At 32.7% G+C, this 61,651-nt stretch overlaps 5 protein-coding genes and 1 long non-coding RNA gene across 7 annotated transcripts; 5 read left to right on the top strand and 1 right to left on the bottom strand.

Moving 5' to 3' along the window:
* Positions 1–2,904: 2,904 nt before the first annotated feature.
* Positions 2,905–17,854, top strand: LOC134254045 (uncharacterized). Its single transcript, XM_062736615.1, has 8 exons — positions 2,905–2,936; positions 13,049–13,108; positions 13,327–13,596; positions 13,708–13,788; positions 13,944–14,057; positions 14,802–14,999; positions 17,308–17,412; positions 17,662–17,854. The coding sequence occupies exons 3-8, from the start codon at positions 13,366–13,368 to the stop codon at positions 17,752–17,754; spliced, it is 822 nt and encodes a 273-aa protein (XP_062592599.1). The 5' UTR covers positions 2,905–2,936; positions 13,049–13,108; positions 13,327–13,365; the 3' UTR covers positions 17,755–17,854.
* A 6,907-nt stretch (positions 17,855–24,761) lies between these two features.
* Positions 24,762–27,088, top strand: LOC134254044 (uncharacterized). The gene is made up of 3 exons (XR_009989237.1): positions 24,762–24,842; positions 26,635–26,728; positions 26,838–27,088. It is a non-coding gene; the product is annotated as an uncharacterized LOC134254044 (long non-coding RNA).
* Positions 27,089–27,222: 134 nt separating this feature from the next.
* LOC134254042 (uncharacterized) lies at positions 27,223–29,101 on the top strand. The gene is made up of 5 exons (XM_062736612.1): positions 27,223–27,309; positions 27,490–27,603; positions 28,090–28,290; positions 28,640–28,744; positions 29,081–29,101. Exons 1-5 carry the CDS (start codon positions 27,256–27,258, stop codon positions 29,099–29,101), a joined length of 495 nt encoding a protein of 164 aa, XP_062592596.1. The 5' UTR covers positions 27,223–27,255.
* Positions 29,102–41,361: 12,260 nt separating this feature from the next.
* LOC134254043 (tetraspanin-18B-like) lies at positions 41,362–45,641 on the bottom strand. 2 transcript variants are annotated; one of them, XM_062736614.1, is made up of 8 exons: positions 45,582–45,641; positions 45,335–45,429; positions 42,977–43,207; positions 42,702–42,776; positions 42,443–42,556; positions 42,145–42,311; positions 41,909–41,992; positions 41,362–41,718 (listed from the first exon to the last, which is right to left on the bottom strand). In XM_062736614.1, exons 2-7 carry the CDS (start codon positions 45,398–45,400, stop codon positions 41,926–41,928), a joined length of 720 nt encoding a protein of 239 aa, XP_062592598.1. In that variant the 5' UTR covers positions 45,401–45,429; positions 45,582–45,641; the 3' UTR covers positions 41,362–41,718; positions 41,909–41,925. The 2 variants fall into 2 exon arrangements, with proteins under 2 accessions (XP_062592598.1, XP_062592597.1); XM_062736613.1 differs by having other exon boundaries at positions 42,132–42,311; positions 45,582–45,634.
* Positions 45,642–51,877: 6,236 nt separating this feature from the next.
* Positions 51,878–53,980, top strand: LOC134254041 (uncharacterized). Its single transcript, XM_062736610.1, has one exon. It carries the CDS (start codon positions 51,878–51,880, stop codon positions 53,978–53,980), a length of 2,103 nt encoding a protein of 700 aa, XP_062592594.1.
* Positions 53,981–53,993: 13 nt separating this feature from the next.
* Positions 53,994–54,669, top strand: LOC134254040 (death-associated inhibitor of apoptosis 2-like). The gene has a single exon (XM_062736609.1). It carries the CDS (start codon positions 54,092–54,094, stop codon positions 54,623–54,625), a length of 534 nt encoding a protein of 177 aa, XP_062592593.1. The 5' UTR covers positions 53,994–54,091; the 3' UTR covers positions 54,626–54,669.
* Positions 54,670–61,651: the final 6,982 nt, after the last annotated feature.

The following is a 61,651-nucleotide window of genomic DNA, read 5'->3' as shown; positions in this document are numbered from 1 at the left end:
TTTGATATCAATTACGAAAAGATGTAGCTCGGGTTCTTACGCTCTGATTTTCCCGTCTACCTTTTATTCCTTTATTAACTGAGTGATTGGAATCTTCAGCATGACGGTTATTGACAATGCACCAATACAGCGGCGTAATGTAAATTTGACGACTAGGTATGATAAAACGACCGACATTAGTTGTAACAGTATCCCCTCGATAAATGTCCTTAAATGTTGTAGTGTGAAATACTTATAACATTGAAAAGCAAATGAGTTTTTGTAAATAGATGAATGTATGTGATATGTTAATAAGAAAGGTGACGATTGATAACATTAGAATAGGGATATAAGATGAATTTGATAAAACTGACGATCTACAAGAAAGAGAGGTTAATCCGTAAATTGCTTAGGACAACTTTTTAATCCCTTATAAGACATCAAATGAAAGCATTTAATAGTAATACAGAGAATTCAACTCATACAAAGGAACTGTTTGATGTCTCAGTTAATCCTTATTTCATTAATTTACTAAAATGACTATTCTACGTATTAAAGTTCGTTTGCCCTTAACACCAACTTTATAATATTCTATCCCTTGTTCTCTTTTACGCATAAAATGTGGCAAGAAAATAATGATCACCCATGTTTCCTAAAAGTAAAAAAGAACATTAAAAAAACAATGGTTGCTTCAAATAGATTGCTTCATTATCTTAAAATTATATAACATATCTTTATTCATGTGTCAAAGAAATTGGAGTTAAGTTTTCTTTTTTAAGAAAATGAAGCAAATAGAGAAAAGAAATGGTATTCAAATTCAATACTTCTTTAAACAATACAAATTTTGAAGCATAGCAAGTTTAATTTACGCATACATCTAAAATATCAGAGACGAAATCAGGTGCCATGGAGAAGTGAGCATCCTCTCCCGACCGTTCAAACCCACCATTTCCTTCATGATCGCAAAAAACGGAAAAATCCGTATACAATTCAGTGAGTAAATAATGACCTAACCTTTAGTATAAAAAATATCACTCAGCTTTTAACTTGATGATAGATTGTATATGCTGAAAAGGTCATTGCATAGACCATACAAATTACGAAATGATTTTAAACGAGACTGTTCATTTTCTTGTTTCATCAATCTGTTAGTCAATAACTTACATGTACCTCGTTTTCAAAATTGTTCATGCGAAGAGCATGTTCTTGCGCATCGAACTAAGATATATAAACCCCGTACATGTATTTAGGTGCAAAAGTAAGGGAAGTTGGCGTTTAAAAAGTTAAAGTTATCATGTTTCTCATTAGGCTTTATCATTAGATTACCATTTACGTCTTTTCTGGTAAAATATCCAAATGTGAAACAGATGTGTCAGACTTTGTGATACTGTTGAAGTACTTTTTTCCGCGTGGTATTAATTTACGTTATGTACGCGATCACAAATTTTCCGCGGAAATTTGTCCAAGCGTACTTAATATAAATATAAGGCATTTAATGACAATTTAGAAAATCCGCGTAATTTTCTACCCGCGGGTTAAACAGAAATTGAGATTCCGCGGAATTATAACCCCGTGGAAAAAATTACGTCTACAGTATGTTTAATTTAAAGCTCACCGGGGTATATCGTATCGACATAAGAACGGAAATGGCGATTGCTAAATGACACTACATTGTCGATATATCTAACTTTTGAAATGAAGTCTAAATTAAGTGTGCTTTCTTTTCACATAAATGATTTTTGAACAACTTCTTCGTCCTCTGAATGAAAAAAGATTAACTTATAATTTCCTTCAGTACTGTTAATAATTAAGATCTAGGAAGGCTACTTCAGATAAGGAGATTTCAAAGGAATTTTAATACCTCGTTTAAAATTAAAACCTAATTCTATGTTCGTTTTCATAACATTCGATGGATTAAGAATACTTTGATTTCGTCTAATAATTTATTTTCAAATTTACTTCTTTTTAGATGCAAATGAACTCATAATGACTGCCGAGTAGATACGTCATAATAAGGTTGATAAATTCTCCTCTTGTGGCAATGGACAAGACCCAACATTGTGTATTTCTGAAAGGTATTACGATTATTTCATAAGAATGTAAAGGCAATATTGAAAAAAAACGAGATCCGTATCTCATTTTTTCATGGAATGCTACAATATCTAAGATTTTATGGCTAATGGGTCATTAGCTTTGGATCCGCCTTCATACTAAATGAGGCCTGAAAAATAGAGTTGATGATGCTTTTTAATTCATTTCGCAAAATGAATATAAGTCTGGTTTCAGAGAATTAAAACTTCATTGAACAGGTTGACAGTTCGCTGAAGGTAGGTTTGTCTAAACTCCCACTTTATCCACATTTCAAAGAATTACAGGTCTTCTATTTTGAACTCACTACTCAATGGCCGTAAGTGCCGAGTAAAAATAATTGCAACTCTACACATGCAAGTGGTGCTTTTCCATTTAAGTGAAAAATTCTCGAGATAGAGTTGCATAACATACAAACAAGTCGCGAATAAGAGATGAGTACCCTTTAATACTATAGAAAGTATGGTATTCTCATGTTTTGCTATGAGAAACACAAATGGCACTATATAAAAAGATTATGTGAAGGTCTCATTAGATTTCATTGTGGTATTAGAGGAGTACCTCAAAGCGTGATAGTCTCACGGATGGAAGTACAGACAGACGGACATCCTGATCACTATATATCTTCCCACTTTTCAAGCAGGGGTATAAAAATACCGTGCCCTTTATTTTTTGAAGGAATTGTTCAAAACTGGTAGAAATATAAATGAATTAGTTAATCTGATATTTTAAAATGATTTATGTTTATTGCTATTATTTTTAAAGCAAGAGTAGTGTGTATGTATTTATTTTACATCTAGAGTATTTATGTCAGTGCGTGTTTTGATATTAAAAAAATTGGACAAAAAATTTGGAAACCAGTTGAGAAGGTAGATCAGAAATTCATAAAAATGCGAACACATTAAAATTGTTGGTTATGATAATGAAGTGAATGAAAATGGGTCGCCCATGAAAGATAATTGAAATTACAGCCGAGGATTCGTTTAGATTCATAACTTCAAATTGCTTGAAAGGATTAAGAAGAACCGAGGTAAACGAAGAGTTATATCAATCTTCAGGGAAATACTTACTGAGTAACCCCCTAATATTTCAAAGGTATGTTAGCTGTGCACCGTAGTTAGTTAAACCCGATACAAAAATTTATTTTGCGATCATTATTTTGCTAACCAAGTATAAATTAATTAAACAAGATGTGCAAAAATTATCCATTTATTTGTTAGTTACCAATGTATGGCATTTCATGTCAATTTTAACTCAAGTTTTTCATACTAATTGTTAGTCCATTACTTATAGACTGAATGACGAAGAATTTTCCCATTATTTCCCGATCAAGGCAATGAACACACGGCAGGTTTATCAGGGGATGTTCAATCCTTCTTGGCACCTGATCCCACCTCTGATCTTTTAGAGGTCTATGTTTGTTCTGCTCCTATTTTGTATTGTTTTATGGACTTTGATATTGAATATTCGTTATCACCATATTCTTGAGAAAAACTATATAAACCTATACACCTAAGTTTTAAAAAGATTTTCACTGGCTTTTCTTGATTTTTGTTTAAGTGAAGGACGCTAAAATTGAATTTTTTCTGGGATTATTTTAAATGATGATTTGCACTGGTAAAATATACCCAAAAAAAATTCAAAAGCTATAAAAGCTATAAAAATTGTCTATCTATCGAATTTCCCCAATCATTATTTTTTAGCAATTGTTTCATGGTTATTTCCATTCTTATGTCGAAACAAAATATATCGGTGAGATTGAAATAAAAAGATACCACAGAGTGTGATAAATATTTTTCATATTAAGATACAAGCTTTATGATAAACGCGATGACTTAATCTTTTCAAACGCCAACTTTAGTGTAATTATGTTTAACACATAATTCAATTTTTCCTTTCATATTTTTCATCCAAATGAATAATTGGACCAAATAAGTTTTTCTTTTTATTTTAAATAGTCATATTAAATATTTTGACAACAAAATTAGTTTCAACTACTTGGCATAGTATATCATTTGACCTTTCTGCACTCAAAAAATTTTATTTTTCTGGTGTTAAAAAATTTAATTCAACAAGCAACAAAATCATTTGAAAGTAATGACATGTTTCCCGTATTTAAGGAGAATGGTTAAAATTATCTCATATACATTTATTCAGAATGCATGCGTAGCGCATTGATGAAAAAGTTTTCCGTCCAAATTTTTCTTTGATACATCGATCAAAGGAAAAAATATTACATTCATTTCTTATCATTTAATAATGATTTTAAATAAATAAAACGAAACTTTCTTTCACCTTTCTATTGAATTTACGCCTCAAAAACTGCGCACAAATACATCACAACAACGTTCACGTTGCTGAAATTCAAAATGGCTCAAACGAGGAAACGTTCTCAAATATTGTCGTGGCATTACCAACATTCTCTGAAATAATTTACAGTTCTTTAACACGAAAAACTTACCTGTTGTGTTATCCCAATCGGTATATTTTCCCCGGTAAGTTATCTAAGTTCGTAAATGTAAAGGGAAGCTGCTCAAATATCCTAACAGTTCGAACATTAACGTTAGGTCACAGAAATTTGGATTTCTATTTGCACATCTTTTCATCTGAATATATTATAAATACGTATCACAACCTGTCAATGCTGTAAAACATGAAAGAGTCTGCTGCCGATTGTGTAAGATTAAAAGAATCTGTCCTCATTCATGCAGTGTCGTTTTTCTCGATCATTCGTTTCCCAAGATTTAACAGATTAACGGTTTTCCTCTCTTTGGTAGCATAAAAAACGTTTCTTCAGAATTCTATTGTTCATACCAGACATCTCAAAGCCAAACATTTAACAAAATTATGTCGATTTCTATCCTTCTTTCCCAAAACTGTATTGTTGTTATGCAGACGATTTGATTTGTTTAGCAAAGGGCGATAATTCAACAAGAAACGAAAGTAGAAAATAAGTCAGGAACATAACGGACAGATTTCGAAATTCAGGAAAATATTTATTAAAGTAAAAGTATTTAATTATTCCTTCAAGAAGTGAGTAACCTGGAAGCGGGAAATATACATGTAGAGACTGCCAAGTAGTTCCGGCTGCTTAGTGCAAGCGAACTCTAGATTTTATTGATGCAGGTATCAAAAGAATTTTTTAACCAATCATAATCAAGTATTTCAGAGAAATTAAATGATTCAGAAAATGAAATAAAAAGTGGGTGTTTGTGATGTTAATTTTTAGATATTAAAAAATAGTGCTATCTTAAAGCTTTAATTGGGATTTCTTTTTTACAATGACTTTCATGATTTTTTTGATATATTTGCCAATATGATGATAGAATTCACGCCAGTTAATTTAATATATAATTTAGGAACAGCATAGGACATTTCACTGCACAAAATTGCTCTATGTGCAGCCTTCATGTAAAAATAGCAAGAACTGGGTACAGTATGTATTTAACGATGCGGCCCTGTAAAATCGGCAAAAATTAAACGCACGATAACATTTTTTGAACTGTGTCAATTTATTGTTAAGGTTCCCCTTTGTGAAAAATTGGTATCAATTTTCTTCGACTCACGTGACCTTTTGTGTATATAAGGTTCAAAACCGGTCAAATATTCCGGAAATCACCTATTTTGGACGTTTTGCTCCACTTCAAGTTAATATTTCGATGTGGCCGCATCCGAGTACATATGCGAAACAAGTATACTTTGGTAACTAATATGCAAGAGAAAAAATAACTGTACAAAAGTGCGGCCACGTCCGTTTTTTAAGAAAAACTGTAGTTGAAAATACTTCGTTTTTGGATAGATGTGACTTTTCCTCCTCATTAAAATATATACTTTTAAAGAAATTAAATGTTGAAGTCTGAATCTGAATGTGTTATCATCTAATCTATACTTTACAGAAATTTAGTGTTTAAATCTGTATCTGAATGTTATGAAAACCACCTAAACTTTTAATCGTAATATTTATCAAGGGACATTGTATGGAAATCAATGACGCAATACATTAAAAACATGACGTCACAATGATCCGGCATATGTTGAATAACCAAATTCTTCAGTCTTCCCTAATAAAATAATAATATGATAAAATTTCAATCAATATATACAGTGAAAAACAGTCAAAGGACATAAGTTTACATTCATACATGTACCTCTTATTAAAACGAGCGCCTCCTTCATACTGGACGTATGTGATATTGACTTTATGTTCAAGAAGAGATTTTTTTAACGTTTTATTGAAAATTATTATGCAGCTTTCTTAAAATATGATTTAGATTATATATTTATCATGGTGAATGTTGACATCAGTGTTTTCAAGACAGGTTTAAATTAAACATGCAATTGAAAGGCGGATCCAGGGCCGTTGCGTCTCGCCCCCCCTCCCAATCCGCCTTTTGATTTTTAAAAATTTACTTGTATTTTGTAAAACAAGCATGTAGTTAATATTTTTTTGTTACCAGCATTAAACACAAACTTATAGTAGATCTACACGTATAATATGAGAAATATTATTTTACCGCCATGGCAATGTATTCTAAAACTCCTGCAAGGTGACGATTGGTTTCTAAATCAAAGGGGGGCACATATTATAGTAGATGTTCGTTCCCCGGACCCTACCAGGATTGTGCTCCCAACCCCCATGAGGCTTCAACGCTGCATCAGACACTCTGCACTCAATACAACCCCCTCCCTCGTTACTAAATTCCTTTACCGGCAACTGTAATCTATAAGGATCGAATTTAGATAATGAAATAATATTATTTTGAAAAATTTTGTATTGCTACAGTTGTGATTGTTTTCTGCAATTTCTATGCAATTTTAAAAAGAAACATGATGTAATCAACTATTTATTTGTGTCTGAATATAGATTAACGGTTCCGAATAGCAATTAACATTTTTCTTTAAACAGACAAGTGAAGGCAGTTTTAACATATGTGAATCCGCTGTATATTTAAGAAATAAAAACAAGCATAGTCATGCATAATTTTTTGACAAGAGACATGCTTTTCAACTTCCGCTGCATACAATCGATATATTTAGCTCGATTAGGACTTTTTCAGAAACTGATGAAGTCATTAATTTTATAAGATATTAAATTACTTTTTAAAAATTATCTTTGTTAAAACGAATGTATCAGACAAAATATTGTTAGGATTTAAAAGAATTTCAATCAAATTATCCATGAAATAATACATTAAAAATGTCATAGGATATCAATATTGATACAAATGACATTCATAAGGGCTGGGAAAGTGGGGAGTGGTGTCCAGTCCATATCCATAAGATGTCAACTTCCGTCTGTGATGATTATTCGTTCCGAAAAAATATGAAAAGTATTTTATCGTTATGCCATTCCAAGTTTTTTCTCTGTTTAGCGTCCACTCATCTTTCAAAAACCTACCTACCTATTCGCAAAAAAACACACAAGCCAAAACATAAAACACAAGCTTAAAAGTTATAAAAATGATGTCCTTCAAATGATTTGATCTAACTAAATTGCTTTAATAGAAGAAAAATCTATTCTTAAGCAAAAAACACGGGTCAAATGCTTAAAAGACACCCAATATAACTTACTGTACAGAATTATTTGGAGAAATTTACAAATATTAAATTCAAAAATTTCGACTTCATATATCAATTTAAGAACTCCTGTTGCTGTGCGTTTTTACTCGTATGGGGTGTCAAAAACCAAGGCGCACGCGGACGCTAAACATAGAAAAAACTTGGAATGGCCGTACTACAAGAACAAATGACGTAAAACATTGCGAAAACCCCAAAAAGTGGATGTTTCCGAAAAATTATATATTTCTGAAAATTATTAAACTATTTCAAACTATCAACGATGTATGATGAATTGAAAGATAGTTCAAAATGGTTTACTGGAATATTTGCAGGATTAAGTAAATAGTTCTCGGTTAAGAAAATTTACAGTTTTCATTTTACGTAACGTTAAAATCAGTAACGTCGTGATGACGTCGTTGCGTCAAAAGTTGTAATTATTGAAGAAAATGCACCATTTTCCCAAACCTCTGGCGGAAAAACGGTATGAGATAATTCCAAAAAATAAAATGATTTTGAAAGGACACATTGTGGGCATGTTTGTAAAAAATTTCAATCACATTTAGAGACAGTGCCGCCTCGTTATACATACCGTACCCAGTTCTTTATCATTTTCGTTTATGACTACGATCAGAATCACTAATTCATGTATAACTTTGATTAGCCTGTCGATATGCAATATTATAGTTTTCAGTTAAGTGGAAAGTTTTACATTGCGTCACGATATTTTTCGTCAGATGCATCCAACGTTAACAATTCGCGTGATTGGTCAACTCATAATTATCAAAATTGACACGGAAATAGTCTGTTGCACGAGCAACCAATCGGGGATAAGAAGAAAGTTCCAGTCGTAAATTAAAGCTTGCGGTTAGGAGGCGTGTTCAATTTACCTTGAGCGCAGTTGACAACTAGATCGTTACGTAACTTGAAACTTTACACTTAGCTGCAAACTATAATGTAACTTCTTTTGGTACTGTATCTACTCAAACTTTTGTGTAAATTGGTGTTCAAACATATGTTTGTTTTCGCCAAAAATAGTTATGCCAAAATTATTGGTATACCTTTGCAAGCAAAACTCCAAATTTCACACCCGCTAAAGAAACCACCATACGGTAACAACATGTAGTATTACTTTATGAAATCCCTAACAAAAAAATACTATAGTTAACTATAGTTTACTATAGTTTACTATAGTAAATCAAAGTTCCAAAGTTTTTACCATAGTAAATCAAAGTTCCAAAGTTTTCCCCATAGTAAATCAAAGTTCCAAAGTTTTTACTATAGTAAATCAAAGTTCCAAAGTTTTCACCGAAGTAAATCAAAGTTCCAAAGTTTTCACCATAGTAAATCAAAGTTCCAAAGTTTTCGCCATAGTAAATCAAAGTTCCAAAGTTTTCGCCATAGTAAATCAAAGTTCCAAAGTTATTACTATAGTAAATCAAAGTTCCAAAGTTTTCACCATAGTAAATCAAAGTTCAAAAGTTTATACCATAGTTATTCAAAGTTCCAAAGTTTTTTTCATAGTAAATCAAAGTTCGAAAGTTTTTACTATAGTAAGTTAAAGTATTGAAGTTTTTGTATGTTTTTTTATTAATTTTTTAAATTATTTATCTGTTTTAAGGGTAATGATTTTGGTTTGTTTTTTTATCTTATAATAATTTTTTTCTCCATAAATGATGATAAATATTGCTTTTTTATCAGTGCTAGTACATCTTTTTTTTTTTATTAAAATTCATTTCTTGTACTTTGTTCTTATTGGCGGAGGGGTCGGGTTTTTCTAACGTTCATTTAAGCCTCAATAAATCTTATTCTTGACATTTCATAAAATGTACAGAATAGAAGCAAAACCATAAATCCACGGGTTTTATAGTATTTAATCAAAGTTCCAAAGTTTTCATCATAGTGAATTAAAGTTCCAAAGTTTTCACCATAGTAAATCAAAGTTCCAAAGTTTTCACCATAGTAAATCAAAGTTCCAAAGTTTTTACCATAGTAAATCAAAATTCCAAAGTTTTCGCCATAGTAAATCAAAATTCCAAAGTTTTCGCCATAGTAAATCAAAGTTCCAAAGTTTTTACTATAGTAAATCAAAGTTCCAAAGTTTTTACCTTAGTAAATCAAAGTTCCAAAGTTTTCGCCATAGTAAATCAAAGTTCCAAAGTTTTCACTGAAGTAATCAAAGTTCCAAAGTTTAACTTTGGTACTATAGCTAACTATAGTTAACTCTAGTTTACTATAGTATTTTTTGTTAGGGATTGCCAAGTTCCCATGCCATATCGGTCAAATTATACTCTAATAGGTATCCTAAAATTATATGCGCTTTTCATAAAAGATAAGATTTCTTTTAGAAAAATCACAAGCATACAAAATTAAATGAATGAACAGAGGGATATTACAATGTACACCTTATGTTCTTCTTTTGTTTTATTTCTGAACATGAATGAGAAGGATATGGAGATAACGAACAGTATTCAATCTCAAAGTCCATTAAACAATATACAAAATAAGAGCAGAGCAAACACGGACCTCCGAAACATCAGAGGTGGGATCAGGTGCCATGGAGGAGTGAGCATCCCCTGCCGACCGGTCACACCCGCCGTGTGCTCGTTGTCATGATCAGGAAATAACGGAAAAAATCCGTTGTCAACTCAGTGTATAAATAATGAACTAACAATTGGTATGAAAAACGTCAGTCAGCATTCGACTCAACGATAAATTGTATTTGCTGACAAGGTCATTGTATCGACCATAGAACTTACGAAATGGTGACTTTAAACGAGACTGTTGATATTCTGGTTTCATCAACTTGCTTGTCAATAATTTATCTCGTTTCAGAAATTGTTCATAAGTAGAGCATGCTCTTGCGTATCGAATCAACTGAGATATATATACTCCGTATGCAGGTGATGAAGGTATATTGCTGCATAAGTAAGGGAAGTTGACGATAGAAAAGTTAAAGTCATCACGTTTATCATATAGCTTGGTTGTTAGATTACCATTAGTTTCTTTTTCAAGTAAAATATCCAAGTATGAAGCAGAGGTGTCGGACTCTGTGGTATCTTTTATCTCAAGCTCACCAGGATATATTGTATCGGAGTAGGAATGGAAATTATCATTTTTAATTGACAATACGTCGTCGATATATCTAAATGTCGAGTTGAAGGCTACAGCAAGTGTTTTCTTCTTTTCACGCATAAGATTTTGCATAAATTCTGCTTCATATGAATATAAAAATAAGTCTGCTTATAACGGGGTGCAACTAGTACCCATGGAAATTTCAATAAATTTTTCGAATACCTGGTCTCCAAATAAACACATAGATATTGTCAATCAGAAACTCAAGCATCTTCCTGATGTCAACTTCAGAGTACTTATGTGTGCAATCAGAATTTGTTTATAAAATAATTTTGCAAATGACCAATGACGATGTAAGTTAATTTACGAGTTCCATTTTTATTGAAGAAGCAGCTGGCAATGATATCAAAAAGCCTGGATTTTAATTTGTCGTAGGGAATGATTGTGTATAAAGTTGAAAAGTCATAAGTTTTTAAGCTGTCGATTTTTGTAAAGTCTTGTGATTTCAAATCGTCCAAAAGTTCTTTAGAATTTTTAAGTATCCACATCTGATTTACACAACTTCTTGAATATATAGTCGCACAGTACTCTTGAAGTTTTTCCTTCACTACTGTCAAAATCTTAGTGAGAAGTAACGAAAGAGGCTTGGTTGAATGTAATATACCAACTTTGTTCCAATGATTTGATAACAAAACAACTTTTCATTATTTCATGTTTCACACCGATTGTTATACCATTTTATGTACAATTTGTCAACTTATTACACCCCTTCAAGGTCAAAAAGGGAATGTTTACTCCCCCCCCCCCAACACTTAATTGACACCATTCCCTGGGTTTCTCGGCTCCCTGTTTAAAAATATATTTAATCATTGCAAGAGACTTGAGTGCCCTCAGGAAATTCGACTACTATGCCATGAATTGAGATGAAAATCAAATTTCAAATTCAACAGATATTATAAATATTCATTCAAAATAAATAACTTTCATTGCCAGTAGACGATAAGAGAAATATGCAACAACACATTCATTACACCATTATCCTGTCGCTCTTTTAAACATCAATTTCACGGAGAAGTGAGCAATATCAGTCTAAAGGATTTATTTTTTAAAATTCTGAATGCTCCATTAAAAATTGTGATGTAAAGTATAATAGCATTCTTTATTACACAGAATCTGCGGTGATACCAAGTGGAAAAAAGGTATGACAGTTTTTCACATTAAAACAGAGTATTTTTTCCCCAAAATCCTTTAAATTAATATTTTTTCAAGATTTGTTTACTTTTCTTTTACCCGCTTCAAAATACTGAAGTCTAAACCTTCCCTATGATTAGAGAAATGAGCATCCATCAAATATTCCAATATTATATTTCAGAGAGTATTTCTCAATTTGATAGCTGCAATAATGAATGCCTTCCTTTTTGGGAGAAGGCTACATATTTTTAGGATTGCTGTTATGGTGCAAGTTCGATAGTGAATCACTCTCGCGTTAAGTTATCAGTAAATTGCTATTTTGTTTATCATTTCTTACCTGAACTTCAAAAATGTAGATACGCAAGACATAAATCAACTCAAAAATACAAATTAAAAACCATATATATGTTATTTTTGTCTATGAAAATATCACGGCTTTAATTTATCCGACAGGTTTACTAACCTTGATCAATTTTATTTTTGGATCAAGAGAGTGGATCTTAATGGCAATTCATTTATTTTAAACTTAAGTATCGCAATTCACGAAAAAAATATGAAATAAAATAAATTTATTTATCGATGTTTATTGACGTCATACAACACAATCGTTTATTAACATCGACTTTTACTTTAGTGGGTTATTCTAAGTCTCAGTACAACACACGAAAAATGAAATTGCTTCTGAGGAGAGCGACCATTAGCATTAGCGACCATTAGCAGGCAGATTTTCGCGTTTCGGGTCCATAATATTGGAAAGGGCTTCATTATTGCAGCTAGCAGCTTGACTTGAGTTCTGATGATTATGAATCTCTGAACTGAATTTTTTTTTATAGATTAAAATATCAAATAATTATAAATAAACTTAAAACGATGTAGTTTACATATGTAAAATAAAATTGTTCACTCAGACTTTTTTTGCCGATCATCGCTCCTTTGAATCAGGATTTTAAGATAATAATACTCAATTAGCTGACTATGTGTTCAAACGCATAAGCAGACACTTTGGCGAGAAATTAATTTTTGTTTTATTAGCTAGATGATAAGATTGCTAAAGTCGAATAACGGTTATTTTTCACATATGGTTATAACTATTTATCACAACATTTTGCAATCGCTAGAAAGACAAATATTTAACGTCATTAAGATTATTTAATTTCAGTTGACTGCCAAAACGCTCTTGAAAACATTCTTTTTGCTGTTTGTTGGTTTGATTGTCACGGTAATATTATATATATATTAAAAATAACATTCAAAGATTCCTTGGCAGATGTTAAGCTTAGTTCTAAATATCATGGGATGCAAAGCTATTGAAATATAATAGATCTGTACAACTTTTTGGAATATTTCTAGATTTGATAAAGAGATGACATTCAGTTAACTATGATATAGACGTCAATTATTTCTTCACAAAAATTGCCTGGTCTTTGTTCTTTCTAGCTTAGTACTTCGCCATTGATCTACAGATGTTTAGTGATAATGGACAGTAGCGACAACAATTGTGCAGTTTACGACAGAGTGTCGAAATTAAAGGTGTCATCACTAGGAACATGTGACCATGACGATGTCAAGGAATGGGCCTTCCGACTGCTACTGACAACATCTTTATTTCTTGCTTTCGTCACGGTTTTTCTTATCATCATGCGAGGATTCATGCTCTTTTCCACTCTAAGCTCATCATCATATCCAACAACAATTTTATTTATCTGTGTAAGTCTTAATCATCTTTGTTTTTATTCTTGTTTATTGCAAAAAATTAATATTTTTTATGAAAGCCATTTCTATCGATATAAACAAAGACCATGTCTTTTGTACATATAGGTGTTTGTTGCCATGGCGTCATTGACCATTTCGACTTCTTTTTATTACAACAACCTTTATGAAACAAGAAACAAAGCAGTGGTAAGGTTAAACATCGTCTTATTGGCGCACAAAAAGTGTAAGGATTTGGTCAATTCTTGAGGTGTTATGAATTATTAAGTTGTAATTAAAAGTGATCTATGTAAAGTAGTTTGGACGATTGAGACACATGTTTTTGATCACTAAATTACTTCCAGAACTTCAACACTTTGAAGATAGCCATGAAATCATCTCTTGACACGAATTTCGTCAGTGATGACATCAGCAGTGCAAATGTGACGTCAAACGAATGGAACATGTTCTTTATCGACGTAAGATATTATTGAATATTGAGATACCAAAGATTTTGATAGTTGTTAATCAATGTTTAAATGTATGTTTGTTGAATATTTATTCAACATCTTCTATACAATGCAAAATATATTTTTGACTTTATAATATCACAACATTGTAAATATTGAATTTATTATCACCTGGGGATTATATAAAAGGGTTGCGTTGAATTCAAACGGTGTTGATAACTGGATATGCTGATCACTAGATATCTCCTTACTTTTTAAATATATCTTACAGAGATCATATATTCAATCAATATTTTAATTAGGATATAGGCAAAGATGGTTTTGCCTTTATCTTTGTTTCATCTTATGGAACAGTGGCGTATTTTGTAAGAAAGTGATACCATATGGATATGTTATTAAAAGCACTAAAATATTTCCTTTTTAATTCCTGTAGTATCTTTATTATCTTAAACCAAGATAGAAGGTGAAAACCTTAGAAAACGTCAACCATAAATGTAATTTCTGGTGATCATTTCTTGTGAAATGGCTGCTATGACCACCAGGGCGTGATTCTGCGGTGACCAATTATCTAGATTTTTTAATCAGGTGAATTCTATTTTTCTGCCAAAAATTACAAATTGCACATTTGGTAACATGCCGCACTACTATATGTTTACATTTAAAAATTGATATATATCGAATATAGCGTATTGTGAATAAGATCTCGACCATGTACATGTAGACGTTTTAATGAATGGAATTTCTTTTGTTTAGTTTGATTGTTGTGCTGTGGATGCAGTTACTGGACCTATAAATGATTTTGATACCACTCCTTGGTGCACCACAAGTGGTTCATGTCAACAGACAGATTCTCATATCCCTAAAGCATGTTGTATTGGTGTAACTAAGGACGACTACCAATCAGCACCGATGCCTTGTCATAGCAGCGTCACCGATAACTTTAATAGAAAGGTAAACAATAAAACAAAGAGAGAGAGAGAGAGAGAGAGAGAGAGAGACTCAATGATAAATTGTATTTGCTGACAAGGTCATTATATCCTCCATACAGCATACGAAATGATGACTTTAAACGAGAGAGCTTAAATTCTTGTTTCATTAATATGTTTGTCAATAATTTACCTCGTTTTAGACATTGCTCATACGTAGATAGAGCATGCTCTTGCGTATCGAATCAACTGAGATATATAAACTCCGTAAGCAGGTGATAAAGGTATATAGCTACATAAGTAAGGGAAGTTGACGATGAAAAAAAAAAAGTCACGTTTATCATAGAGCTTTGTTGTTAGATTACCATTAACGTCTCTTTCAAGTAAAATATCCAAATATGAAACAGATGTGACAAACTCTGTGGTATCTATTATCTCAAGCTCACCAGGATATATCGTATCGACAAAAAAAAGGAAAATGCACTTGTTAAATGCCAAAAAGTCGTCGAAATATCTAAATTTCGAGTTGAAGTCCACAGCAAGTGTTTTCTTCTGTTCGCACAAAAGTTTTCATAAAAATCTGCATCATATAAATACAAAAATAGGTCCACTAATAACGGAGCGCAATTGGTACCAATGGGAATTCAAAAAAGATTTTTGAAAGACCTGGTCTCCAAAAACAACATATGGATATTGTCAACCAGAAACTCAAGCATCTTTTAGATGTCAACTTCAGAATACTTGTACGTACACAAAATAATTTTGCAAATGACCAATGACAAAGTAAGTAAATTTAAGAGTTCTATTTTTATTGAAAAAGCTGCTGTAAATAATATTTAAAAAACCTTTAATTTATTGTGGGGATATGATTATGTATAAAATGGAAAAGTCATAAGTTGTTAAGCTGTTGATTTGGTGAAATCTTGAAGATTTTTAATTTTTCTTGGAATTTCTAAGTATCCACATCTGATAAACACAATTTCTTGAAAAAATTATTGCACAGTACTCCTGAGGTTTTTCCTCCACGACTGTCTATATCTTAGTGAGGAGTACAGGAAGAGGCTTGGTTGAACATTTACTGGAACTCTCAATGTATCTTTGTTTGTAAGAATTCTTATGAAATCTCGGAATCCAATAAATGGTACTTCAAATTCATTTTGGATCTTCGGCATATTATTAAAATTTTAAACTGACCGATGATTTTGAAGAATTTCTTCCGTAGAAAGGGAACTACGAGTATAGGTTGGATTACAACTTGCAGAATGAAATCCAAGTTCTTCTAACTAAGATACAATTTATATAATGAGCATGATTTAAACGAAGACAATATTGTCTTAATGTTGTTACATTCTTTGTCTGCTGGGACCAATAAGTACTGATCATGTAATCTATCTACTTCTTTTATTGAATACACAAGGATAGATGGTTTTCATATTGCCCTTCAATCTTTTAATGCGTGATTTTATCATGAATCTGAAATATTTAAGGGGGCCGACTATAGTTTCCATTGCGCAATATTTCGCGCATCATAGTAAAATTAAGCGTATTCACTTTAATAATGCAACTTTTTTCGTTTAATTATTAAAATTAAACAAAATTAAGAAATTATAGGTATAAAAATGTAATTAAAATTTGATATGACTGATTTTTTAGCCGATTTTGCAATTGATAGGTAGGTTGAAGTCGTTGCAGTGTGTTTTTGACGTTATGATAATCTGTAGCTCTTAAAGAAAGGGGTAATAAAAATATTATTAAAGAAAAAAGTAACAAACATACGCTCTTGAAATTTAAAATATAGAAATTTGAGAATATCCCCGTTATTTTTATTATGTTTTCATGTGAATCCATTGTGTACATCATATTTTGTAATACTCTATATATAAAGATAGTAAAATTTGCTATTTTTTGCATTTTGAGATGCCCCCTCTGGTAACAAGACGGTAGAATTTTGTGTTTCTTACATATATTGTATAATATAGAATTACTCATCAAATATTATAGTTTGAACAAAATGTCTATTGTAGTATTTGTATAATTTGCTTTAAAGTGCGAAAAATTGGTATTTTCCTATAGAATCCAATAGTAAATGTACCTGTATTTTGATACGGTCCTCAAAAAATACCTGGACGGTAGATTTCCCCCAAACTTTGCATGTACACTGAAGTTAATGTAAGTTATATATGGTGTAAAAATGAAGAGTTTCGCTATTGTAGTTTTCACACAATAAAACTATAGTCGGCCCCCTTAATCCAGTTTGACGTCTTTTTCATATAAGATGAGAGTGAGAGATTCAATGCCATTTCTCTGATATTATTAACGTATAATTATATTAGGGTTGTCTGGAAGCTATACAGGAGAAAATGACGGAGAATAGAAATAAACGAGACGTAGATATAGACCATGTTCTAAGTGAAGGAATCCGTGTTGTACTGATGATGGTAAATATAATGTTATTTTCTCCTTTATTCATTGTCGAAATTATCGGTAAAAGGAAAAGTTTTATCAATTTTTGTTAAGAAATGATATGTTCTATCCAAATCAATTTCATTCCATGGTTTAATGTTTTTATTATTCATATGTGTAAAAACTAAAAAAAGGATTTTCTGCATCCTCATTTATGTATATGAATGTTTTGAATGTATAAATTTTTTTAAATAAACCTACAGATACCTTTTTCCTTTTTACAGGCTGTGTGTGCAATTGTTTCTGTTTTTGAAATTTTTGCCAATTATTGTAGTCATCGAGTATTAGAAAAACCTAAAATTAACCCTCTTTCCTGAGAAAGTGAAAGTTTTCATACCACATCCCAGCTGAAATCCTTATAAATTTTTCATATGCTTCTCTTCCTGTTATCTTATCTTTGAGCAATATGTATATTTTATATATATTATCCCAAAAATCATTCGGTGTACATGTTTAAATTCAATAAAATATTTTTTAAAAATCAAATTCTTTTGTTCTGGAAATTCATTTTAATTGCTATATTATTTTGTATAATACAAGATGTTTCAACAAAAATATCCCGACGTTTGATGTTTAATTTGCACAATAATAAGATATTTATAAAATTATGAATATATCTTAAAATCCAATTTCTTGCAATATTATTGTGATATAAGCAATATTAAAAAGGATATGGATATAACGAATAATATTAGGTCTCAAAGTCCACAAAACAATAGTAAATAAGAGCAGAGCAAACACGGACCCCCAAAACATCAGAGGTGAGATCAGGTGCCATGGAGGAGTGAGCATCCCTTGCCGACCGGTGAAACCCGCCGTGTACTCCTTGTCATGATCAGGAAATAACGGAAAAATCCGTATACAATTCAGTGTATAAATAATGGACAAACAATTGGTATGAAAAACGTCAGTCAGCATTTGATTTAATGAAAAATTGTATTTGCTGACAAGGTCATTGTATCGACCATAGAACATACGAAATGATGACTTAAAACTAGACTGCTGATATTCTTGTTTCATCAACTTGCTTTTCAATAATTTACCTCGTTTTAGAAATTGTTCGTACGTAGCGCAGGCTCTTGTGTATCGAATCAACTGAGTGATATTCACTCCGTATGCAGGTGATGAAGGTATATTGCTGCATAAGTAAGGAAAGTTAACGATAGAAAAGCCAAAGTCATCACGTTTAGCATATGGCTTGGTTGTAAGATTACCATAAGTGTCTATTTCAAGTAAAATATCCAAGTATGAGACAGATGTGTTAGACTCTGTACAGGTAATAAGAGTGTATATATTACTACATCGAGTCGACATATGATTAAAGTAACTATTGTTAATTGTTTCCACGTCGCCAAGATATCTAAATGTTGAGTTGAAGGTAATATTGCAGCTGATTACGCCCGGCATTATGTTACCAGATTTTGTCAAGAGATTTTTTTAAAGCATGACATTCAACCTCTCGATTCCCTTTCGTACAATCTAACATGTAATAACTGTAGGTACAGTAACTCATTTTTTACATACTTTCTATAATAGATATCCTCTTTCACTTCAATGAATTAAAAAAAAACAATCAATCTTGGTATGAATTACACTTGCAGGTAGGGGACTACAGTACCGACCAGACCCAACCTGACAAAAAGCAGTCCCAGAGCAGTCCCGGGGACTGCTTTCTAGTAATACTTTAGCAGTCCCACAGCGGTTCAAGTGCAGTCCCAGAGCGGTCCCAGCCGTCCCAGAAAACAGTCCCAGCAGCCCTAGTGGACGGGGTTTATTAATTTAACGGTCGGAGCTAACTCAGAAATGAGAATTCCAATAAACAATAGAACTGAAAAAGGCATTAGAAATAGATTCTGGGTAGTATGCCAGGAATCCTTACATGTACATGTACGCGAGGGTCATTTATGAACAGAACGCGCATAGAAAATTGAAATTACAGGTATATTCAATAGAGGAAAAAGGCTTTCACACCTACTTGTACATATTTATACGAATTACACTGAACATGAAGATTTAATCACAATTATCGGGTATATTAATAATTCTTTTGTGATTGATATTGGTTCCCATATTTATTTTTTATGCAGAAAATTAAACGTGATTTATTTACATTCCAACATATAGTAAGCTTTAAATAGATATTATTAGATATTATCATTATATGGCCATATTCCATACTATCGGGATACTCTAAAGGATTTTTCTTCAGTATTGGGGCTTAAAAAAAAATCTTTGTTGATTTTGCCAAGTATTATTTTTCAGACATGATTATTTTTACTGACATGTCAATTATCGTTTATTTCTCTAGTTCTATGAAACTCGGTTTCAAGTGTTTTGTTTATAAATGTTAGAGTGTACATCTGTTAATTTACCATAACCGAAGTCTCAGATTATGTTCAAAATTAATTAATCCCGAAAGAAATTTATACACATTTCATGAATAACATTTTTTTTCGCATTACATAAATTTAAATTAGGGTCATTCTTTACCAGCATATTCAATTATGTGTAAAGCTGATACGAATACCCAAATAACATACATTGATTTTCTGCCCAAAGGCGATTGAAACCATGGGTGTTGATACCATTTTATAAACATATATCGGCCTGGTAAACGCTAGTAAAACAAAAAAGAAATAAATCACAAAATACCGGTATTTTCATTTTTTTTTTTTTTGATAAATGTACTCTTTTAGTGACTTGTTTAAAAATTAAAAGCTACCAGTAATTCATTAATTAATTCCACAATGATTATTCACATTGATTATGCAACAGAAGAATGGTAGCATAATTTTAATTCATGGTCATTTAATAAATTGTTAGGTTTTATTTGAGGATTGCATGGAATACTCTTTTCTTTTTTAGTGTGGTCCTTGTAATACATGTAGCTTTTTCAATCAAAAAATCTTATTTCTAACTGTAATGATTGTTTTTAAATAGTACCAATGCAAATTTTTAGTACATAATTCAACATTAAATAATTTTGATAAAAAGAGGCCCACGTGTAGCTATCTCTTTCTCATATACCTGTAGTTTATTTTCAGGAATAAAAATTTTCTCATGACTTCCTTATTTAACAACTTTATTATTTTAATTTACTCTAAACTATACATTAATTTGTGTAAGTAAACAGTCCCTAAAAATATTAATAAACTATAATAATCTCATCTTATTAAAGGAATGTAAGAAATTCTTGCTTATTAAACAGTTTAAACTCATCTCTGCTGCAAGTAAACAAAACGACATGGAGCCTGCAAATTCAGAATACACAAGGCGCGCAGCTATCAAGTCACTCAGAACCTTTTTCACACATGAGTGAATAAAACAGTCCCAAAGCAGTCCCAGAGCAGTCCCACAGGAGTCCCAGAGCAGTCCCACAGCGGTCCCAGTGCGTTCCCAAAGCTGCTATCTGGGACTGCTTTGGTGTCAGATTGGGTCTGGTGGTTACTGTAGTAATACTAATGCAAACTCTTAGAATTCTTGTTTATTTTGATTATGAATGACATATCACTGCTCTTTCATTACCCTAACCCATGCAAAATATGCAACATGAATATCAGAAAGTGAATATTAAAAATCCTTTTTACTTTTTACAGGCTGTGTGTACCATTGTTTCTGTTTTTGAAATTTTAACCAATCATTGTAGTCATCGAGTATTAGAAAAACCTAAAATTAACCCTCTTTCCTGAGAAAGTGAAAGTTTTCATACCACATCCAAGCTGTAATCCTTATAAATTTTTCATATGCTTCTCTTCTTGTTATCTTGTCTTTGAGCAATATATATATTTTATATATATTATCCCAAAAATCATATGGTGTACATGTTTAAATTCAATAAAATATTTTTTAAAATCAAATTCTTTTGTTCTGAAAATTCATTTTAATTGCTATTTTATTTTGTATAATACAAGGTGTTTCAACAAAAATGTCCCGACTTTTGATGTTTGCACAGTAATAAGATATTTATAAAATTATAAATATATCTTAAAATCCAATTTCCTGCAATATCATTGTGATATAACCAAAATTAAAAAAGGATATGGAGATAACGAACAGTATTCAGTCTCAAAGTCCACAAAACAATAGTAAATAAGAGCAGAGCAAACACGGACCCCCGAAACATCAGAGTGGTGGGATCAGGTGCCATGGAGGAGTGAGCATCCCCTGCCGACCGGTGACACCCGCCGTGTGCTCCTTGTCATTGTCAGGAAATAATGGAAAAAATCCGTCGTCAATTCAGTTTATAAATAATGAACTAACAATTAGTATGAAAAACGTCAGTCAGCATTTGACTTAATGAAAAATTGTATTTGCTGACAAGGTCATTGTATCGACCATAGAACATACGAAATGATGACTTTAAACGAGACTGCTGATATTCTTGTTTCATCAACTTGCTTGTCAATAATATACCTCGTCTTAGAAATTGTTCTTACGTAGAGCATGCTCTTGCGTATCGAATCAACTGATGAAGGTATATCGCTGCATAAGCACAGGAAGTTGACGATAGAAAAGTAAAAGTCATCACGTTTATCGTATAGCTTGGTTGTTAGATTACCATTAGTGTCCATTTCAAGTAAAATATCCAAGTATGAAAGAGTATTGTCGGATTTTGTGGTATCTTTTATCTCAAGCTCACCAGGATATATCGTATCGACGTAGGATTGAAAGTTACCATTATTAATTTAAAATATGTCGTCGATATATCTAAATGTCGAGTTGAAGGCCACAGCAAGTGTTTTCTTCTTTTCACGCATAAGATTTTGCATGAATTCTGCTTTATATGAATATAAAAATAAGTCTGCTAATAACGGAGCGCAATTTGTACCCATGGGAATTCCAATAGATTGTTGGCATACCTGGTCTCCAAAAACCACATAGATATTGTCAATCAGAAACTCAAGCATGTTCTTGATGTCAACTTCAGAGTACTTATGTGTGCAATTAGAATCTGGTTTAACAAAATAATTTTGCAAATTACATGTACCAATGACGAGGTTAGTAAATCTACGAGTGTCATTGTTATTGAAAAAGCAGCTGTCAATGAAATCAAAAAGCTTGGATTTTAATTTGTCGTGGGGAATTGTTGTGTATAAAGTTGAAAAGTCGTAAGTTGTTTTTAGCTGTTGATTTTTGTAAAGTCTTGTGATTTCAAATTGTCCAAAAGTTCATTAGAATCTGATTAATCTAGATAATCTGGTAATGATCCAGAAGCTTTATTTGCTGAAGATTGCAAAGCCATGCTAATTGCTGATAGTACTGAATAGAAGAGTCTTTCTCAATTTCCCTTCAATAACAGACTCAACATTTCTCCAAACATTTACAGTTGCGTATACTGGTATTGATATGACCAAAGACCAGTGCGTTATCAAATTAAACTCCAATATGCATATGGTAATCAAAGCATTTGTGTAAAACTTACTTTTTCCGGGTAAGATAGGAGTGATTAATTTTACGTCCTATTCGAACATTTTTCACTCATATAGAGACATCACCATATACCGTTGAAGGACTTCAAATTCTGACTTTGACTCGGCATGACAATTGCTGTTAAAAAAACTACATAGATGATAAAGAAAGACGTTTGTCAGGTTATTTGAAGGAATTATGAGTAAGTTAGTAGCGGGGTTGACTGCAGTCGATGCCAAGGTTTTAAAAACATCATAACAGGGGCTACTTCTTTGCCTAGACTAGTATCACATTTCTAGATTGTTTTCCACTGAAGTAATTTAAGCACGATTTATTCCCCATGGCGGCATGTTGTAGGGAAACATTCCCAGATCCCTTCAATATTCAACCAAGTTATTTCTTATACTGGTTATTGAGGTACAGTTACACTATTTTTCTGATGAAAATACGTTTGTTAAAGCCTCATTTAATTCATAATCTTGAGATTTTCAACATTATTTACCATATATTTCTGGCATGCATGTTTAAGATTGGTTGCTTAAAAATTCACTGCCTTGTCCTACAAGATGGCAACTAAGGAGAATAACTTCGAGGCAAAATATGTCAAAAAATCCATCTATTATTTGGTAAGGTGATTGTCCTAACAGAGTAAAGTCTTACACCCTCTGTAATTAAATCCTGCTCATCTATGGTAGGTTGCCTACTTTAAAGAAATCTCTGGCGGGTGCTTTTTTTTTATCACGAGTGTATTTTTAACTAAATAGAATAAGCATGAAGGCTGATTAATCCCTGCTCTTACTTAGTCATTTTAACAATAATGTCAAGGTCATATATAACAGCAAGTTACAATATGATAAAACAAAAAGAGAAAAAAAATTATCGTAATTATTTGGGCATTTAATGTTCCCCATAGCCACAAGTTGCGACCAAATTATGTAACGACTTGTTTTGTGCATTTTCGATACCAAGGTTTTGGTACTAAACAAAAACTTATTTTATTTTTATGGACTTCAAAAATAAACAAATACATGGTAGTCATCTAGGTTAACATAATAACCAGAGGAAAACAACGATAAAAGTTTGTAGTTTTTACATGTAACCAACACCATGAACACGAGAGCCTGGTCACTCGGATTATATACTCTAGAATACTTTAATTATTTAGAATATAATTATTATTTAGTATACAAGTAGCCCTTCAAAGATTGGATGGACCATGAGTATTTAACCCTGGTCAGCGGTCTGTTCATTCAGTGCAGACGGTATAAAATTAAGTATGGCTAGCCTCTCTACTGAAAGGCGATGAAAAGTTTACTTATCAAGTAGACTGCAGTCTTCTCTTCATGGCTGAATACCATCAATAACAATAGTCGATTGGTGTTGAACACTATTGAAGCCACGTGATCTAAAGAAGGACTAATTGAAAAATCCGCATGGTCGCGCTTTGATATTCCTGAAACACTCACTACTAAATTGCCTGGTCATGGAGGAGAAATGTGATACAGTACATGTCTATCAAACTTGTTTAACTGATATTTAATTGCTTGAGGAAACCCTTGCAATGAATTTAAGATTTTTAAGAACAATAAATGCATAGAAGTAGGTTTTATAAAGATTTAAACACTCCAAAACAGTTCTATTTTGATATAAAACCCGTTCAGGTGAATCTAGGTCAATCTATTTTATTACATAACACATGTTGTTAATCAATGGTGAAAAAAGGATTTATTCAGGGTGTCTCGTAGTATGTGTCTATTCCTGTCTGCACTGCATGTAACTATATAACTATGGCAATCCAATCTAATCTAAGTAATTTGAAAATTTTGGATATTGACGTTTTAAACAATGAATAAGAAAAAGATTACGTCATTTAATTATGCATTTTGAGCCATTGGATATGAAAAGGAAGTAATACCTATATTGCACATCAAGGTCATTGGAAAACCTGAAAGACAACTATTGGTTTCTGCGTCTTAAAGTATTTCGAATTCAAGAGGTAAATATGTTATGATAAAACATCTAAGGATATTTTATATTTTTAGATATAATGTAAGATTTCTAAATTTTGATTTTTCTTTACTTAAGATCTTGATTCTGTTACATGTATAATACTGCTAGCAATTTAAATATATCAGATGCTTGGGATTTAAGGAAGTTTATACTGGATGAGATTGTATTCATTATACTAAGGTGGGACAATAGATTAAATATATTATGTGTGATAATGTATTGAATACTTTAGAATCGGACCATAATATTTATCAATTGAGTTTAATACTGCTGTAAAGATCCCCCAAAGTTCCCTTAATGTTTTTACTTTGTGCTATTCTAAAGCTTTAGTTCTTTTTACAATTGTTTTATCCGAAAAAAGAAACTAACTAATTCAAAACAAGCAGAACCTAACTATTTCTGGCCCTTTGTTCCCCGAAGTGTTGTGATGTAACAGCTATTGACCTTGCAGAAGGTATTTAAAATTAAAACGCGCATATCCGTCAATATATGGAATGATGAGAATATGAGACACCTACATCGAAACATTATACTGCGTTTAATACAAAAGGAAAATTCATTTGTGTCTCCAACACATTAAAATACATGTATCATTTCTTCTCCGGTCATTATTTATCCTCATCAGTATCTTAAATATTCTAATAGTTAACATGGAATTTCTAATAAAAAAATACAACAACTTCATTCAGATTTGAATTTCTAATTCGCCATTTCATAATTAGTAGTAGAACAGATTAGGATTTTTTGCAATGATGTTTCACTGCCCAATAATGACTGTGTTACGAGGTAACTAAAAAATAATGCGATAAATCATTATATTATACATGTATAACACTAATATACCTAGGTTAAAATTGGAAGAAACGCCTGTTTCATTTTAAAGAGGTTCGATCCTGAGCTTTTGAGCTGATTTTGGTCTGAATCTTTATTTCTAAAATTCTGCATTATTTTTTTTTAGGTTCTAGCTTTGAAAAAGGATTCTATAATTCAAATTGAACTATTTTCAATGAACAAAACACCGCGACTAAATTCCATTCAAGTAGCATTAAGCCAGGAACTATATTTTTTGGCGGATTTTTTTTTAGAACAAAATGATCAATTTTCCCTTTTGAACTATAAACGGTACTGTTAATTTTAGATTCCTTTTCCATGATGGTTGCACATAAAACTGTTTATGCAGTAAAATGTATTATACTGATTCTGAAATATCTATTAATGTATTTCTTATGAATTTTTTCCATGAATTATGTCAAACATAGCAAATATATTCTGAAGGTTAAGGGAAAAAATTAGCCAAATTGACATTTAAAAAAAATATCTAAAAATTTGCATCGTATGACCCCTCTTTTGATGTTCTTTTCTGAATATATAAGATAACTTTTACTTATCTGCTTACATTCAGCAAAAGTTAAAATCTTTAAAATAATTTTCTAGCTTATTAAATGTTCAATGCCAGGAAAATAACATTTTATGAGTGCAGAAAGGTCGATTTTTTAATCAATTATTTAATTTTTGATAAAGCCACATGTGTAGAAACTAAAAATATACTTGATAAAAAAGTTTAAAACTTTAAAAATGTCAGGAGCCAAACTCGTTAAAGAAATGAGAAAGAAAACACATTTTAAAAGAGCAGATGTGAACAAATTTAATACTGCTTCTAATTTCCCTAATTTTTTCTTCGTTTGTAAAACAAAGTTTTTTATGAAAAAAAAAAAACAAAACACTTTCTAATTATATCCGGAGTTTAGGAAATGAACTTTTATGTTTCTTATCCTAAGTTTAAACCCGTTCAAAGAGGAAGATTCTCTGATGGCACATCAAGCACTGCTGAAGAAATTTCCTGTGGTCTTGATAGCTGGCCTAACTATATCGGTCAGTAATCTTAAATAAATTACAACTTATTTGGAGCATTCATTACACTGTTTTATATTCAGTTTTATTCACGTAAAATTCCTCTCCTTCTTATTATATTTTTTTTCAGATTGTGACTACTCCACTAATCTGCAAAAGTTTTGAATTGAGGAATGATCATGAAAGCCAGTGTAGCATCTATAGTACACTACTGAAATTGAAGGTGAATCTACCAGGAGGTTGCCCTTACGACAGAGTCATGGATTTGTCCAATAAAATAATTCTTAAAGGAATCATATTTCTAAGTATCATTATTTTCCTCGTTGGTACCACTTGGCTTCTCATAATATATTCATCAAGATATCATCGAGTGGAGATTGGGATTGTGAGCGTATGTACTTTAAAATAAATACTTGATGTTTCTTTCAGACAAATTAAAAGGAAAATTCTTTAAAACATTTCTACCTGAAAATTAAGAATTGTTTTAATTGTATAATTATTTTTGGTAGTTTTTGCTCATTGGTGCAACAGTACCTCTGACTGTGCTTATGTATGATGACTATAACGATTTACACGATCTTCAAGACAAGATTGAAGGGATGGTATGCTATCCTTTAGGACAAGTTTTTAATACCTTATAAAATGTATATTTTATTGATTTGAATAATACAGATATGATCATTCTTTAAAATGTTTTAAAATGGTTTGTTGTATTTCATTTTATAAATTCAGATCTGTTAAAGTTCTTTAGATTTATATGTTTATTATTCTATTTATATTAGAATTGGAACACTTTACAAGCCGCTATGATATCTTCTCTTACGACTTATTTCTTAAGTGATAACCTCACAAGTCCCAATACAACATCAAACCAGTGGAATATCCTTTTCATAGAGGCAAGTCGATTTAAAGAAATATATAGTGTTTGGTAGTTTAGTAGTAGTGCTAGTTGTTTTTTTGTTTATCTTTTTTCTTTGTTCCTATGGCTTTTTAATTTTTCCCTTTGTCCTGAGAAAGAGACAGGGAGTTCCGAAAATTACCAAGATTATATGACATTTTATTTAATAAGTAATTTTGTAAACAGTCCAAAACATAACTTGTGCAATCTTCATGGGGAAAAAAGGAACCTGCACTTAAAGTGAGTTAATGCTGTGCGAAACAAAAGGGACATAAATTGCATCTGGATTGATGTCAAATGTAGTTTTGATTTATAGATATACTCAGTGCGCTGGGATGCTCCGCTTTGTAGATATAGTGTTTCTTAATGAACTCAAGTATATGCCTACCCCCTTGTCGTTAGAAAAGCCTGTCCTCGACAGACTAGATATTGAGCTGAAAGTATTTTTTTCTCATGTAGAAAGTTTGTTTAAATATGTTTTTAGTATAAGTGTTGCGGAGTTCGTAGCATTCACGGGACGACTAACGATTTTGACATCACTCCATGGTGTACAACGAGTGGATCATGTCAAATTACAAATTCTCAGATTCCTAAAACATGCTGCCTTGGAGTCACTATGGAAGACTACCAGTCAGCTTCTAATGAATGTCATGCTCAAGTCATACCCCAAACATATAATAATAAGGTAAAATGTCTGATGTACACGAGATATCGAAATATCACTCTAGCATTAAACTCATGTAAAGGCGAAGCAACATTTTAAACGTTTGAAATATTTTATAGGGCGTTTAAGAAATATTTATCTATAACTAGACATGATTATGTTACAGGTTATTAAATTTTTCTTCTAATTAATATTTTAGTATAGTTTTCTATAGATAAAAATCTAACTCTTAAGGGCTTATCTATTGTTGGAATATCTCAAAAGACCGAAGCAAAACAACATGGTGGTATCTTGAAAAATAATAAAAGATAAATTATGATTTATTTTAAATTTATCAACATGTTTTTTATTTTTTTTCCTTCTCATTCAGGGGTGCTATAAGGCACTGATGGATATATCAATAGAAGAAAGAGACAAGCACAAAATAAAAATCGAGCAGGTTCTTTGTGAGGGAATGAAAGTACTAATTGCGATGGTAGGTCTACATTCTAAACTAAACTAAATAGTTGATTCTAGAATTATTGATTTGATAATGATAATGAAAATACATTTAAGATACAAGTACAATATGGACTGTTTAGAAGGGAGACAATACAAACAGGTATGAGTAGGGTTTTTATCCGAGGGCGCTTGGCCTAGAGGTGACAACCCTACTCAGACTTGATCATTCGTGATTTCTACCTGCTTGATTTTATCACTATAAATATATTATATTTATATATTTAGCGCATACAATATTTGGCGGAAATTGGATTTTGAACAAGTTAGCGTGGATTTGATTTAGTATATATCTCAATGTTCTTCCTTTTAGGTATATATGCCAGACTTTTAGCGTTGTATTTGAATAAGCGGATATTGCTTTCCGCCAAAAACGTTAAAAAGAATACACAGCAAAATCTAATGCATTTACAGTATCTTAAAGAAATCAGATTTAATAGACTATGAGAAAGCAAGCAAACCCCTTGCGATCTTTTACCCTCTGGTTTGATTTTATTCTTTCAAAATATGTAAACAGACACCTTTAACCACAAAGTTCATTATTTTCCGACTTACGGTTTTTTTTACTTTACTAAATCGGAGTATATCCCCCAACAGGGGGTATGTTAGTAAAATAAAAAATTACCAATTGAGTATATCAACAGGGGAACAGTTTACATAATGAACTAAAAACAAGATCTAAGATACGGACCGGACAGTACTGACAGTTGTTAAAAATCATTTAATATTTATTTTGTGGGAAGTTAAGGTTTTAAATAATTTTAGAACAAATTTACACAACTTTGCTAAACATGTTAGTTCATGTACATAAGTGTTTCTCAAATTATAAAAAAGGTATTGTGTTTGGGTTCAAATTAATATTTCGAGGTATAAATTTCTGTCTTTCATTCTGTAAAAAGGGACACTTAAATAAATAATGAAACTCATCAGCAAGTTCATGGTTATTGTAGAGGTAACAATGTCTCTCAGATCTATCAGTACAATACATGTAACATTCACAGGCTTCAATTGGCAATTATGACTGACACATTAAAATTCACACAAATGTAATCTAAGATCAGATGGTAATTTTGTAAAGATAATTTTCAAAACCAAAAGCACATTTGTACAGTTCGATCACGCATAAATGATGTTTCATATGTCAGAGTTACTTTTGTATCTCTTTTTTATGGAAGGGAATTACCGCCAAAAGTCTATGTATCTTGCTTTTATTCTTATTCTGGCTTCTTCTTCATGCTTCATTATTATTGTAACTGTATGTCACTTTATTGTTTTCATATTCGTCTTTATTACATTTCACTATGACTTTTATCCTTCTTCATTTTGCGCTTACTTCTATGTTGCTTTATTCTTGTAAATTCATTCTACTTTCTTATAAATTGATACAGTTTCTTAAATGATTATAACTATTACGAACGTTAACTCAATCACGCAAACAATGAAGCATATTCAATGAAGACGAATATAAGTTGTCCTAATTTAGTGCGGCATTATAACGCTAGGTGGCAGGGGTGTTCGCTAAGAGTGTTAGTAAAATTAGGTAAGCAAACCCGGGCCGGGGTTATTCGAGTTTTTTTCAATTTTCTGCCTTAATACTTTATTAATCAAACTAGACTGATGTTTGTTATAAGTCCAGGTATTATTAGTTACATAGTCTTTTAGTGACAGGGTATGGGATGATACGGTACCTGGTTTCCTCTGGAAGACTGACTACATAGTGATGCTTCCTTCGGAAGACTATACAGTGGGACTCCCCCCGGGGAAGTTTCAATATATAGCTAGTCTTCCGTGGGAAATCTCGCTATATATAGCAACTCGCCCCCATTCCAAGCAAACCCTCCCACGAATAGTTTTTTTAATCGTAAAACAATGTTTATATATACTAACGTTTTCAGTTTTTGAAGAAAAGTTATACGTTCTATCAGGGACCTATATCCCTTGTTCTATATGAATAAATATTTAAAAAAGATCCCTCACTGCTCAATGGCTATAAGTGCCAAGTATATAGCTCTCCACCGGCAAGAGGTGGCTTCTCCATTTGAGTGAAAAATTCTCGAAAAGGAAATTATACAATGTACAATCACACCACCAAAGTCTCAATATATATATATACTGACCTCCGGGTGGACGACCTCCTATGGGGTAAGTATCATCGGTAGAGGGGAGGAAGGCCACGAAACATTTTCCTAAACGTAACTTTTTACTACTGGAAAAGTTCAGCGAAAGGCTTGTTGCCCCCCATCCCTTACACTTTTTGTTGCAGTACTAATAGTCAATTTATACATTAAGTCATGTACTTAGTGGCATATGAGTAAATTTTTTTTACTGAAAAAAAGTTGACGACCCCCCCTTTTCCACCACCAAATAGTATTTTCGAGTTTTAAGATTTTTTTAGCTCTCCTGGTTGATGACAAACACGGTGCGTACTGAAGATACTTCCTTCTTTATTGAAAAGTGCTATTTTAATATAAAATATTAACGCAGAAAAAAGACCGGGGTGTTTCTAGTATGCCTGGGTGCATGTAGTCTGGTTCCGACTTCGCCTTCCATGCGCGGATCTAGAGGGGGGGGGGGGGGGGGGTAGGACCCCCTGGAATTAATAAGGTTACTACTAAAACAAGGAACCCCCCCCCCCACGAAATAGAATTTTGAGGTTGGAGCGAGTTTAGTTTTTTTTCCTTCTTTTTATGCTGGTCAAGAAATTTCTGGGATTGGATTTTTTTTTTGACTGGGTTGCCCCCCCCCCCCACCCCTGGAAAAAAAAATCTGGATCCGCGCCTGCTTACCCATAAAGCTCCTCACTCCTCAAAGCCCTGTCCCTAGAATCACGCGCATCAGCAGTTACTACCTGTCGTGAAATAAAGTTCAGTTCAGTGGAAGATTCTGAAAAACAACCCAATATATAAGGGTTAACTAGTATCAAAATATTTAACATTTTTAGATAACAATTAAACTGTAATTTAAATATCCAACAAATAACTTTAGTATAGAGTTATATTTTTCAGGCGAGAGAAGAGTGACGTAGCATCGTTTTTGAAAGTGGGGAGGGGGGCAACAAGAGAATAAATATTCAAGCTACCCGACTGAAAAAACTTGACAAGCGCAAAATAAACCCAAGGAAATTGTCCAAACTTGAAAATACATAGGCGTCGGAACAGGGGAGGGGGGATTGCTTAATTGACTGCTTAGCCCTCACTTCTTTCCAAAGATAGACTTAGTATAGACATTGAACATTCCTGCGTAGGTTTAGCCCCTCCCCCCACTTTCCATGGACACGATGCAGTAAAGGTTTAAAATGGGGAAAGCGGTGGTATTTGGAAGTTGGCAGTGGAGTTCGAACCTTCAACCAACCCCCACCCCACCCCTCCTCACGAAATAGGATTTTTGTGTTTGGAAAATGCACATTTCTTTCTTTCTTTCTTTTTTTTTTTTTTTTGCTTGTCAGGTTGTTTTTGAAGGTCTAAAAAAATTCTTACACTTACCCCCCCCCAAACTTTCAATTAGCTTCCGACGCCAATGAAATCCTATTTCGGGGGCGGGGTGGGTTTTGAGTTAGATTCAGCTTCTTCTATAGAATCAAATTAAAATTTTCTTCCTACTATGCGTACTTCATTTACTTATTTGACCCTTACTCTTACAAAAAGTGTGTCGGCCTTTAAATGAACATATTCAGTATAGTATACAGTTATGTCTGAAAAAAAAGAAGCCGCTGTTCCTGTGTGCCCAGAGAAAATAAATATGGAGTTTCCATCATTGGATCGGGAGATCGGATTCGGCCTTTAGAAGTTCGATTGGTAAAGTATTAAGGCGTATTGAAGAACCTAAAATAACCCGACCCGGGTTTGCTTACCTAGTTTTACCAACACTCGTAGCGAACACCACGCCACCTAGCGTTATAATGCCGCACTAAATTTTGACGGTTTGACAACTTCCATTCGTCTTCATTGAATATGCTTCATTGTTAGCGTGATTGAATTAACATTCGTAGTAGAGATAATGCTAATAATTTATTAAAGAAACTGTTTAAGTTTAAAAGAAAGTAGAATGAATTTACAAGAATAAAGCAACATAGAAGTAAAGACAAAATGAAGAAGGATAAAAGTCAAAGTGAAATGTAATAAAGAAATGTATTGAAAACAATAAAGTGACATATAATTACAATAATAACAAAGCATAAAGAAGTAGTCAGAATAAGAATAAAAGCAACATACATAGACTTTTGGCGGTAATTCCCTTCCATACTTTTTCGACATTTATTGACATCAAAAGAGAAGCAACAAAGTCGCCATCCTGCACGCTTGCTTGCACTATTCATTATCATCTGAAGTTGTCATCCTGTCTTTAAGGGAAACATCACGAATTGTCTCCCTAAACGTGACATGCTCTGATTCAATCAAATTGGTTGCATTATCCTGAAGAATGATAATAATAATTAGGTTCATCTAAAAAAAAAAATACTTAACACAACTCAATTAATCAAGTCTTGCTTGTCGTCTCCACTATTCCAGTCAACGTTAACCTTCATAGTTACAATAATTCTTTTTTTTTTAAAGAAATGTTTTTTAAAAACGTTTTTCAAATCATTTTCATGATTAAAAAAACTTTTTCATTGCCAATGAATAAGTGAATAAATAAACTCTCTAATCTACACAATAAAACAAACACGTTTTTGATTTGCTAGGTCAAAGAATTATTCTTTGCTTACAAGGTTTTAAAATAAGGAGCAATTATGTTGAAGTCAGTAACCTTTTAGAATATTTAAACAAGACGGCTGGAATAGGTCATTGTAACTTTGAGTTTGTGTTACTTATAGTTTATGCAATTTTTCAGGTAATATGTATAATATTGCCAGTTTTCGGAATCCTTGGGGTTGCTCCTCGCGGAATCAGTTATTGCTGCAAAAGGGAATCAAAAGAAAAGAAAGGCGAGTGTCACAATGGAAGCATTCCAAATGAGGAAACTGAGCAGACGCCAATGTAACCTTTTGAAACATGTTCATATTAACATTTATATCTCATTTCAATACTGCATCTGAATGAGAATTGCTGTCTAGATTGATATCAATATATTAACAATTTCCATGCAAATACCTTACAAATATGAGTAGTTTTGTATCCCAGAGGTTTAAAAAGAATACCATTAGTTACTAATATGACATCGTTATCTTCATATTTCATACAAATCACAAAAAACAACACATGCAGTACATTAATTCAATTTCTTATCTTTTATACTTTTGAAAAACGTTTCATTATTTAGTGAATTTAGGCTATGAAATGCACTTTCAATTGATTTTTTAATTGTCAAAATATCTGAAATCACCGGTTCAATTTTGCACATTTTTTATTCAGTAAATCATTCCAATTACTCTGATAATTTTTTTTTGTAAAAATTGAATGATACGTTTTCTTTCTGAAGAACTTACAGTGTCGAATATTTACAGGTGAATTTTCATTTCCCTGGCCATGCATGTTCTTCTATATTACTCAGATTTACCGGTATTAATGAAAAGAAAAGTCGCCTGTAAAAACAGCATCACACAAGTTTGTTATATATCAATTGATACTTTTTAGATAAGGCTCATTCGTAAGTCGAATGTCTGATAACACAGTCCTCTTTCAGGGATCTGATAGGCTATATTTCAAACAAAGTGGACACAAAATGTGCGATTGAATTTATTTGATGTTAAATATACAGAGATTTAGTAGGCTAGAACAAAATATCAAAGTTTCAAAAAAATGAATTGAGGAAAACATCGGTGTATCTATTTTGTACTACCTTAAATATAGGCAAGGATTAAGCAAAGGTTTTTTCAAGTAAATGAAGCATTCTAAATAGTAATTATTGAAAGAAAATTGCTTTGAGATATTGAATAAGAGAACTTTGAAAATTAAATTGCAGATACTAAGAAACAGAAAGGCATGCACTGCATTAGAAATAAGAATAACAATTGAAATACATTTTTATCGAAATGATTTATTAATAAATTTATTTTAATTTATTGAAAATGGGATTTCTCTTCGAGGACATTGAAGGTAAAAAAAACTAGGATACCTTGAGGCAAACGTGTTGTGAAAACATCAATAATCATGTTTATACTAGTATATGCAGAATATGCGGCATATAAAAGCAATGGACTAATAATGGACTAACAATTTGAATGAAAACGTCAATCGGTATTTGACGAAATGATGAACTGTATTTGCTAACAAGATCATTATATTAACTATAGAACTGACGAAATGATGTGCTGAAACAAGATTTCTTCTGTCAATGCTTGTTTGTCAAAAAGGCACCTCGTTTGAGAAATTCTTCATACGTAGAACATGTTCTTGCGTGTCGAATCAACCGGAGAAACATACACTCCTTATGCAGGTGATAAAGGTATATTGCTGCATAAATAAGGGAAGTTGACGATAGAAAAGTTAGTCATCACGTTTATCATAGAGCTTGGTTGAACATTTACTGGATCATGTAATGTATTTGAAAGGAAAAATGTGCTTATTTTTCGAGTTTAAAGCACCAAAATTTCTTACGCCGAAAAGGTGTATTTCATAAAAGAAACATCCCTTATACACTTTTGCCCGGAAAAATATGCAGGATGCAGTATATTTTGTATTTACAAGTTAATATCTAAATCGGTAAATTAATTGTCTGTTTTGTTTTTGATAGAATTTTATAAGCTTTCTTCATTTACATAATTAAATTAGTTATGAATATTAAAGTTTCCTTTGTTTTTTTTCTGTTTTTAAGAAATAGAGAAGGGGATTTTGTTTGCCGCCATTATTATAATTCAACCTTTGAATTAAAAAAGTGGTTCTTCATAGGATACTGATAGCTATATAAAACTTACATTGTCAAATCAATTATGAATATTTACATTCAGTGTAATTTTCTTTATGAAATCCATTAGAAATCCATGACGTTCAAATCTCTATAACGCGAAACCTTGTCACCGCGCGTTAGAATACACAGTAGGAACTATATGCATTTTCAATACTTTATAATCACCAAAGTGTACATTGTTTGACACAATTTAATTTTAAAAAATTAACCCTGTTGAATTAACGTAAAAACACAACAAATGTGCATTTAAAATTAATTTGTCACTTTTTTTCCTCGCAATGTTCGTTTGCGCTATATTAAACTTGACGACGTCACAAACGTCACAAACAGCTCTTACGTCTATAAAGCACACCAGTTTTGAAGGGCGCTAAATTCACATCAAAGATTACCGAAATAAACAATTATGAAGAGGAAAAATTAAAGAATGTAAATTTAAGTATTGAATAAATATTTTGGGATGTCTTCGGTCCTATAACACACCTGGCCATGCCGACAAATTATCATACCGCGCTAACGCGCAGTATTCAATTTGTGGCACGGCCAGGTGTGTTATATACGGAAGCCCATTTAGGACCTTTCAAAAAATAGTTTAGAATTCGTTATAACGAATTTAATTTGTTTAAACAGATTTATTGAATTCGTTATAACGAATTTAATTTGTTTTAACAGATTTATTGAATTCGTTATAATGAATTTAATTTGTTATAACAGATTCATTGAATTCGTTATAACGAATTTAATTTCATTACAGATTTATTGAATTCGTTATAACAAATTTAATCTGTTATTACAGATTTGTTGAATTCGTTATAACCTAATTCTTGAATTAGTACATACTTTTATTGTATTTAATTTTAATTTTAAAAAAGACAAATTTCTATTCTAAGCGTAAGCTCGAACGAAAGCATTCATATTCCAGGATAATGTGCAAACTTTCAAATTTTCTCCTATAATAGACCTCAAATGAATTCTTAATTATTTCTTCTGTTTTATATTTTAATTAAAGAAGACGTTAGAGTCAACTCACTTTTTCTTTACATTTACAGATGAACAAAGTGTCTTCTATGATCAGGAATTACTTTTCTTTCTACATCATAAGCAACACACTATACCGAAATCCATACATGACGTATTTAATGAAAATACGCAAAACAACAAAAACAATAATCTAAGGAACAATAATCGAAGGAAATTCTTTGTTTTGAACAGTCAAGGACACATTCATCACTACAACACGGTTCCAGATCTTATTGCATTAAGTACCTTGATGTTTCAAATCGATCCAAAGTGAACAAGTCATCTTAGAAAGAAATGCAGTAACATTATTTTATTTTTGTCTGATGACTTAGCACCCCCCCCCCACTTTTTTGCAAATATGTACATAATATAGGCATTGGAAGTTGGGGTTTACCTTTTTTGTTGGTTAAGCCCCCCCCCACCCCCCCACTTTAAATTTGCTTCCAACGCCTATGTCACCAGAAGTGATATAAGAGTTATAGTGACTACATGGACAATATGTTATGGTTCCAGCAGACGATACTGCAGTGATATCGTCTGCTTTTTAATTAAAAGAGAACTCAGAAATGTTACAATCTTGTGATTTGTCATAAGCAAATCAATTTCTTAAAAATTTACTCTGATTGTACAAACGATCGAGGACGCTGAAGTTGATGATAAAAGGATGCTTGATTTTCTCTTGGACAACTTTTATGTAGTTTTCGGAGAGCAAGTTCTCCAACAAATTATTGGAATTCCGATATACACTTATTGTGCTCTTTTATTAGCTGACCTGTTTTTATCATCTTATGAAGCAGAATGTATTTTTTAAAAAGATTCTACATGAGAGGAGGAAAATAATTGCTGTAGCATTCAAATGACATGTAGTATATCAGCAATGTTTTATCAATTAACATTTTCAATTATTTTCAATTATATTTCGACTACAGTGCACTTGACATACAAACACTGCCGAGTTTACCACACTCACTTCATGTTTGGATGTTTTACTGATTAGATAGAAGATAAAGACCAACTATCAACTGCTTTGTATGACAAAGGAGGCTACTTTACTTTTACCTTCGTGATTCTTTTTAATTCATGTAGCATTATTAAATTATCACCTGCTTGTTGTGTTTCTGATTCCAACTAATTGGCCATTCAAAAGCTTGTTCTGAGTTCGATCACTTTTTAAAGAGGGTATGCTTCTCACTGATGAACAGATGTTACAAAGATTTCAACACTCTGGTTTAAAATTGGCATTTTGAAAATTTTAAGGTCGTTATAATGACCTTGTTATACGAGGGACGTTCAATAAATAATGTCATCAGCTCGTTGGCACACAACATAGAAATCATATTCCATTAAGTTTGACTTTCTCTAATTATTGAATCTTTAATGAGTTGATAACACTTTATGTGAGCGCTTTTCATCACATAATGCCATTGTGAGAAGCTGAAAAACAAGGGCTACTCGAGACCCTGCATGTAAAGTGAATAGACTAGAGTGAAATTAAACGCTTCATTAAAGCTGCTGTAAAACTTATTAAGAATCCCAAAGATATATTAATTGAAATATGTTTACAATGTAATTTACAGCAATCAATGCCTGTTTTATACACACATGAGCAGATGGATTTCAATAAACAAAAATGATATAATGGGCATCAAAAATGGGTACCATCCTTGGCGACAAGGACATACAACAACCGATGTGTATTTGCCAAAATTTCAACAAATTATCACTGAGTATGTTTAATTGACTTTAAGACACATAGCAAATTTGATAGACATTATTTTGCGTGTAGTTCATACTGTTTTAAGGAAACATTTGATAGTAAAAAAATATTAATACTTGAAAAATGAGTGAAAACGATAGCGTTTTGGAATATCTAAAAAAATCTTTTAAAAATTAAATAAAATGTAATTATCCATGTTTGTTTGATATTCAAACAGATAATGAAACTTGAATCCATTTTGCTTTAAACCCTCAAAACAAAATTTACAATGAGATACACTTGACAAAACGTTAAGGGCTGAAAAGAGCAAAGAATTGGAAGAGCTCAAAAACAGCTTTATATACTATTTTCTTAAATATTAGTGGTCTTGTTGTTGTAATTCTTATTGGGGAAGTGATTTCAATTTTTGGAAGAATCTAGAAAGCAAAATGTTTCCAAAAAAGTGGAAGGTTTATGAGAGGAAGGAGCCAGAGTGAGGAATTAATTACATTAAATTTCTTCATGACAGCGTCCAAACCCACAGGCTATAAAGAGTAAAGGAGTTCTGGGGATAAAAAGAAAGCTAATGTTTTGTCAAACCAACTTTATTTGCCATGCACTTTCAACGTTTGACTTGTTTTATTTCCCAAACTTGAAAAATACACCTTTCAGAAAGAAAATAAAACAAGTACAGGAAACCATAGGATCTGCCATATTCCAGTATACGAAGGGTCAGACTCAAAAAAGTGTTCTAAAAACAATAAGAAATTGAATCAAAATGTTGCGGACATGTGTTTTCATTCAAAGAGAATATCTAAGTTTAATCATTAGGACTCAATCATAGAAAAGGTTTTTTTTTGTTTCTTTCCGAGCACCAATGACATTATTCATTGAACGTCCCTCGTATAACAAATATTATCAAATAAAATATACAAGTCATTACCTGACGTGTTTCAAATTAATTTTTAGGACTTTGACTTTTACTGAATTTGATTACATTGCGAATTGTTCTGTCTACAGGATCAATAGTATAGGGCTTATGACGAATGTGACCAGTGGACAGGAAATGTTTACTCCTCCTGGGCACCTTACCTCAACTTTCGATTTTGTATGTGTTTTTTTTCTCTCACTTTTTTGCATCGTTTAATTTTTTTGACTTTCTATGATGAATGACAAACTCACGTCAAAGCACAACTAAAACAAGGCATCAGTTATTTGATTTTTCAATGAAACAGGAGAAAATCTTACAATTCAATTGCACTCTAAAGCATGACAGCTTTTACCCATGTCAATGAAAAGATATACATACTTGATAGAAACACTGAATTTTTTTCTCTAGGAGATATTACATAAAAATTTTGTAAAGAAAAAGATTAATTGTACACTCTGACACGAAACTGCTTCTCCAAAGTCCGCAACTACGGTGAATTCTTCTGATAAAATGACTAAAATTCTTGAAAAAACTTTGTCCTTTATCTTTTTACTTAGCAGGGGTTTATTCTAATATATATTGTGAAAGACAACGTGGTTCATTTTAATATTCCATATGTAACTAGGAAGGTAGAACTTTTTAAAATACAAAAAACCCCACTTTTGTACCGTATAAATGGAAATTTTCGCGAGACGCAAATTTAGCGATTTGACCTTAAAAACTGATCATTTATTTTTAGCGAGTTGTTATTTTAGCGATTTTAAAATGCATAATAAGGAATCTGTTACAAATAAAACGCAATTAATTTTTAGCGATATTCAATTTTAGCGATATCGGCACCCTCGCTAATAATGCCAAATTTAAATCCTCGCCAAAAATTCTATTTATACGGTATTTGTAAATCCATTCATTTTGCGATAACCATGAGGAAAACTGTAGAATTCTAGACAAACATATATATTGCAATAATTTGTCTGATTTTTATCGTCCTTTCTGAGACGCCACAACTTTCAGGTGGAGGAATGCAAATTTGACTTTTTTCAGGACTCGGAGAAGTGAAGAACCTTATTTTACACCAGCGCCTACTGCGACAGGGTAACTTGAATTATAAGGTCTCGTCCAAAGGATTAGTTTCAACGCCTCGACTTAAACCTGGAAGTTCTTACTATGCAAATCTAATGCAAACGCTTTAATTTACCACTCCCTCTTACCACGACATAGCGATGGTTAAGACTGTAACTGACAGTCACTTTTTGTGCAAAACCAAAAAATGTCATTGCTTTTAACCATATGTAAGAATGACGTTTACTTTTGTGTAACAATATTAATTCATATTTATATTCAAATCGCATATATATTTTTCTACGAATGGGAGACAAACTGTTACGTCTATGCATATTGCATATCAGCCTAATCCCTGTTCCTTGCATAAGAACACATATTAAGGTGGAATGTGGATTTTTAATTTTAAAGATTAATTAAATTTCGTGTTCAAAAAGATTTATTGATATAAACAGGGTTACATCGCATGAAATTCAAACACAATCATTTAACTTTAGAATCAGCCACTGTGTGCTACAACAGATCAGAATGTGTCATTCTAATTCTGTAAGACAGGAAAGTTTTAGGCACAAATTCGTCGTAAAAATTGATTTTAATCGCTATTGTAAGAAAATGAAATCTAAAATTTCTTTTCCTATGAGAAGTATTCATAAGGTTATTTATGTCTTCAAAAGGTTTTTTTCTTTTTTATTTGGAAAAACTGTGTTATATGTGTCCGCGAATTCATATATATTAATCTTTTAATTTCGATAAAACAATTTCAGTAGTTAAGAAATGTGATTTTTTTTTCAGAAAATTTTATTGCCAATCAACTTAGCATCTAGAACATCTTATCTAGCAAAATTTAATCAAAAGTGTTTTCATTTCTAAAGAAGCAGAAGTTCGGCCTGAAATGTCTGAATTTTTATAAGTAGTGAAGTGAATAATTTTTTTAATGAATCAACATTTTTGTCAACAATCACATTTGCTATTTTGAACAGAGCTAATATATTAGAAAATATCATACAGAAATAAATTTTAGATTTAATCAAATTCATCGAAATATTCTTGAAAATTTTCAGCTGTGAAAAACATACTTATTCATAATATAAATAAGGACTGATATTCCATTTAGGCAAAAAGAAACATTTATAATCTTATAATAAAAGAACCTTCAGGATATTTGAGTAAGTATTTAAAGATTGAGTCAACCAACGGGTTATGTTATATGTATGTCTGATTGGTCTTCGAAAAGGTTAAGTAGAGTGAATTGCAGAACTATCTACAAATAGTCTTTAAAAAGCCTCAGTCCTACGTATCACAGTGTTCTTTCAGGTCTCCACAGAAGAGCGTTGTCTTATACTATTTCATCCTTTCCAGTTTGGTAGCAAATCATGCAAGCAAAGACAACAGCTAGAAGCTGCAAGGAATGAAAAATTAAAATTGGTTATGAATAAAAGTTTAAAAACTGCTTGTATACATCTGAAAAAAGTAATTTAGATATTCCTATATATTTTGTTTTAAATTTGAAAGATAAATTTTATATAGAAATTATGGCTGAGATAGACTTCCATAAAATTAAGATATTAAAAAAACAAAAATAAAAATACCTCGATTAATAGTATAGTTATTCCAACTCCAATAAATACATTCCCGTATGTCGAAATTTGATCTTGGAGAGCTTCATAACACCCCTTAAAAACAAAGGAGTAAAGTATATTTAAGAAATTCAAAAAAGAAATAATAATGCGAAAAATATGGAGCAGGAATATTTTTTAAAAATAGATTTACAAAAATGTAAATTTGGAATGAAGCGTCGAAATTCAATATTACCTTTGCATTAAACCTTGAGATGCCCTTGACACACTGAGAGGTGCTAGATACAGTAGAATAGTCAGAGGAATCAACTCCTTTACAACAGGTTCTGGGAATCTTGGCGCCTGATCTTGAACCTTTGTCCCATGGTGTGTTATCAAAGTCTGTTGGACTATTGCTCACAGCGCAACAATCTAACTTTAAATTGTTAAAAGAATAAAAGATATAATATATTTTATTATTTTTAAAGCTATGTAATCGTTTTTTTGACATTCATAAAACTATTTCTTTTTTAAATCTTACTATTATAGACAATAAAGTATTCTTACCGACATAAACATATAATTCCATGCATTAGAAACATCACTGGGGCTGTTGATTGTATCATCTTTGTATGAAGCCTTCAGGGATTTTAGCATGCCAGTTTGAACTGCATCATCCAGCTGAAACATGTACTCAAGATAACTTAGCTGTTACAAGAAGGATATGGAGATAACGAACAGTATTCAATCTCAAAGTCCATAAAACAAAGAAAACGCTGATGCTTTAGCAAATGTACAAGAAGTTTAGCGATAGAAATGTACCTACCTCACCTTTCATTGTAAACCATAAGGCAACCGCTGTTACTTTCATAATGAAAAGTAATATTACAAGGATAGCATACTGTAAAGGTAAGAATCTTGATTAAGCAGTATTTTTAACAATAATTTCTTTATGATTACATAGAAGAAATCTTTTTTTCTTTCATTTCTTTGTGCAATCTGTACAGTTTTTAATTGATCCTTTCATTTTTCTTTCTATCTCCTTTTAACTATCAGAAAAACAAACTAAAATACAGCAACACAGTACAGATGGACACTTACAGTAACCAGCATGCATTTGACCTCACAGCACGCACCAAACAGACCCAGGCCCGCGACAATGAGAACAAAGATACCAATGGCAATAAAGAGAATAGATAAGTTATCCACCAAGTCTCCTAATTTAAAACTAGTCACGGTGACTGCATTCAGTGCTGGCTTTACTTCGTCACTTATTGCTGATACATTGACTTTCATTAAAATTCCTAGGATGAAAAGTCCAAGTCCTAGCAGCTGAAATACAAACAAATTTAGTCTGAAAATGTTTAAAGAACCTGTATGAATATTTCAGTGATGAAAAATGTAATAATGTTTAGAAGATATAAGTGAAAACAAGTTAAATCAAGTATCAGCACATAGATTATATTACCAAAGCGATCCAAAATGCCTTTATTTTGAAATTGATTGTTTATACATTTTCTCTTTATTTTTAACTAATAATTATTTTCGATAATTTTTCTATTTTTAACATATCCAATGCATTTATTTGGAGAAATTTATATTGTGAAAAGTGTACCAATTTGCAAGAAAGGTAATTTCATTTGGGCTTAATTTTTGAAATGGATTACAGGTCATCAAAACAAAACAGATGAGGGGCAAAGCAAACTCTGACCTCTGAAAATATCAGAGGTGGTATGGTATCAGGTGCCATGAAAGAGTAAGCATACTCTATCTTCAAGTCACCGTCTCTGTGGTCTCTTTGACAAAATATTTCTTTGACAATTCAGAGTGAATACAATGAAAAATGAACAACTGGTATGAATAACATTCAGTCAACATTTGACTTATCTCAGAATGAATAATGTACAATGTCAGTATTTAGAATTTGTATTGATGACCACGAGGTGTATATGGGTGACGAAAATATAGATTGATTTACCTACATTGACTTTTAATCAATCTTAGACTTATATATGGGGTAACAGAAAACGTAATGCTGCATTACCTTCAACCTAAATTAAATTTTATAACCAATTGCTAAAAATATAGTACATTATATTGTTACCCATGTACCTCAATAAAGTTGTGTAAAGTAGAATTATAAAATCTCTTTTTATCATTAGTCCCCTAACGGTGAAATTAACCGGAGGGGACTATAGGTTTCCTCTGCGTCTGTCCGTCCATCCGTCCGTCTAGCTGTCCCCGTCCGTCTGTCAGTCTGTCCTACTTTGTTGTCCGCATTTTTTTCTAAACGCTTGTAGATATGGAGCTGAATTTTGGTATGTGAGTGTGTCTCAATTAGTAACTGTTACAGATCAAGTTTAAATGTCAATTCGTTTCATTGATATTTGACAGAATTATAGCATTTTTAATTTTTCATAATGGTTTAAGATCGGGTTCGTGCTGCGCTAAATTCCAATGGTCAACATGGTAAATACGAAGCGAGGAAAAGACGTTGAAAAAATTTAATGAAAGAGTTGTATTTTCGTTTTTATGTACATTACTTTTTATGTTAAAGGCATACACAACCTTCAAATTTTAACTTCGAGCGATTTTACCTTGGTCATAATCTTTGCATATCAAAAAATGACACCGTATTACAGTAAATAAAAAGGGGAATGCTAATTTCCATTTATATCATGTTGAACTTAAAGATAAAGGTAAAGACACCTAATATTTTTAATAGCTCACAATATATTGTACATATTTTGTCGATTGAGGCTGCTTTACCGCCTATTTCAGTAAATCAGTAGCTATTGGAGAGCAATGACATTCCGAATTTGTTTTCTTTATAAATCATGTGAAACGTCTGCTAAACTCTATTTCGTAAAAATTCTTCATTGATCTGCAATGACGACGATCTTTATCTAAAATGGTGACGTCGTGTCTTATCTATCAATAACAGGTAAAATAAACAAAGAATGAATCAAAGGAGATTCGCTTATCTCCCCAAAAGGGAGACACAAAATATAAACATGGTTAGATACATGTAACATAGAGAGGAATAACGCAGTACAAAGGTATTCTTTCAATGACCTTCCAGATGGTTCCAGAATGTGAACAGTTACACAATGTTTAGAGTATTGATGGAACGTTAGTGTTTTATATTCTACATACCGTATTGTATATAATTATTGCTAATATATATAGTGATTTTGGGTCTTATTGCGATCAATATTGGCTTGTAAACGTCCATTTGAAGAGCCGTGAAAATAATAATTAGTTTCTAAAGTCCTACTTTTATTTATACAAAAAGCAATTCCATTTGTTGATATACGCAAAATTTAAATAATGTCTCAATTATCGGATCATAGCAATATTTAAAAATATGAAAAAAAAACCCACAAAAATCCTCAGTTGAGCTTTAGGGCTTTATTTTGATATATACACGCTCATATATGAATTAACTTTAATACTTACAAAGAAAATTATGTTGATGAGAATGAGAAATGCCTTTCCAAATTTTCCACACCCGGTAAGTCCCATTTTTTTTTATTATAAAGGGCTGATCTGATCTACACACAAAAACGAGCATTGGTTATAAAAGAACATCAAATAAACTGTTTCATTTCTCAATAAAAAAATCAAAAGATTAATTAGAATTTTAATACTCTTATAAAAATGATTTTTATTCCTACTAATATATTTTAACAAAAATGCGACTCACCTTTCAAACTTTCGTTTCCTTATTCTTAACTCTTTCGCTTGAAGTTTAAAATAAATTATCTTTTTGTACAAGTAATTCACGATAAAGCAACGTAATATCTTTGCATTAGGTTTATTATTGATCGTCGTGGCAAATAAGGAATGCTAACAATAGAAGTAAGACATTTTATTTATAGCTTCAACCGAATTGTATGTGAAATTTCTAAACCCCCGTAAACGAAATTTCGAGGTATGTAGTTTTTGTGTCCGTCAGTGTGTCTATCTGTTCATCTAAAGTCTTTTCACATTTTTGACTTCTTCTCAAGAACCACTGGGTCAATTTTAACAACACTTGGTGCAAAGCATTCATGGGTAAAAGAAAATTAAAATTGTAAAAATGAAGAGCCATGTCCTCTCACATGGGGAGATAATAAAGAAAAGACAATTCAATTCAATTCAATTTATTCACTCAAAACCATGTAAATGGTACATGAGGTACAAAAACAAATATAACATATATACATATAATACATTGGGTCTAGCAGAAGAAAATAACTAAGGAGAACAGACAATATCATTAATATTACAGATAAATGTACATAATTTTTTCAAAGAATCAACATCATTTTGGCACATCACTTCACAAAACTTGACAATATTTGGATAAGAGAGCAAACTTTTTGTTTCAATAAACTTTCTGCAGTTGGTTTAAAGCACTACATTCTAAGATATAATGATATTCATCTCCTATCTCGTTACTTTGCATAAGCTACAAACTCTTTTATTTCTCTGAGTATCATTCCATCTACTTGTTTCAATTGAAAGGTGGTGATTTGTGGGTCTAAATTAAACAAAAGTTTTTTTTTTCTAGATTTAAATGATAACAGTGTTAAATATTTTTCGCCCTCAAAATTGGTTTTATAAATTCTATGATTTAATCTTTTTGAAGATTCTTGAACTTCACTTTTCCACATTTATTTAAATATATTGATCTTTTAATCTTTGATTGACTGTAAAAGTTATCCATTCTATATCAAATAAACATTGTTCGTGCTTATACCATACATATATATTTGATAAACCACATCTATCAAAGATCTTTTGTACAAATGATATCCATGCGTTTTTAGCTCACCTGAGCTGAAAGTGCAAGTGAGCTTTTCTGTTCACCCATTGTTTGTCGTCTTCCCGACCGTCCGTCTGTCTAGCTGTCTGTCTGCCTGCCTGTCTTTTAAGTGGGTGTATATGGGTCTATGGTATTTCCCTTGTAATTAGTTTTACTGTTAAAAAAGTAATACTTTGAAGGCTTGTTCCCTGTTAATTACATGTCAATGAATCATTAAATTTTTAAAATCTCAAGTTTTTCGTATGATAAAAAGCACAGAAAAATTCAATTTGCCAATATATTAAATTGTGTATCTTTTTAACCGAAAGAACGAGGGCGCCTTTGATTGGCATTCGGCAGGAATCTGGGCGTAATTGAAAAGTGAAAATTTTATCAACATGTCACATGAAATTTTAACATTTATTTTTATTTATCGGGTTCCTCTGCAACAGGAAATGAAAATGTTTTCCCGAAATTGAGCTTTGATTTGCTCAAAAATAACTTGAAAATTGCCCAGATCAGACATTTAGTACAAAATGGTAAATTTTAAACACGTTTTTCTAAAAATTATCTATCTCTGGGTCTTCTCTCCATGATTTTGAAACGTTATTTGTGTGTATTTTCATTCAAAGAAACGAAAACACTTATTTAAAAAATGGAGAGAAGACCCAGAGACCACGAAAAATTTGTGTAGCGGTGATAGCTCAGTAAGTTGGGTTACCCGTCCAGTGCACTCGAAGTGAAAAGTTTTTGGTTCGAGCCTGGCATGGGGCGTTTTTTTCCCATGCAAACAACCATTTATTTTGTCAGTTTCGTTTTATGTACTGATGTATTAAAATTTTGAATTAGATAAATTTGGTTCAGTTTGGTTTTTGAGCCAAATCAATTCTAATCTTCTATTCTATAATGTACATGTACACGTATCATGCATCAATGCGTTAAATATTTTAGGTGTTTATTTTTTGTGAAACATTACTTTGTTTTAGTACCCCCAGGAAAACGGACATAAATGTTACAATTTCACGAGGTCTTTCAAACTAAATGAAAAAAAAAAAACCTGTGGACGTGTTTGTAAAATCTGACCAGCTATGTTCAGCCAAGCAAATCACGGACATTTAAACCGTAAATGTTTCATACAAATGATTCCTGCAGATCACTCGCCAAATGTGCCCACCTTCTTTTGGGGAAAAAAGTTCATGTTCAATGGGGACACGGTTCTTTGGATGTATGAAATACATGTATCAAGCCCTGAGTTGGGGCTAGGTTAACATGTGTATTTATATTTGACTGAACCTTCAATGCCAATACTTATATATTTTTGACTTTGACCTAAGAGTTAAAATTGAATCTGAATTTGAAAATTTTAACCTTTTGTCATAACTTTTGATCAGTTAGCACTTAGGGCTTTTATATTTCACAGGTGTGACCTAAGGGACAAAACCTTAATTCTTTTGGATGTCAACAATTTTAATCTTTTGACCTCGACCTTTGGAGTTTGACTTGCATATGGGAAACATCAACTTTTACCATTATCTATACCCTGTGGGAGCATCAGTTATTTTCACAAACACATCTCGTTTATGCTTTTTCCTATTTTAGGGCTATTGTGACCACTTCACAGGATAAAGCAGTTAGCTGATGAATGATGGTCAACCTCTACCTTCCTCCTTATAAGAGCTATACAATATGTTTTAACTATATCAAGTGAGAGTTGGCTGACTTTAGCCTTAGCACAATAGTGATCAACACTCTGACCTGTGATTTTATATAGTGAATTCTTTGAACATGGACTCTGTGGTGATTCAATCGGAATCATTGCACCAGCGATTGGTAAGAAAGTCTACCATACAGCACATGTTTACCTAACCAGTATATAGTTAAGAATTTTATACCCCCAGCTTCAAAAGTGGGAGGTAATATATAGCGATTGAGTGCAGTGCTAACCCTAACCCCCTACCCCTAACTAACCCTAACTAGCCCTAACCCCCTAACCCTAACCCTAACTAACCCTAAGCCCCCTAACCCTAACTAACCCTATCCCCTAGCCCCCTAACCCTAACCCCCTAACTAACCCTAACCCCTTTTTAAAAAAACCCTAACCTATTCCCCCTTAAATACTGGAGTTGTTTACACTGTTTACATGGGTACGTAGGTACTACGTTTTTTGTTTTTATGCTGACTATACAGGTAAAAAATGCGCCGTGTGCAAAAAACATTGCAAGAATGTGATTATGACGTCACGCTTCACAGTCTAGACAGTCCTATAACCGGTTTGAACTGGTTTTACTGAAAACAATAACACACACAAGATTTTTTAAAGAACACAAATTTTATTCAGAATGAAAATACAATTATACACTGTCTTCTTAATTTTTTCCCTCTCCTTTTTCTTGAGATTGTTCTCCTTCAGGCAATAAAGGGATACGACAATTTACATACACTTTATAAATAGACCTATCTGTAAAAAGTCCTTGAAGCTTCTTTTCTTCCCTAAACCTCTTTTCTTCCAATTGATGAAAACAATCCGCAAGTGTAATTTTCCAGGAACTATTCTCCTGATAAGGTTCAGTCAGGATATCCAATTTGTATTTTTGATAACCCCAATAACCATTTTTTCTCTCCTTCAGACAGTATTTTTCCTCTCTGGTGTCATGATTTTTTTCATAATCTTCAGGATCCAATTCCATTCTTTTTACCAACCAAAATTTTTTGTACTTTAAATTCGGTGGCCATTTTAATTTCTTTGCGTTCATAAAAATTCTGGATGGCTTCTTCTTTAGTTTTCATCCATTCTCCAAAATGTTCTCCGTTAATACACCAACAATACACCGTTTTCTCCGTCATATAGTTTCCGAAGTACAGTTTGAGTGGCATTTTTTTTTTTACCTGTGTTCACTTCCAAGTAATCACACAGAATGATCCTCATTATCCAGCTCTGGGTTTATATATGGCATGGGTTTGATTAGGGTCGTGTGCAAAAAATACGTTTTACCTACGTTTTTTTTATGCTGACTTAAATACTTGGCACGATTCAAGTTTGTTTAGAGGACCGTGTGCAAAAAAAAAAATATGCTGACTACACAGGTAAATACTTGGCAGCGAGCCAAGTTTGTTTAGAGCCGTGTGCAAAAAAATATGCTGACTACACAGGTAAATACTTGGCAGCGAGTCAAGTTTGTTTAGAGCCGTGTGCAAAAAATATGCTGACTATACAGGTAAATACTTGGCAGCGATTCAAGTCAGGGGACCGTGTGCAAAAAATATGCTGACTACACAGGTAAATACTTGGCACCGAGCCAAGTTTGTTTAGGGCCGTGTGCAAAAAAAAAATGCTTACCTGTGTATTATGACGTCATCCACTGTATATAAATACGGTTTTCTCCGACTTTGGGTTCATTTTACCCTCAGAGCCATCACCTGATAGACATGGATTCTACTAGAGAAAAACAGGTACAGGCTCGACGAATATTGAAACGAAAAAGTACCGAGAGAGAAATAGATTTACCACCTAAACCCATTTCGGAGTATTATCACATGAGACTAGCTGAAAAATGGACCTCTCCAAAATTTAAAGCGCATGAAAATAGATATGTCGTTCATTTCGATGAATTTCCAGAAGAAGAAGAAAGCACAGCTTTCCTTCAGCGATTATTCAAAAACATGTTACAGGACTTCAAATCTAAAATGCAGTGTGATCCTAACGATTACCTTCGCCTGAACATAAGTCACCCATCTTTGGATTCAGACATTTCTTACCAGTTTATGCAATGTAAAAAATTAAACGAAGACGTCATTTTAAAAGAAATACAAAATGTGCAACAATCCAAAAAGGAGTTCAAAATCGGCGACGGCTCCACGGAATTCGATCTGTTACACATCGAGAATCCCCAGGGGAGTGGTGGAAACAGAAACAAACATCTACAACTGGATAAAGAAACTTTCAAGAAAAATAAACGAGCCATCGTTCGGATCGACAATCCCCATGATAAATTTTGTTTGGCTAGAGCCATCGTCGTCACTCGATTACACAGTCAGAAACCCGATCATCCAGACCCGGAATGGGAAAAACGATGGAAACGCATGAGGTCAGGAGATCAATACTTAGACCAGAAACGAGAAGCCATAGCCCTCATGGAACAGGCCGGATGTGATATCACTCAAGCTTGTGGAAATGCAGAGTGGATAAAATTACAACAGGTATTAGCTCCTCAGTATCGTCTGAAAATATTTCAGTTCAAATCTACTTCCACTAAACTCTGTTTAGAGCGCATCTTCAAAGGCTGGGGAGATGGAACTTGTTTGAACATTTTGTTAGACAACCGTCATTGCGATGCCATCATATCGATGCCGGGAGTAACGGGGAACCAATATTACTGTGATCATTGCGACGTGGGGTACACTAAATTCACAGACCATCGCTCCAAATGCCCTCATCGCTGTACCTTTTGTTTAGGACATCACCCTAATTGTCCCGATGAAGGGATCAAGATTAAATGCCAGGAATGCCATGGAATGTTTAAGAACAGGACCTGCTACGAAGATCATTTAAAACCCCATGGTAAGAAAACCACCACTACTGTCTGCAATTTAATGGGGTTATGCGAGAAATGTCAGTCCTGGATACCTAAGAATTTATTACCTCATCACAAATGCGGAGATCAGAAACAGTGTAAGATCTGTAAGAAAATCGTCGATGCCGATCATCGGTGCTACGTTCGACAGAAACCCAAGAAGAAGAAGAAGAAGGGAGAAGACACCTTAGAGTTTACCATTTATTTCGATTTCGAATGCACTCAGGAATCGGGCATTCACGTTCCTAATCTGTGTGTGGCACATCGCGTCTGTCAACATTGCGATGACTTACCCATAGACCAACCTTGTCCTCATTGTCAACACATGGGACCCCGTCAGCACCTATTTCAAGGCCCAGACACCTTAAAGAAGTTCATGGACTGGTTATTTCAACCCACTACAGGTACTAAGAATTCCACTTTAGTACACGACGGGGCCATCGTCATCGCCCATAACTTCAAAGGATACGACGGACAATTCATTTTGAATTACATAGTGCATTCTTCTCCCCTGAAACCTAACGTGATCATGAACGGGAGTAAGATCTTGTCCATGGAAATATGTGGACTCAAATTCATCGACTCGTATAGTTTCTTAACCTTTCCTTGGCCCAGATGCCCTCCGCTTTCGATTTGAACGAAATGAAGAAAGGTTATTTCCCTCACTTTTTTAATACGGAACAGAACCAGAATTACGTGGGACCTTATCCACCGGCAGCTTTCTACAATCCGGACGAAATGACTACCAGTGGACGAAAAGCTTTTTACGAATGGTACAACCAACAGAGGGGAAAAGTGTTTGATTTCCAGAAAGAGTTTGTAGGGTATTGTATCTCGGACGTCGACATTTTACACAAATGCTGTGCACGGTTTAGAAGCACCCTCAAGAAGTTGGTCAACGTGGACCCTTTCCAGGAATCCATCACGTTTGCCAGTGCTGCTAATTTAGCCTACCGTCGAAATTTCATGCCTAAAGACAGCATTGCCATCATTCCGAACCTCGGGTATGAACCGGCACGACAATATTCGGCCAAAGCCTGTCGATGGCTCACCTGGATGAGTCATCAGAATGGATGTCACATACGACATGCCAGAAACGGAGGCGAAGTCCCGATCGGAAATTATACCGTCGACGGATACCAGGAAGCGACTCGTACCGTCTACGAATTTTACGGATGCTATTGGCACGGATGCCCCACTTGCTATCCCAGTTTACAGACGGAAACTCATCCTCACCGGACCCAATTTACTTACCAACAATTACACGAGAAAACTCTCAGAAGGACTGCGGATTTAGAGGACATGGGGTACAACGTGTGTAGTATCTGGGAGCACGATTTCGATCAACAAGTGCAACAAGATGAGACTTTACAGCAATTTGTACGAGATCTGGACATTCCGGATCCTTTGAAACCTCGAGAAGCCCTGTACGGAGGCCGGACCAATGCCACTAAATTATATTGTGAAGAAGGGGACATGAGATACGTGGACGTGTGTTCCTTATACCCTTACGTGTTGAAACACAGACCTTTTCCCCTAGGGCATCCCGAGATCATCACAGACGACTTCCAGGACGTGAGAAGTTATTTCGGTCTCATTCACTGTCGGGTCTTACCACCCCGAGGCCTCTTTCACCCCGTATTACCTTATCGGACGGGAGGTAAGTTATTATTTCCCTTATGTCGCACCTGTGCCCAACAACAAGACTCTACGTCTCAACACCCATGTCAACACACCGACCGGGAACGTAGTCTCACGGGTACTTGGGTGACGACCGAATTACATAAAGCCTTGGACATGGGGTATACCTTAGAGCAAACTTACGAAGTGTGGCATTTCAAAGAAAGCAGTCAAGACTTATTTAAAGACTACATCGATACCTTCCTCAAGATCAAACAGGAAGCGTCCGGATTTCCCCCCGAATGTAAGACCTCAGAACAAGAACAAGATTACATTCGAGAAGTGTTATACAAAGAAGGATTCATGATGGACATTCTCAGTATCAAGAAGAATCCAGTGTTAAGAACCATTGCTAAACTCTTTTTAAATTGTCTGTGGGGAAAATTTGCTCAACGATTGTTATTACCCAAAGTCAGATACTTGGACGAAGTAGAGGAATTACATCAACTCTTACAAAATTCGACGGTCGACATCAAGGGTGTGCGACTCTTAGTCAATAAAGAAGATTCCATTGAAGACAAGATGCTAGTGAATTTTCAAGACAAACAGGAATTCGTCGAAGAATGTCCCTTTGGAAACGTGATCCTGGCTTGTTTTACCACCGCCTATGCCCGCTTACATCTCTACGAGACTTTACGACCTTTAGAAGAACGGGGCCTTTATTTCGATACGGACAGTATCATTTACCAACATAAGGAAGGAGCTTTTAATCCTACTTTGGGCAATAGTTTAGGAGAATGGACCGACGAATTAGACGGGGATCACATCACCAAATTCATGTCGGCAGGTCCTAAAAATTATGGTTTCCGGACGGACAAAGGAACCGAGGTTCATAAATGCAAAGGGGTCACTCTCAACCATCGAACCTCTCAGTTGGTGTGCCCAGAGACTTTAGAAAAAATGCTCAAGGGAGAAATAGAGGAAGTAAAAGTCCCCTATCCCAGCAAAATCCAGAGGACCCGTGATTGTGAGGTGGTGAACAAACCTTCAGAGAAAACAGTTAGAATTGTATATGACAAGAGACAAATTGTAGAGAATTATAACACTTTACCTTATGGTTATTGATATGTTTGTTTGTTTGTTTGTTACAAATAAAAAATTGAATTGTTTTTATGTGTTGTTTCTTCTTCTCTATAAAAAGGTATTCTTATTCAAAATCAAAGGTCATTTCTAATCATGGGGAGTCGCGAGCCAGACCAACCCATGCGTTTTCCCCAGTATGCTCAGCTCTCAAAGAGAGAAGCTACTTTTGAGCAGGGATGGCCAGAACCTCTCTTAGGAAAAATACCAGACCTAGCTCGAGCTGGGTTTTTCTACAGGGGACTGAAAGATAACGCTACCTGTTTTCATTGTGGAATGACTTTAACGAATTGGGATCTTGAGGAGGATCCTTATGCAGAACATGCTTATTGGAACCCCAATTGTCCTTACATCAATCAGTATAAAGGACGAAGCTGGGTGATGAGTATATTTGTCGGGGACTTAGAGAAGCAGGGATATAAACCTTTACCTGAGATCAAACCTCTACTGAACCCAGAACCAGACGTCCAGGCTCGAGGAAAATGTCACATTTGTTTAGACGAGGAATTACAAATCGTTTTTCTACCTTGTGGACACGTATGCTGCTGTGCTTTGTGTGCTCCTTCTTTTCAGTTTTGCCCCATCTGTCGAGGCGAGATTCAACAGTCCAAACGGATATTTCTGTGTTAACTATAAATAAAAGGACAGAACTCAAATTTGGTGTTTTCTATTGTTAAAGCAATCAGACCTAGATTTTTTTTCAGTGATAAAAGAATGAGATTATTGAATTATTTCTAATTTAAAATTCTCTATTGGTTTTTTCCTCTGCAAGTTAAAAAATAGATACTCCAGTCTCTATATAAAAAGGAGACCTACAAATCCTAGAGATCATTTCTGATCTGAGTGAGGGACAGAGCACATCATGGAATTTTTAAGCTCAGAGTATCGTTGGAAAATAGTAGAACCTGAAGGGACTAGTTTAAAGGGAGAATGGATGAAAAACAAAGAGGCATGTATTCAAGATTTCTTTGATCAGAATCCAGGACAAACAGGTCTCCATGAAATCTACCTGTATAAGAGAATCAAGTTACCTGATCCCATAGGGGACAGCATCCTGCTCTTAGCAGGACCCAGACATCCCAAGTATCGGGAATTCAAATGGAAAATCAATTACGTCTTGCCTCACCAGAGAGAGGGACCCGAAAGCACTTTGTTTCAAGGGAAATGGATAGAAAAACCCGGAGATTGTATTAAAGATTATGGTAAGAAAGTGGGCCCCCTAAAAAGATACGATATCATGAACTGTGGTAACCGTTGTGAAACACACTATTTGTACATGAGGAGATCCTTCCCCATACAAAAAGAACTGAAGAAAAGTTTTGAATGTTTATTATTATAATGTTCTTGTTGTTGTTATGAATAAAAAATAAAAGAAAAAACCCAAAAATTCTAGTATTGTTTTTCCCTATAGACACACAATTAAGCGCTCTCTCTATACATTAGGTTTTGTAAGGATGACGTCACAATCAGGGATTTGAATCGCTGCCAAGTATTTACCTGTGTACATAAAAAAAAACGTAGGTCTATCGTATAGGTTTTTGCACACGGCGCCAGTATTACCTGTGTAGTCAGCATAAAAAACGTAGGTCTATCGTATATGTTTTGCACACGGCTCTTACAGTAAAGGTATATATATAAAGCGGAGCTTTATTCAAGAGGTATATAACAAAAAAACTCTCTCATTCTGAAAAATTACACGGAACAAGTCAGACGTGTTTTTCCCAAAGATGCAGTATCGTTGGTATTGTGAGAGTCCCACTAGTCAGTGTATGTACATGCAAGGAGACTGGATGAAAACTAAAATAGGAGCCATCATGGATTTCTGGAAACTAAAATAGGAGCCATCATGGATTTCTATGAAAATCATCCAGGCTATTCCCTGGACAATGTGTGGTTGGAAAAAAGAATGAAAATCCCACCTCTAACAGGATCTAAAGTGAGGGTGAAAATCAACCAACATTATCAGCAATACAAATGGGTTACTTGTACTCAAAGGAATCTTCTGACACCCATCAACACCATTCGGAATGAAAGTTCATGGTTCTCGGACATTGGAGATTGTCTGAAATATTATATCAAGATGGAGAAAAAAGGACTGACGTTTCCACCTCATTATTGTCCTACAGAGTACGTGTATTGTCGCATCCCTTTTTCCCAGATTAAAGACTCGATGGAAAACAAAGGACCTGGGGTGTTGACGCGACTGATTGAGGACCGATCATCAGACGAAGACAAAGAAGAAGAAATAGAAGTGTAAATCATTGAATAAATTTTTGAATTTTTTTTTAAAAAGTGTTGTTATAAATAGAAGGGTCACAGGTCCTGTATTTTTGTTGCTAAAGTATCTCACTAAAGTATCTCACTGAACATGGTCATCCATTTAAAACAGGTATAATTTTTTTTTTACTTCTTCAATTTTAAGGTATATAAGGTCAAAAGGATTCAATTTCACATGAACACAGTTTCAAAGAAAATAAGTCTGTCTAACATAAAACAGGAAAAAAAAGCCATAATTTTTTTCTAAAAGGTGCTGTTTTTATTGAGATTGTGCTAATGGTTACAGAAAACTTAAGGAGAGGATAGCCTATTATTTTTTCTATTTTTTTATTCAATTGGACAACAATCACATGTGGTACAAGTCACACATATAGTAAACAAAAAATAAGATTAAGAATGCAAACCTGCATGGCTTTTCAGTTTTACTCCCTGTTTATATATATATATATTATCCCATTATTTAATGATTTGCCATAAAAAATGCAAGACTTTAAAATGATCTGTATTCAGTTTTATACAGTTCACCTATTAGACAGTCTGGTAATCAAAAGGAAAAAAAATTTAAATGTTCAGATTTAAAAAAGAAACTTTTAGAAAATTAATTAATTTTATTAATTTAATTCAATTTTATCATTTTTTAAACTTTAAAATACAGGTTTTCCTTGGACAAAAAGAAAGGGATTCAACCCCCTTCCCTACTCCCCTTGGGTGTTGGGTAAGAGTAACTTTACACCATCCTCTTTTCATAAAAAGATTATTTTACACATCATAGCCATTATCTACATGAAATGTCATGAGTTATAAAGGAAAAAAAAAGGGTTTTTTTCCAATGTTCCTTCATTTAAAATGTGGATATATATAGTTTTAAAACATTATGACTACTCGGAAATGTATGGGTCTTTTGTCTTTAGCATCCCTTATAACAGAGATTCTTCAAAATTGCATGAGGAGTTTCATGAGTTTAACTTATGATAAGAGCCTTCCTTAGGTTAACAAGTGTATGGTTGATAGCTAATGCTGAATCATTATATTTTGATATTTATGGATATTCAAGAGTGTATGATATTGAAACTCTAAATATGTATAGGTCAGGCAATTTGGAAATTTTGATCATCACAAATTATATTTGACTGTATTAAAAGCAGTAATATTAGATAAACATTAAGAAGATTACACAAACACTGTACTTTCAAATTCTGGTTTTACAAACATAAAAATTTAAATTACTATGGATTAATCATAATGACATAAAAGACAAGACAGACAAAATCAACAAAATGAATATTAAAATGCTCAGTCCTTAAGATTGAAAGCTTTTAAAGATTGAAAGCCTGAGAGTCTGAAAGCCTAAAAGTCTGAAAAAGTCTGAATCTCAAGATTTAATAAACATCTTGTATTTTTGAAGGAATGAAAGTCAGTATATGATTTTGCTTGTAAAACTCTTTTAAAAAATATAGGAGCACATTCAGTGACATATTATAGTAGGAGATTTTATACCTTATTCCTTACAAATAAAAAATATCACTCTGATATCCTTATCATGAAGTTTTTACTGTAGCAGAAATACATTAACCTTTAACCTGAAAAGTCAATATTGAGGTGTTAAGATATTCATGGACAACAATGGTATAGCAAAATTGTGTGTTGATCTTTAACCTAAAAATCAAAATATATGTAGCTTGTTTAATTAACCTATCCATGAAGTTTGGTGAATATTAACGAAACAATTAAATTTAACAGACATCCACATCTCTTTGACCTTTTGACTAAAAACCTAATAAGGTCATTTATTTACCTTTGTTTTACTTTGATTAGTATCTTATATGTTGGATATACATGTATAAGCAAGACAATCTAATCTGAGTAAAGAGAAAACCTGGAAAAGCTTTTATTCCTTTGTATGAACAAATTAATTGATGTCATGCAGTTATCTTAACCAAAATATCAGAACAATCTGATGACTCTTAAATAAAAAGTTCTCATTATACTAGTCAGAAACCATTAGTCTACCTACTAAAGACATAAAAAGGGAATGTCAACTCAACAAAGTAAGTAAGGTTCCTTTTCTTCAAAAAGTAAAATTCTGATGCATTGGGTGAGTGTTTGTTACTTTATGCCTATAAAGAAAAATATGTTATCCATTTTGAATGTATGGATTAAGAACTGTTCATATAATTGAATCAAACTTATTTCTTTCATGTCATTCTTAATGTCATAGTACCCATCATTCATAATATGTACAAGTCTCAATCCTAATAGATGAATCCACATTTTGTTTTTATTTCACATCACTTGGCGGCCATATTTGAGGGAAACTCAGAATTCTCTGTCCATGTTAATTTTCTGGTGTATACCTTCATCATTTGACATAACTCATTTGCTTTTTGTATTTTGATTGCCTAAATCAGAGCTATTCATACATAGAAAGAGGACTAAAAAATGAATACAGTGAATTTATGGCAATAATACCTAAATGTTTGATACATAAAGAGAAATATATTTTTCATTCTTTTTTACCTTTGGATTGACCCTGAATAGAGATACCATTTACTTTTTGGCAAGTGTAAACTATATACTGCATGACTAAACATGGTTTGTATATTGAAATATGAAATGGTTTCTTTAATGCTTAAATCATTATACTCCTACTGTCCTAGTGAGAATTATGCTCAATCAACTTTGTGAAATATTCCCAATTTCCAATGCTTCTTATTTACATTAAGTAACTGACTCAAATTAAATTGTTTGTTTTCTCATTTATTTAACAAGAAATAACATGTAGACAGTGAATATAATCATTTTTTAAAAACTGGTTAAAGTAATGTTTACAATTGTCTTAAAATGTTCATATGTAAGTTTATTTCATAAACCAATACCTTAAATGTATAGACTAAATGTACTTATAGATTCAATATATAGATTAACCCCTTATAAATAGTAAAAACTTTTTTTTGCTAAACCTGATTTTCTTGCCTATTCTCTCATACATTTTCCTAATTTGAGTTGATTTCTCAAATTATTGATTACATGAACAAACAAATTTAAGACAAAACCACAATATATGCTGAATGCCCTGAAATGAAATGGTTACATATGTAAGATGTGTAACACATCATGTACAACTTTTAAGTCTACAAGATTTTAAGCTAACCCTATTATACAATAAGACTACTTTTTTTTTCAAAAATATAAAAAAAAATCTCCACAAAAAAAAAAAAAGTATTTATGCAAAAGATGAATGTTATGCTACACTTTTAAAATACATTTTACATGAATCACATAAAGAACATAACAAATCTTTTCTTTGTGGTTGTTTTCCTTTGGAACATCTGTGAACAGATATTCTGTTTTGTCTTTTTGATACATAAAAAAGCGTCCAAAATCATTTGGAATTGTTATGTGTGTTAAACCCTGATACTCAGATTGAATAGAGATTTTTAAGAGTTTCTGGTGTATGCTCTACTTAGAATTTTTTAATAATGTAACAAAGATGAAACTCATAATTTGATTTTAAATCAGAAATGATAAAGTTATCAGGTTTCCACATGCTTTTCTGACAATTCATGTACATTTACTACTCTACTAGTATGTCTTTGGTAGGAAAAATTGAAATCAACAGTACTTAGCATTCCATATAAAGAAAAATGAAACATGTTAGAAATTGAAAGATATTTTTGTGTACCAATGCATTATATTATACAAGACAATCTCTTTCTTTCTGTGATGAAAATTGTCTCCTACATATAAAATGTAGATGAACTTATTTGGATGATGCCATTTTCACATGCTAATAAGAAACTAGTTCAACTAAACTAAAAAAAGACAATCATTAAATTTTACAGATAATAAAGGAAAATATCAAGATAGAAAGTCCAGGAATTGAAATAACTAGTTATCATCTAAAGATGTATATGTTTGAATTTATTTTAAATTCACAAGCAAATGATATGCTGACATTTAATCTTTCAAACTTAAAAACGTTCCATACTTGTGAATGAAGATCTTGAAATCTATAGGAGTCTACCCCATGCCTACATGTATCTATTTATGACTGCAGGTATGTAAATCACCATGAAATGTTTCAAGTCAGTAATATTATCTTGTAGGAAAATGATCCAAAAATCTATAGAAAATCTCCTATCCATTCTTTACTTAAGATGTGAATTTTGAAGGTTACAAATTATTGACAAAGTTAGTTATCTCAATAATCTCATGCTTTGACCCTGACAAAGTGTCCTATACAACTATTACTCTAAACACTATATGTGTAGTAAGTATAACATTTATGGAATGATAAAAATATTCTACATATAATCATAGATTATAGGACACTTGCATCTTTATGGGGGGTCTTATTGAGACCTATTAAATTCAAAATAGGACAAACACAAACAAAATGTATTTACAGTTCCAGGAAAGTAAAAAAATACACCAAACCTAGCTTCTGAATATCTATGTCATTTTTAGGGGGTTGTACAAATTAAAAATAAAGGATTTATAATAACCAGAATAACAACTGGAATATGATAAATAAACAGTAATAGTCATTTAAACACCCTTGAACATTGTACATTTGATTAACATTTCAATCCTTTCCTAAGAATTTGCACCTAATTTTTATAAAGTCTATAAGTTATCACACAATGTTTAAGTTATTGCATTACAGGATTCAAATCAGTAATCTCAGTTAGTAACTAACTTTTACCCAGGAGTAAATGATCCAAAAAATCTATAGAAATATCTTATTGATTCTTCATCTGTGTACTTATGATGTGAAGTTTGTAAGTTACAAATTATTGTCAAAGAAGTCATCTCAATAATCTGATGCTTTGACCTTGACAAAGTGTCCTAAACAACAAAGTGTATTCCTACAAACATTCTATATGTAATTAGTATATGAATATGATATGATAAAGATATTCAAGATATTATTAAACCACAGATTATGGGACACTTGCATCTTTATTGGGGGTATTAAGACCAATTTTAAATTCAAAATTAAAAAATGACACATACACAAACAAAATATATTTACCGTTCCAGGAAAGTCAAATAATAATATTAAATCCAGCATCTGAATATCTGTGTAATTTCTAGGGGGTTATAGAAATAAGATGAAAAATAAAAGGTTTAAATGTGTAATTCCCATACATAACAACAGTCTTCAATATGAATTGGTAAAAATAAAAGTCACATTCAGATACTTTGAGGTCTGTGAGAATTAATTTTTAAAGAGTTCATGCTATCAGAAAATCATATTTTCAATACAATTGTACTTGATTTGACTAGATCTCAGTTTAATAAATGGGTACATCTTATCCATAGTTAGTGTCTGACAGTAAAATGATACAATCCTGTTACTTTGTCATCCTGTAAACC

This window comes from Saccostrea cucullata, unplaced genomic scaffold (genome assembly GCF_032062105.1).
Source record: "Saccostrea cucullata isolate Sc308-1 unplaced genomic scaffold, CSIRO_AGI_Scuc_v1 ctg4703, whole genome shotgun sequence".
In the NCBI taxonomy this organism is placed as follows: domain Eukaryota; kingdom Metazoa; phylum Mollusca; class Bivalvia; order Ostreida; family Ostreidae; genus Saccostrea; species Saccostrea cuccullata.
This window is presented reverse-complemented; position numbering and strand designations above follow the sequence as displayed.

Excerpts from the sequence above, each read along its gene's own strand:
- LOC134254043 (XM_062736613.1), bottom strand. The coding sequence starts at position 45,400 with ATGGGACTTACCGGGTGTGGAAAATTTGGAAAGGCATTTCTCATTCTC. Across the intron at positions 43,208-45,334 it reads TCATCAACATAATTTTCTTT|CTGCTAGGACTTGGACTTTT; the intron begins GTAAGTATTAAA and ends TTTGTATTTCAG. Across the intron at positions 42,557-42,701 it reads GGTTTACAATGAAAGGTGAG|CTGGATGATGCAGTTCAAAC; the intron begins GTAGGTACATTT and ends TACATGTTTCAG.
- LOC134254040 (XM_062736609.1), top strand. The coding sequence starts at position 54,092 with ATGGGGAGTCGCGAGCCAGACCAACCCATGCGTTTTCCCCAGTATGCT.
- LOC134254041 (XM_062736610.1), top strand. The coding sequence starts at position 51,878 with ATGAAGAAAGGTTATTTCCCTCACTTTTTTAATACGGAACAGAACCAG.
- LOC134254042 (XM_062736612.1), top strand. The coding sequence starts at position 27,256 with ATGTATGATGACTATAACGATTTACACGATCTTCAAGACAAGATTGAA. Across the intron at positions 27,604-28,089 it reads GGAATATCCTTTTCATAGAG|TATAAGTGTTGCGGAGTTCG; the intron begins GCAAGTCGATTT and ends ATATGTTTTTAG. Across the intron at positions 28,291-28,639 it reads CCCAAACATATAATAATAAG|GGGTGCTATAAGGCACTGAT; the intron begins GTAAAATGTCTG and ends CTTCTCATTCAG.
- LOC134254045 (XM_062736615.1), top strand. The coding sequence starts at position 13,366 with ATGGACAGTAGCGACAACAATTGTGCAGTTTACGACAGAGTGTCGAAA. Across the intron at positions 13,597-13,707 it reads CAACAATTTTATTTATCTGT|GTGTTTGTTGCCATGGCGTC; the intron begins GTAAGTCTTAAT and ends TTGTACATATAG. Across the intron at positions 13,789-13,943 it reads AAACAAGAAACAAAGCAGTG|AACTTCAACACTTTGAAGAT; the intron begins GTAAGGTTAAAC and ends AATTACTTCCAG.